Raw genomic sequence first — 72,089 nt, 5'->3', positions numbered from 1 at the left:
TATCCTAATCTTATCCACCATTGTAAATTGGATAGATAATTTATTTGATTTCATAGATGGAACTTGGAATTTTTCAGTTAAAACAAGTTAAGACTTTGGGCATGAAATGAATGTATGTACATGTGAGAAAGACATGCACTTTGGAGGCTGGGGCAAAATGCTATGGGTCAAATGTATTCCCCGAAAGTTCATGTAAACTTGATCCCCACTGTAACATTGTTAAGAGGGTGGAAAATCTGATTATAATATTTGAATGGTGGGTCCTTGCTGAGGTGATTGGATTATGAAAACTGTGCCCTTATGAATGAATTCATTCCTTCATTGAGTAAAGGGTTGATGGTTTAATGGGTTGTTGTGGGCATTGACTGATGGCTTTATAAGGAGAGCACAGGAAAGAGCTCTTGCATTCTCGTCATGTGATACTGTAGTCACCACGGGACTGTGCAGAGACTCCCCACCAAGAAGAAGGCCCTCAACAGATGCTCCCGCTGGGTGATAGACTTCCCAGCCTCCAAAACTATATGAAATAAATTTTGTTTCTTTATACATTACCCAAATTGGGTATGCTGTTGCAAGCTTCAGAAAATGGACTAGTACAGAAGGAAAAAAATAAAGAAATCTTAACTAAATTGGTTCAAGTAATTTATTTCTTAGAAAATGAGATGTGAACATTCAAAACTAAAAGATAAATTAAAAAATAAGAAAATATAAAACAAAACAAAACAAAAAAGACACTTGCTCATAGTTCAACCACTGAAATACAACCACTGTTAACATACTGCTGTCTCTTCATGATTTTATTATTTTGAGTCCTTCTTAAATATTAAAAAATACTTAAATATACCTTAGTATATTGTATATTCTTAGCTTTCAGAAGCATCTTTATAGTATTCTTATTTTTATAAACATCAATGTTAATAGCCTCATAATAGTCCAGATTATTTTATGCTGTCTATGTACTTAAAAAATATAAAATGGTGATTTTACCCTTATTATGGTTTCATGGTCTTTACATGAATAAATAAAAATATTAATTTAGTTAGGTTTACCATATTTACATATTAGAGTTTAGATAATTTTTATATATCCTAAATATAATTCATTCTTTCAAGAGTAGGAATTGAATTTTCAGATTGAATTGGTTTACAGAACTTAAATGAAACCCTTCCTACTCCCATTTAACCTATAGCCATGTGCTTAGACTTTTCACTGTGTGTGTGTATGTGTTTGTGTGTGGGGGGAGGGTGGTGTAGGTGGTGTATGCTTGTCTAGCTGTGACTTGCTACTACTTTGTACTACTTTATGAGAGATCAAATAATTATTTCCAGAATTTTCATCTTTTTAAGGGAAGAGCCAGCTCCTTAATTTGTGCTTAGATTTACTCTCTGTCATAATATTTCTCCTGGATCTTAAATATCTGGGGAATTTCTAACCACTAATATTAAAACTGAAAAATTATTGGCATATCATCTCAGTTAATGTACATATTTGCAATCTGCTTTTCTATGACTGGCGATGTCAGAGATTCTGATAAGTATACTAGTACATAAATGGAGAAAGAATATTACTCAAACCACATTGTTCCACTGATGAGAATTAGAATTGAAAGTGGTTGGCATTTGTTTTATGATTTGACCCTTTCAAGTTCTTTTAATGTTTATTGGTCTCCTCATTTTGATACGAACATTTGTAGCACTTTGCTGTTTCAACTATTTTTTTGGAGGTATTAATTCTTTATTTAGATACTTTTACTTACGTTTTCACTTTAGACTTATTAGCTAGACCATTATTTGTCTTCCTTTCTAGATTCTAGCTGAAACCTTCCTTTCTCAAGATTCTAGCTGAAAGGGAAAAACTTAATATAGAATGGAGTCCCCATACAAAGATTAGATCGCCTTTGTCCAGAGGGAACAGAAAGCTATAATTCTAGAAATATTTAACCCAGTGGTTCCTTTCCAGTCCCATTATATCCCAAAATGTTATGACACACTCAAAATCTAATGAGATATACACCCCCTTTCTCTTAATTTATAATTTCTCTCTGGAATAAATAAGAGAACAAATACATCACTCTTTCTATTAGTACAAACCATAAAGACCTATTAATCTTCCCTTCCAATAACCAAAAATTCTATAAATCGTCTAATTTTTCAGAGTAGAAAAATTATATTTAACCAGACCATTTTCTTCTACCCCTTTTATAGCACTTGTGTTGAATACATTTAGGATAAGATACTAAAGAAATTTAGTGTGAGACTTAAAATTTACTCAATTACATCGCTGTTCTTTCTCTTTCTCATTTTGATAAGTATTCCACAATATATAAAGCACAGAATGGGGTATTTTAATATATATTTTTTTATTGAAACATACTTGATTATACATATTTATGGGATACAGATTTGACTATTAGTATTTGTGTACAGTATGTGATGATCAAATCAATATTATTAGGATGTTCATTACAAGTCATAATTATTCTTTGTGTCCTTTACCCAATTACACCCTAATCCCTTTCTCCTTCCTGCTTTCCCACCTCTAGTAATTATAGGTCTGCTCTTTCCTTCTGAAAGTTCAATATTTTATTGTGGCCTTTCTTCCTTACTTTCTTCCTTACTTTCTTCCTTCCTTCTGTCCTTCCTTTTCTTCTTTCTTTCTTTCTTTCTTTCTTTCTTTCTTTCTTTCTTTCTTTCTTTCTTTCTTTCTTTCTTTCTTTCTTTCTTTCTCTCTCTCTCTTTCTCTCTCTCTCTTTCTTTCTTTCTTTGCACCCACTTATGAGTGAGGGTATGCAGTATTAATCTTTCTGTGCCTGGCTTACTTCATTTAACATAATTTTCTCCAAACTCATCCAAGGCGCTACAAATGGCAGGATTTCATTCTTTTTTATAGCTGAGTAGTATTCCATTGTGTAGATATACCACATTTTCCTTATCCAGTGGTCTCTTGATGGACATTTGGGTTGGTTCCATATCTTGGCTATTGTAAATAAAGTTGTGATGAACATGGGAGTGCAGGTATCCTTTCAGCATGGAGGCACCAAGAACATACACTGGGACAGTCTCTTCAGTAAATGCTTCTGAGAAAACTGGACGTCCATGTGTAGAAGAATGAAACTAGACCCATACCTCTTGCCATATACTAAAATCTACTCAAAATGGATTAAAGACAAGTATAAGACCTGAAAGTATAAAACTCCTAGAAGAAAACACAGGAGAAACACTTCAGAATGTAGGACTGGGCAAAACTTTTATGAATATGACCTCAAAAGCACAAGCAACAAAAGAAAGAATAAACAAATGAATTATACCAATCTGAAAAACTTCTCCACAGCAAAGGAAATAAACAACAGAATGAAAGACAACCTACAGGATGGGAGAAAATATTTGCAAATTTACATCTGGCAAGGGATTAATATCCAGAATATGCAAGGAACTCAAACAACAGTAAAAAGCAAGTAACCCAATTAAAAAATGGGCAAAGGAGCTCAATTGGCATTTCTCAAAAGAGAATATACAAATGGCTAACAGGAACATGAAAAAAGGCTAAACATCATTAAGCATCAGGGAAATGCAAATCAAAACCACATTGAGATATCATCTCCCTACAGTTAGACTGGCTATTATCAAAAGGCAAAGAATAAAAAATGCTGGTGAGGATGCAGAGAAAGGGGTACTCTCCTACCCTCTTGGTGGGACTGTAAATTAGTGCAGCCGTTATGGAAAACAATATGGAGGTTTGTCAAACAACTATAAATAGAACTATCATATGATCCAGCGATCCCACTTTTTGATATATACCCAAAGGAATGGTACAAAGATTTTATTTGTGTCAAAATATTGCATACATGCACACACATAAATTAGAACTGTTACCTTTTCTTTTACTACTTTTGAGATTGTTGTTCCAATTTATAACTTTGTCACTTGTGGGGAAGAGGTAACACCTCCTGTAAAAAATAAAAGCATGCTCACTTCTAGTAATTATAATGCATTATAAATGTTCCCTTAAATGTTTTATAGGATATTTGCATTGTATTTCAACAATTACTTGCATATATATTGCTAAACAGTACATGCAATTTCAGTAAACTTAAACTTCTAAAACTGCATAGTTATCTGCATGATGGAAATCTGACCTGCAGCCCTAATCTATCACCTATACCTGGAGGAAGGAGACAACTGAACTTACTCTCTAAGGCTTCTGCTTAATAGCATATATCACTTCCACCAAGTTAATAATGTCTAATATTAACAATTTTAGTGACTAGGCAATTTAATAGCAAGTTTCCATATAACTACACAATATGCTTGCTGAAATAGTGTGTGCTTTAGTAACGGAGGTTAATCTGAGAATTGGAAAGTTTATAGATTGACAGGGAGAGAAGAAAATAATATTTGATAGAAAATGAAGTGCCAGGTTATTGCTTTTCCTCACACGGATTTGTCACCTCTTTTCCCCTGGGTGATGGATATAGAAAAAGGATTACTCAAAGCCCATCTCTTCTGAGCAGTGAGACACCCTGAAGGAGTTAACTTCCCATAACCCTCAAGAGAGAGGTGTTTCTCCTTTGGGAAATTGACACTGAACTGGGGTTCTGTCTCAATATTTATCCTCCAAACCAGAAAGTTAAAGAAAAGCAACATAGGTGGAGTTATGGCTGTGTACATTTTAACAACAGAGGCTGGTAACATCAGTGAGATTACAAAGTGACAATCTATAATGCAGTTTACAAAAGATTAAGTTGATCCACTAACAAAGGCTTGTTCTTAGCAAACATTTTCTTTCCCTACAGCAATTTCCTTAGTATGTTTACATACAATCAAGTAAGGTTAACCTGCACCAAGGACAACTACTCTTAGAGCCAGTAATTTTGCTGTGTTACAATTCTTATCTTCAACAGAGACTTTAGCCTGGGGAAAGTTTCCTGACTTTTGCAAGGTTAACATTTCTATATGTAATTTTAAGTTGGGCTAAACCTGAAACTGCAGGTCTTTGGAAACTAGGCCCTGTGAAATATATTTGCTTTATAAATGTTAGTGTACTCCACACCAGGTTATACCCGACTTGGGTGACTATTCATATTATATTTAAGTAGGCTGATGAGCTCTGAGATATACAGAACTAAGTGGGAAGTAAGGAGTCATAATAAATCATTTTCACTATCTTTATTGGGATCTGGCTGGTGTTCTGAATCTGTCCTTTAATTTTCTTTAACTATATATATGCCAAGATAATATTGAATTACAGTGTTTTTTACAATTGATTTGGGAAAATGCCTTCAATAGATTTGTCATAAGAAATATGAAGTGATGCGGTGCTATTTTCCAGGAGGAAAATCTAAGCAAATGGTAAGTTATGACCAATGCTTTCAAGAGATATTGGTTTTTAAAAACTGCTTTTGAACTTCAACTGGTATTTAAATTGAAATTCCACAAATATCAAGCCAAATAATAGCAAAGGTACTTTCAAAGATTTGTTAACACTGTCATGAAAGGATTTAGAGAAATTTTGCTCCTCTTTTCTCCATAGAGTATTTAGGTTAATATTTTCTGATGCTTTTGAGATAATATTACAGGGAAAAAACTCTGTGGGTGCAAGAATCATCTATGGACAATGCAGACTGTCATACTGATTACAACATACAGTGTTAACAATGTTTGTATTTTACATCTTTTCTTTTATACAAACCTTACCACCCTCCAACATGTGAGAGGCAGCTGGTCTGTGGGACTTTGGCGAAACACTTGGCTATCCCTACTGTCCCAAGGATACAAATGTTGGTACCACCACAATGACTGAAGCAAGAGTTCTATCCTTGAAACACTTGTTAGAAAATCAAATGTAAATATTGAGGGAAAAAAAATCAAAGATTATATACTCCTCTTTAGAATATAAATATGGTGGAAAAGTCCATGGATATGGGGAAAACATTAGGGAAAAAGTTGTAAGAAACCACATGTCAACCTACTTTATCAATTTCAATTTCTTTGACCTTGAGCAAGAGATTTAATATCTTTGGAAAATACATAAGAAATATATCTATCTTATGAATTTGCAGTGGGGCAATTTATGAGAAAACATTTTGTAAATTGTAAGTGCAAGACAAAGATACTTCTTGTTATTTGTGGTTATAATCATAATTATTAAAGGCTCAGCCTAACTCCCCTTCTCACTACCTAATGCTCTGAAGCATAGTGAAATTCTAATTTTCCGAAGACTTTGTAGTAAAGTATGTCAATGCCAAAATGTCTTCCCCAACTGAAAAAGCTTTAATTGCCTAATAAAGCAGATCATAAATTTTTTTACATAGAATGTGAGGTAATTTATCATGTATTATAGACATGCGTTTTCCTACCTAACTCTCACTATTTGACATTAGCTTGCTTCTCTGAACATGGATTATTACCCTTGTGTGTTTTCTTTGCAATGTCTCGCTTCAGCTAGAATTCCCTTCTTAGGTCATTTCCTTTTTTCATAAAGCTTCCATAGTCCTCTTACTATGATCTTTCTTCCACTGAAATTTTCCTTCTATTTACTAATGCAATTCAGTGTATATGAGATTTGTTTTATGCAGGTTAACAAACATTTGACGTATTCTAGTATGTGGAAGATACATTCCAGGTATTTGTAAAAAATAAATGAATAACTGATGGTTGTTTAGAAAGTCGCATATTTAAAAGGGTAAATAAAACCCTATGGTTCATAGCTTCTTATGTAGCTCATATAGACATAGAAATGCATATTCAAAATTTATTTTTAGTAATGTTTAAACAACACACATAAACCCAAAGTCATTTATTTTTTGCTTTCAGCTTATGTTTCACAGAAAAAACTCAGGTAGCTTTGTAGATAACTAGATAATTTCCTAGGAAAAGACATAGTTTACAAAAAATAATAGTGTTTCTTTTTTTTTTTTTTTTTTTTTTTTTTTTGTCTTTTTCGTGACCGGCACTCAGCCAGTGAGTGCACCGGCCATTCCTATATAGGATCCGAACCGCGGCGGGAGCGTCGCCGCGCTGCTAGCGCAGCACGCTACCGAGTGCGCCACGGGCTCGGCCCAATAATAGTGTTTCTTGAGCAATATTTACCCTTTGCCCTCCTGATTATCATCACAGTGTGGAAAAAGGAAAAACTGAGAAGAATAAATTATTTTAGTGTGCCACAATGTGAGAGTGAAGTCTCTGTACAGATATAAGAAAAGGAAGGAATTGGGGATGGTAGGAATAAAAGCTAGAGAGGACCCTGAAGAAAAGAAGACAAATAGGAAGAGCAACTCATGTTGAAATATCTGTGATTATTTATATAAACCTTCCTTAAAATGTTTATAAGTTTGTATACTTAAATGTACTCTCCAACAATTCCTTTTTGGAATTCCAATTTAACATTTTATAAGCATTAATATTATTGCTTTGCTAGCAAAAATATCTGAATGCAATGGACTCCATTAATCAATTGGTGGAGGTATTTAATTCAAGTTTCTGATTTTGTGTAACTACATCTTTACTAAATATAAACAAACAGCAAAGTAATGAAAAGCTACTTAAGTTGGGTGCGTAATGTTTATATACATGGTCAGTAAGTAATAAAACAAGATTCATTAGTTGAGCACATATACAATATTTAAACTTCATAATGATTCCCTAAAAATATGTAATATTATATTCATTCTACATATAAAGAAAAACAAAAACAAAAACAAAGGCTCAGGTTAAGTGATTGCTGAAAGTCAAAGTTTATTAATGACCGTACCAGTTTCAAAACCCAAGATATTCTATTCTATATCCCGTTTGTCCATTAAATTCTGTTCCTTCCAAGATCTAAAGCAAATATATGTAAAATGAATTTGATTTTTTTAAACTAAATACTTATTGAACAGCCAATGGTATGCTATGAGGTATGTCTTTAACGTGTTAGTCAAAACAAGTTCAAAAACTGTCAAATCAGTTAGTACAGCAGAATGTAGTTACACGGCAGCAGGATCAGCAGAGTTTCAAAAGTGCCACTCAAACAGTGGTGTGACAATACTTCCGGAAACTAAACCAGAAAGATCTTCAAACTTCAATTATCACTCCAGAAAAAAAATTAATAGATTTGCTTATTTTCATATATCTCTCACTCATTTTATTCTACTACAAATTTCTGAAGACAGAGTTCATAAATCATTCACCTTGGATTTTTTTACGAAGACTTTTAATGAAATTTGGGAAAGAATGAAATAATTAATTCAAAATGGATCATAATCTTGGTTATATTGGGTCAGGGACCCTTTTTCCGGTAATTATTTTAAAAACATCTGATAAAGGACTGTTCAGTAATGGGAAGAATATTTGAATAGGTATTTACTAAAGGAGAAGGCATGTAGGAAAACATATAAACACATAAAAAAACACTCAACATCGTTAGTCATCAGAGGTGTGCAGGTGGAAACGACAATGAGATATCACCACATTCCTAGCAGGGTAGCAAAGTAAACAACAAAATAATACTGACAGTATTAAGTGCTGGTAGAGATGTTAAGTAACAAGAACTCTCATATATTGCTTGAATTTTCATGTTTTTTATTAAAAGTAGTAGAGTTACTCTGAAAAGGACTTTGGCAGTTTCTTAAAAATTTAAATATTCACTTAATGTATGACCCTGTAATCCCACTTCTAGTTATATATTTATTACAAATTAAAATCTACACTCAAACAGAAGCCTTTAAGCAAAGTTTTATAATGTTTTTACTTATAGTTGACAAACCCCAGAAATAATCTAACCTGGTGAATGCATAAACAAATGGTGGTATAACTATACAATTAGATATTACTCACCAATAATAAGGTAAACATTCTGATGTACGTAACTGCATGAAACTCTCCTCAAAAAGTTATGCATTGCATTTTTTTTTCATTCAGTCTGTTAAAAGGGAAAAGTACAGGAATAGAAATTTCATTAGTTGTTTCTAGGGAATACGTACGATGGTTGACAGCAAAGAGGCAGGAGGGTATTTGTTTTGGTTATGAAACGATTCTCCAACTTGATAATGCTAATAGCTATGCAACTGCATGCAGTTGTCTAAAATCATTGAACTCTACACTAAAAACATTGAATTTTATTCTATACAAATTAAGCTTTGATAAACCTGAGTTTTAAAAAATACATTATTGTTCATCTTATGTTAAAATTAATGGTACTTTGAAGCAAATAATATTATTAAAAATTAGAAGACCAAGGGGAAAATCATGTATATTCCTTTAAGCATTCATTTTATTTCCAAATTTTCAAAGTATCTTCAAAAAAATTTAAGGTGAATCCCTGTCTTCAAGGGATGTATACTATAAGATGAATGATATCCATGTACAAATTTTTAAAAACACTATTTTTTTGGTGTCATGATTAACATTTGAAAACATTTTTGACCACAGCTTCTAGTGCAAGCTATGGCATAGCAAGTTAAGGTACGTGTGAAATTTCATTTTTTTTTTTTCATATGGAGGTTCCAGCACCATTTGTGGAAAAGAGTATCTTTTCTCCATCAAGTTGCCTTTCTCATTAAACTGCCTGGCAGCATGGCAAAAATCAATCAACTCTGTATTCTGTTCTATGGATCTATGCGTTTCTCCTTTCTCTGACGCAGTATTGTCATTATTGATTGTATTTATGGTATTTCTTGAAATCATGAAGAATGTCCTTTAACTTTCTTCATTTTTCCAAAATATTTTAGCAATTATAGTTCCTTTATCTTTCCAAAGAAATTTAAAACTATCTTATGAAACTTAAAAACAAAAATTCTCCTGGTATTTTGATTGAGAATTCATAGAATTTATAGGTCAATCTGGGGTGAAGTGACAATACTGAGTTTTCCGAACCATAAACACAATGTATCTCTTCAGATCTCTTTGATTCTTTCATCATGCTTTTTAGTTTTCAGCACACAGATATTGCAATTATTATGTCATATTTTGTTACCTGGTTTTTTGGTGCTATTCTAAATGTCACTTTAAAGAAGCAGTTTTCAATTGTTCATTGCTAGTGAATAAAAATAAATTTATTTTGGTATACTGACTGAATCCCAAGATCTTACCAGACTCGATTATTAGAGCTAAACTTGCTCATTAATTTTTTAGCAGATTCTTTGGGTTTTTCTGTTTAGAAAATCATGCCTGCAAATAGAAATAATTTTATTCCTTTCATTCCAATACCAATGTCTTATGTTCCTTTTCTTCACTTATTGCACTAGTTAGGACCCATCCTCAAACAAATTGAGGCAAAACAGGTTAGATAAGTTGCTAAAGACAATGTGGCCAGAACAGGAAACATTGGGAATTTGAACTGAGATCTATCTAACAATAAACTCTTGACACTTAACCACATGAGAACCAATATAGAATCAATCATCATTTCTACATCATCAAGTTATAAATATATAAAGATATAATCAAAAATTATTTTACTAATGAAATGTTGCTTCTACATATTTTGTAAACATATAAACAAAATTTTGAGTGATTCGAAATTAAAATCAGTCCTCAGACTTCACATGTTTTTATCAAGTTGATATAAGACTGGGAGAAAGTGAAGTATAGCTTTAATCAAATGATCATAATGAAGTAAAATGAAGGCATATGATATCGTCATAAATTAATAATGCATGATGAAAGTTTGGTAGTTTTAAAGTAGCAGAAGAAGGATGAAAATATCTGCAAGAGTTGTTTAGGAGTGTTTTGTACCTGTTTCTATTACTGTGTGTTTGGTTATTATCCATGCAATATATATGCAATTAGTAGGTTTGTCTACTACATCTCCTCATTCTTAATTACCACGTTTTTCCCTCATTACATTTTATTACCACACATTTAACTGTATGTGGAAATAAAAAGAAATCATTTGGTTACAAACAGCAAAATTCAAAAGTCTAAATTGGAGGCAACTTCAGTGATAGAAAAAGTTATGTTGTGTGAACAGCTGAGGAACTTTAGATATGCACACTTATTTCCCCTAACATCTGTGCTGAATATTTTCTACATAAAAATAAAAATCTTACTTTAAGAAATGTTTAATTTGAACATTTCACTATATTTAAACTACTTTATTGAATCAGTAGAAGTTAAAACAGTATTGCCTTGCTCATTTAGTCATTTCTAGTCTGATTTATAAATCTTATTTTGGTAATCTAAAAATTATATTATTATTACAATATCGAAGTATATTTTAATAATACATTTTTGTATGAAAATGACAATTTGAAATTATAAATTATTTCTGTTTTCAATTACAAAGAAATCTCATACATAACCAGTTATAACAAGTTTCAAGATATATGTGGGTATATAATCTGAATTCATGTTTTGTATCAACAAAGAAAATATTTTTAGTGAATCAATTTCTTTTAAATAATTCTAGTAAAAATAGTCTTGAGAGTGCTAAATTTTTACAACAAAACACTGTCTTGTTTAAATCTCAAATCTGTCCTTAAAAGACCAACAAAAGCCCTCAACGTGACCTACCTTGGATTACAGTCATATCCAGCCACCAGAACATTGAATATCTGTGTATTTTTTAGGAGAAAGTTAATTTTTTCTTGATGGTTAATCTAGAGTAGATATCTGATTGAGAATCTTTAGAAATATTAAATTACATTGAACTAATTGTTTTATTTATTTTTTTTTGAACTAATTGTTTTAGCATCACTGGAAAGTGTATGGTAAATCTCTAATAGGTAGGCTGTTTATATTTGTTCTTATGGTGACAGGATGACTTCAAAGCAGTCTGTTGGTTTTAATTTCCAATTTTATTCTTGTTTCAAGATGTTTAGGGGGAAAAAAGTAAACTAAAATGAATTCCATTATATGAATATGAGAGCAATTGCTTGCATTTTCTTTATATTATGTTATATAAATTATGCATAACCACATATGCTGAAACATGGAAAAGGTAGCTTTTAGTAGTATCTATAAAAAAACTGGGCTCATGCTAAAAATAAGTGAAGACTTGTATGCTTAGGTTTTCTACACTAGTTTCTCTGTTAGTTATTTGTTCATGATAATTTGGTATGGAGTGATATAGGCTATTAGTTGATACCAAAATGGAAAATGATCAAAATTACAAAAAATAGGATGAAAATAATAGAAGAAAAATAAAGTTCTAGAGAGCCAATTTTTCTTTTTGTTTTTGCTTTCTGAATGTGATCACTCCCCAGATAATTGTTTCACATGTCAAGCAGTCTATGGCATTTGGGACTTGCCACTGTTTCCACAGAGCAGCTTAAGTGATCTCGTAAAACTTTGTTAGTTCTTATCATTGTCCTGCTTAAAGCTCTCCACTGACTTCCTATTACCATAAGAATAAAAATCCCAACTTTTTGCTACAGCTTATCTGACTTACCCTTTTCTGCATTTCCAACCTCATTTTATACCTGTGAGTTTGTTCTGCATGTCATTTGATATACAGTTATTTACTGGATTATTCAAAACACCAAACTTTCCTACTGCATTGGTGGAAATAACCCTTCTTACTGCCCATTTCAATCCATCTTTACAGGGCTAGTTCTTTCTTGTAATTCAGATCTCAATTTATATGTCACCTCTTCAGATAGCCTTCACCCGCCATTGATAGTGAGCATTGTGGTTGCTGTCTCAATAGCAATTCCCTTTTCTCCTTTAACTTAAGTATAATTTCCAATACTCACCTACCCCTTATAGGAATTTGACTCCACTCTAAGATAAAGATGATAGTTTTTCTAAAGCTCATCATAATGATACCAAATTCTCACTATAGTCATTCTTTTTGAGATAGGTACATTCCCAGATACACATCCATGTGATTCAGGCAAACATAAGCTAGGGTCTTCATTGAAATAACTTTCTTAATATTTTGAGACTTTAGTTATCTTGTTCTTTCTCTGTCTCAACTTAGACAAGGTCAAGGAAACATATAGTATGGGAAGTGTTTGACAGACCCACAACAGTAGAAAGTCTTTTCTAAGAGGAAAGTGATACTAAATCTAAGCCCTTTTGGCTATCATTAAGCTGCTGATTCTGAGTAGCCCTAAAGTCCACCCTGCCTCAAGAAGTGGTGTCATTATTTTTGCTTCTATTTGTGTTTGTTTCTTGCAGTTGAACATACCTTTACTGATGTGCATCTATTTAAAGTCACGCTCCTTTAGTCACTTTTTGTGTGTGTGTGTGACCGGTAAGGGGATTGCAACCCTTGGCATGGTGTCGTCCACACCACGCTCAGCCAGTGAGCGTACTGGCCATCCCTATATAGGATCCAAACCCGCGGCCTCGGCGCTCCCAGCCCCGCACTCTCCCGAGTGAGCCACAGGGTCGGCCCTCCTTTAGTCACTTTCTATCCAATTACCCTGCTTTATTTTTTACATTGAACTTAAGAAATATCAGAAATTATCTTTTAAATGTTTATATGTTTATCTATGTACACTGAAGAATAAGAATATAAAAATAGGGTTATTTCTATCTTATCTATTTCTACATTTCTAGCACCTAAAACAATGCTTTGCACATAAGAAGTAAAAACAAAATTATTTTGGATGAATAAGTAATGAAAATGGCAGGTATCAATAAACTAGATCTGAGGGTCAATTTGGTTATATCAGATTCATTAAGCTGTATCCCCTCATTTTTGACAAAAACCTTGAAATCACAGGGAGCATTAAGTCCCAAAGGTCCAAAAGTTACTCCATATTTTTTTTTTTAATCTTGCCTTACTACATACCATTAGGTTGACTCTTCATTTTAGTCTCTCTATGTTTAGTATATCCTCACCTTTGTTAAACAGGTTTTTTTTGCCAATGCCTGAGACTCAGACCCAACTCTGCATCTATGTTACGAGTCCTGATCTCTTTCCTGAGTTCCCCTAACCATTGACTATTCCCAAATAAATATGCCGTAATCATCTGAAACACAACAAATATGCTTAAATTAAGGCATTGCTTCTTTCTATTCTTGTTTCTAATTTTCATTCATTGCAATTTGGGATGTGATGACTAGAGCTAAAATAGTTATCTTGGGCTATTAGGTAAAGATGGAAAGAAACTTTAATTCTCACATTGCTGAGTGTTATACAGCCCTTGACTGTTTATGTATATATCCCTTCCTTTTGAGAGACATTTAATATCTATCTCATTTATGCTACTATTATTTTAAGCTTTATGCTATATGTTGGTGAACCTTGTTCTTACTCATAGTTTTTATATGTACATACTACACTAGATGCACACACACATATACTTTAAACAATTAAATATATATGTAAATACACGTGTATGCATGAATATATATAAACACACATACACATAATTATACAGGTTTTATGAGGGCAAAATATATGACTAGCATATATCCTTGTATCCCTCAAAGTACGCAGATGAATGTTTTGTGTATTAGAGATATTTGTCTTCTGCTTAATGATTAAAGATCAGAACAGTGTGAAAAAAGTAGAAATTGCAGAACCACACAAGTTCTACCTTTTACTGAGTGTGTTATTGGAAAATTAACTTTTCTGTACATCATTTTACTCATCTATACATTGAGGATAATATTGACATCTATGTCAAAGTACTTTTATAAGGATTAAGTGAGATAGATAGTACTGCACAAATTTTTAATTAAAGGAATATCTGGCAGTCTCATTTGACTTATGTGTACCTACTTGCCAAATGCTATGGTCTGAATGTTTGTCTTCTCCAAAACTCATGTCAAATTATATTCCCCAATGTGTCAGTGTGGATTAATTGATTAATTAGTTAATGACTTAATAGTTTATCATGGGAGTGAGACAGGTGGCTTTATGATAAGATGAAGAGAGACCTGAGCTAGCACTCTCAGTCCCCTCACCATGTGATGCCCTGTGCTGTTTTGGGAATCTGCAGAGTCCTCACCAGCAAGAAGGTTATAACCAGATGCAGCTCCTCAACCTTGGACTTCCCAGCCTTCAGAACTGTAAGAAATAAATCTCTTTTTTCTATAAATTACCCAGTTTCAGGTGTTCTGTTATAAGCAACAAACAACAGACTAGCACCCACTGTGTAATGTTAGATTATTTCAACATCCTGTTTGATTATCTTCATTAATAAAAGTATCATTTATATTTAATACTGTTGTGAGGAATAAGTGAGGTAATATACATAAAGCACTTAAAATGGTTATTCACACACATATATTAAGAAATTAATATGCTACATCTTTTATAATTTCTTTGTTATTTTGGGGATGTTGTTTTGAGGATTTTATTCATGCCTCTAATGTTACTAGAACATAGCTTCAGAGTAATTTTCCTTTTTTTTTTTTGCAGCAGGCTAGTACAGAGACATAGCAGGTTTTTAATTAATGGATGCTATTTTTATTTACATTTTTTTTGGTGATCTTTCACACTGAATTTGTTGAATGAGCCTTAAAATATTATTTATTTTAAAAAGAACCTTACAGACTTTTAAAAATATTTTTTCATCATAAATTGCAATGATAGCATTACAGAGTTTCCCTTTATACTACATCAAATTTCTTTATCATTAATATCTTACATTAATATTGTTTTGTTCTTACAATGAATGGACAAATACTAGTTTATTATTAACTAAGGTATATATTTGCTTTTTTTAACTTAACTTTTTGTATACTTTTTTATTGAAACAGAATTGATAATACATATTTGTTGGGTACAGAATTGACTAGCAATACCTGTGTACAATATGTGTTTATCAAATCAGAACACTTAGCATATTCACCATTATAATACATAATCATTCTTTGTGTCCACTGACCAAATTCTTCTTGATCCCCTCCCCTTCCCCTTTCCCATCTCTAGTAACCACAGTTCTGTTCTCTTCTTCTGAAAGTTCAGTGTATTATTCAACATGATTGTCTGTCCTTCCTTCCTTCCTTCCTTCCTTCCTTCCTTCCTTCCTTCCATCCATCCACCCATCCATCCATCGTTTCTTTCTTTCTTAGTTCCCACTTATGAGTGAGGACATGTGGTATTTTTCTTTCTGTGCCTGGCTTATTTCACTTAATATAATTTTCTCCAGGTTCATCCATGTTGCTGCAAATGACAGAATATCATTATTTTTATGGCTGAATAGTATTCCATCATATATATATACAGCATTTTCCTTATCCAGTCATCTATCAATGGACATTTAGGTTGGTTCCTCAGTTATTGTAAAGAGGGCTGTGATAAACATCAGAGGGCAGATATTTCTTTGGCATACTGATTTCATTTTCTTTAGATATATATCCAATAGAGTGATTTCTGGATAATACAGTAGTTCTATTTTAATTTTTTGAGGAACTTCCACGCTGTTTTTCATAATTGCTCTACTAATTTATATCTCCACCAATAGTGTGTAAGGGTTTGCCTTTCTCCACATCCTTATCAACCTTTGTCTATTTTCTCATTGGGTTGTTTGCTTGTTGTTGTTGAGGTTTAGGAGTCCTCTAAGTAATTCTGTATATCAATCCTTTGTTCTCCCATTCTGTGGGTTGCCTTTTTACTTTGTTGATATTGTCCTTTAATGCATTATTTAAAAAAATTATAAAGTCCAATTTGTCCATTTTTTGTTGTTGTTGTCTGTGCCTTTGGTGGTATAGCCAATGAATCAGTGCCGAATCCCATGTTGTAGAGCTTTTGTCTTATGCTATATTCTAACAGTTTTATCATTTTAGGTCTTAAATTTATATCTTTGATTCAGTTTTAGTTAATTTTTGTATATGGTGTAAGGTAAGAGTCCAACCTCATTCTTTCGCATGTAGATATTTAGTTTTCCCAGCATTCATTGTTGAAAAAATGTCCCTTCCTCCTTGAATGATTCTAACACCCTTGTCAAAAATCATCTAACCATATATATGATGGTTTATTTCTGAGTACTCTGTTCTATTACATTGATCCATGTGGTGTATTTTTGCCAGTACCCCACTGACCTGTGCAACTTTGTAGTAAATTTTGAAATAAGAAATTGTGAGTCTTCCAGCTTTGTTATTTTTCAACATTTGTTTTGCTATTTGGGGTCCCATGAGATCTTGTATGAACTTCAAGGTGGGTTTTTCTATTTCACCAGAAAATATCACTGAAATTTTGATAGAAATTGCTTTGAATCTGTAGATTAAGTTGGGTGGCATTGAAATCTTAATAGTAAGTCCAATGCTGTGAACATGTCTCTCCATTTATGACTTCTTTAATTTCTTTCAGCAATATTTTGTAGTTTTCATTGCACAAGTCTTTTCCTGTTTGGCTAAGTTAATTCCTAAGTATTTTATCTGTTTGATAGTATTTTAACTGGTATTGTTTTCTTGACTTCCCTTTCAAATTGTGTATTGTTAGTGTATAAAAATGAAAATGACTTTTGTATGTTAACTCTGTATTCTGAAACTTTGCTGAATTTTTTTCCCCATGAATCTTTAGTGTTTTCTATACATAAGGTCATATCATCTGTGAAGAGATAATTTTACTTCTTATTTTCCAGTTTGGATGGCTTTTATTTCTTTTTCTTGCCCAATTGACTTGGCTTGAATTTCCAGTACTGTGTTGAATGAAAATCAGCAAAAGTGAAAGCCTTGCTTTGTTCTTGAATCTAGAGGAAAATCAAGTCCAGTCTTTCACCATTAGGCATGTTTGCTGTAGATTTTTCATAAATGGCTTTCATTACATTGAAGTAAGTTTCCATCTATTTCTATTTCATTTAGTGTTCTTGTTATGAAAGGGTGTTGAATTTTGTCAAATGTATATTCTCATCAATTGTGAAAATCACATGGGTTTTCCCTTCATTTTTTAATGTGGTCTATTACACTGATTGATTTTCATATGTTGAACCTCCTTGCATTCCAGAAATAATTTCATTTCATCATGGTTTAAAGTCCTTTTATTGTGATGTTCAATTCAGTTTCTTAGTATTTTGTTGAAAATTTTTGCATCAATGTTAATAAGGGATATTAGTCTGTAGTTTTCTTTCCTGTAGTGTCTTCACATTTGTTTGTTACCAAGGTAGTGCTGACCTCACAGAATGAGTCAAGTGTTCCCTCCTCTTCACTTATTTTGGAAAAGTTTGAGAAGGATAGGTATTAGTTTTTGTTTGTTTTGTTTTGTTCTTTTAATATTTGATAGAATTCACCAATAAAACTAGTAGGTACTGAGCTTTTCTTTGTTGGGAGATTTTTGATCACTGATTTAATCTCCTTGCTAGTTTCAGGTCTATTAAAATTTTTTATTTCTTCCTGATTTAGTCTTGGTAGGTTTTTTGTTTCTAGTAATTTATTTCATCCAGGTTATCCAGTTTGCTGGTGTACAACAACAATGCAAACCTAAAGGCAGTAGATGGAAGGAAATAATTAAGGTCAGAGCAGAACTAAATGAAATAGAGACCCAAAAAACCATAGAAAAGATCAACAAAACTAAAAGTTCATTTTTCAAGAAGATAAACAAAATAGACACACCATTAGCTAGTTTAACATAAAAAGGAGAGAGAAGACTCAAATAACAAAAATCAGAAATGAAAAGGGAGACATTACAACTGACACCACAGAAATACAAAGAATCATTAGAGGCTGTTACAAACAACTGTATGACAACAAATTTGAAAATCTGGAAGATATGGATAAGTTTTTAGACACATATCGATTACCAAGACTGAAACAAGAAGAGATAGAAAACCTGGACAGACCAATAACAAGTAAGGAGATTGAAGTGGTAAATGGCAATCTTCCAACAAAAAAAAGTCTGGGTCTGGATGGCTTTACAGCTGAATTCTATAAAACATTTAAAGTGGAGTTAATACAAATTCTCATGAAACTGTTCCAAACAATTGAAACAGATGCTACTCTCCCAGACTCATTCTATGAGGCCAACATAACACTGATACCAAAACCAGATAAAGACACAACGAAAAAAGAAAATTACGGGACAATATCCTTGATGAACCTAGACGCTAAAATCCTCAACAAAATATTAGCAATTAGAATACAGCAACATATTAAAAAAATATATACACTATGATCAAGTGGGATTCATCCCAGGGATGCAAGGATGGTTCAGCATATGAAAGTCAATAAATGTGATACATCACATCAACAAGCTCAAGGACAAAGACCATATGATCATCTCAATAGATGCTGAAAAAGCATTTGACAAAATTCAACATTCCTTCATGGTAAAGACTCTCAACAAATTACGTATAGAAGGAAAATATCTCATCACAATAAAAGCCATTTATGACAAGCCCACGACCAGTACTATTCTGAATGGGGAAAAATTGAAGGTCTTCCTCTTGAGGACAGGAACAAGACAAGGATGTCCACTCTCACCACTTCTATTCAACATAGTGCTGGAGGTACTAGCGAGAGCAATCAGGCAAGAGAAAGAAATAAAGGGAATCCAGACTGGAAAAGATGAAGTCAAAGTTTCCCTATTTGCAGATGACATGATGCTATATATAGAAAAACCTAAAGACTCTATCAAATAACTCCTAGAGCTGGTTAATAACTTCAGTAATGTTGCAGGATACAAAATAAATGCCCCCAAATCAGTAGCATTTATATACTCAAATAATGAACTAACAGAAAGAAAAATAAAGTACGTCCATTTACAATTGTCACCAAAAAAATATGATACCTAGGGGTCAGTTTAACCAAGGAGGTGAAAGACTTCTACAATGAGAATTACAAACCACTTCTGAACGAAATTAAAGAAGACTCAAAAAGATGGAAAGATATTCCATACTCTTGGATTGGAAGAATTAACATTGTGAAAATGTCTATACTACAAAAAGTGATCTACAGATTCAATGCAATCCGCATCAAAATACAAATGACATTCTTCACAGAAATGGAAAAACAAAAGACCTTGAATAGTCAAAGCAATTCTGAGCAAAAAAAAAAAAAAAAAAAAAAAACCTAAGCTGCAGGCTTAACTGTGCCTGACTTCAAATTATTCTACAAAGCTGTGGTAACCAAAACTGCATGGTACTGGTATAAAAATAGATATTCAGACCAGAGTAAAACTGAGAACCCAGAAATCACTCCTCAGGCTTATACCCATCTGATATTAGACAAAGGCAACAAAAATCTACATTGGGGGAAAAATTGCCTCTTCAACAGATGGTGCTGGGAAAACTGGATATCCATATGCAGAAGAATGAAACTTGATATGCACCTCTCACCATACACTAAAATCAACTCAAAATGGATTAAAGACCTAGGTATAAGACCCAAAACTGTAAAATTACTAAGGGAAGTATTGGTGAAACACTTCAGCAGTTAGGTCTCGTCACAGGCTTTATGAAAATGAGACCAAAAGTGCAAGCAGCAAAAGAAAAAATAAGCAAATGGGACTATATAAAACTAAAAAGTTTTGCACAGCAAAAGTAACAATCATCAGAGTGAAAAGACAACCTAAAGAGTGGGAGAACATTTTTGCCAATGATGCATCTGACAAGGGACTAATATCCAGAATATACATAGAACTCAAGCAATGATACAGTAAAAAAATAAATCACCCAATTAAAAAATGGGCAAAGGAGCTGAATATACATTTTTCAAAGGAAGACATTCAAATGGCCAACAGATACATGAAAAAGTGCTCAACATCACTAGTCATCAGTGAAATGCAAATTAAAACCACATTGAGATACCACCTCCAGTTAGACTGGCTATAATAAAAAAGACTGTGAATAACAAATGCTGGCGAGTGTATGGAGAGAAGGGAACACTACGGCACTGCTGGTGGGACTGTAAATTAGTACAACCACTTTGGAAAACAATTTAGAGGTTTCTCAAAAAACTACAGATAGATCTTCCATATGATCTAGCAATCCCTCTTCTGGGTATATATCCAGAGGAATGGAAATCATCATGTTGAAGAGATACCTGCACTCCCATGTTTATTGCAACTCTGTTTATAATAGCCAAGATATGGAACCAACCTAAATGTCCATCAATAGATGACTGGGTAAGGAAAGTTTGGTATATATACACTATGGAATACTACTCTTTCATAAAAAAGAATGAAATACTCCCATTTGCAACAACATGGATGAACCTGGAGAAACTTCTGTTGAGTGAAACAAGCAAAGCACAGAGGGATATATACCACATGTGCTCACTCATATGTGGGAGCTAAGAGAAAAAGAAAGGCAGGAAAGAAAGACCACAGTATTGCTGCTATCCAACAGAGGGAGGGAACATTCCTAGGGCTACAAATTGGAGTTGAGGGGTGAGGGGGAAAGGGAAGGGATGGAGGTTTGGGGATAACTGGGAGGGGACAAATGGTACAAAAGTAATTTCTGGTAATGGATACACACCCAGTATGAATCTGGCCCCCATATTATGGACAGGAGGGGAGACAATCAGCTTTGTATCTCAGGAATATTTGTAATGAATGAATGAATGAATGAATGAATGAATGAATGAATTCATAAATAAATAAAAATAATAAAATAAAATTTTTTAAAAAACCACTCTAGTAATTTTTTTTATTACACTTATTAGTACCAGATGTTTTTGGTTCCTTTTTATATTTTCCATTTTTTATTAATATTTCTATTTTTTCCACATTATTTTCTTGATTTTTTTTCCCCACATCTTCCTTTAGTTCTGTGAACATCCTTAAGACAGTTATTTTAAAGTCTTTGTCTAGTAGAACTGCCATCAGATATTTTTCAGAAACAGCTTTTATTCATTCATAATTTTTTCCTTTGGAGAAGCCATACTTTCCATTTTTTCTGTATACCTTATAATTTTTTTGTTATAAACTAGATATTTGAATTTAATAATGTAGTAACTATGGCCATCAGATTCTCTTCCTTACCCAGGGTGGGAAATTTTTGTTATTGTTTTTGTTTTGTTTTTTTTTCTTCTAGGCTGTCTTTATGCCAATGATCAGCCTAAATTATAGATTTAAGATCTTTTTATGCCTTTTAAGAGCCTACACTTTTCCCTGAGCATTCACAGTTTCTTAACTAATTTCCCCCTCATATACAGTTATTCCTAAATGCCTTGCTGTTAATGTCTGGCTCTCAAAAACGGAAAAGTAGAAAATTAAGGAACGGAAAAAGGGGCAGTGACCTTTTAAGTCCCCTGGAAATCACTTCATCCAGAGAGGGAGTGGCTTGCAATGATGGAGGGAGTTGCAAAAATAATGGCTGCTAGCCTCTTTGTTTGCATCTCTGTGATCAGATACAACAACCAGTGATCAGAGCACAGATACCAAATATTCAGAAGATAAGATCCTCTTTGGCCTACCCTGTTCCTGCAAGCTGTGTGCAGATTGCCCCAGGAACAAGTGCACTGCTATAGGACTAGGGGTGAGGTGGTTAGCTGCTACTTTGCTAAGACAAAAAACTGGCTGAAATTAATTGCCATTTACCATCCAAGCCTTCTCCTGGAAGTTGCAAGACTTCAATAGACTACAGAATTCCAAAACCATTCGATCAGATGGATTATGCCAACGCAGTTATTTAGGTGGAGAGACAGATTCCTGGCGCTTTCTACTCCATCATCTTCACATCCTACTGTGAATAATTTTAAACTGAAAATATATTTTAAGTATATTTGAAAAATTTCCATAAGACTATCTTTTACATCAGTATAATGTTTCATATAGTGGGTTTACTTAGCAAAGTATAATTATACAATTTTTAAAGGTATAGATAAGCTAAGACATACAATGTATATTAAAATTAATTTGAAAGTAATACCTAATAAGGATCATTTTAAAAATTAGGCTAACAAAAAACATGTTGTTCAGGGATATGTTTACAGAACTAATCAAAGGTTCTTTTTTCAAATTGCAAAATAATTAATTAAATATATTTGTGGGACAATATTATTTTTAGCTTATTTATTTACTTCTGAATATCCTTAGATAGTACTTCTAACACAAACTCATGAATTCCATAAGAAAATAAAACCTGTGAGGTTGGGATGTGGAAAATTAAAGTACTATCATAAGTGGCAATAAAAGGGAAATTATTACATGAAAATTATTAAGTATCGAACTAATGCATTGACCACATGTTCCAAATCTAGTAACAGTATAAGGCTTACCTTTCCCCACTTTTTCTCTTCCACCTCCCACAACACACTCCACCCATGGTTTGATTAGGTAAAGAAAGTATAATATGCAGCTTAAATGTAGACGTAGAATTTCTAAAGAAAGACTAAAGGAATTACATGTTTAAGCTATTTTTCTACTTGACTTTTTGATAATTTTCTACACAAGAACTTTCTCCCTTGACAATGTTGTGATAAGAGCAAGCACGAGATTATTTCTTGTATGAAAAGTACGTCTAGAGATTCTCCTCTTTCTCATTTTCAAGAGGAAAAGGACGCTGGAAATAATCTAGTTAAACTGCCTGGGAGAAAGAAGCTATCTAAACCCCTTCAGTTTTTGCCCTCTTCTTCCTTGGTCTTTCAGTGGTAGTACAGATCTATGAGATCTACTATAGTATTATTGTAAGCCGGGTAGTGCATCAGGTTTGTGTGCAATATAGCAATGGGGACCCAAATTCAGACTAAGATTGCAAATGCACCAAATTTGTTAGGTGGAACTAGTTGATAATTCAAAGATTGGCATGCCAATCTTATCTCATGTTTCTTAAATTTTGAAATATTTTAATGTTACAGGAAATTATAGTGTATAATAAATTAATATTTGTTTAAATATTACCTAGTTTTATCAATTCTGATAATTCCTCCTCATTTTCATTTATACCTTTTTCAAGAAAGAAAAGAGTACTAAAAAAATTGAAAACTTCATGCACTTCAAATTTACTTGCAAGAAGTAATTATTACCTCAATTTAAATTCTTAATTATACGTATAGAAAAATACATAGTTCTCTACATGCTTATGTCTTCCAAAATAAAAATTTATGTAAAATTATTTTGCTTATGTTAAAACTTTATATAATCAGTTTAAAATATATAAAATATTTTATGTTTTGTTAATGCTTCTCTGTAATGCTTTTTTTAATCAGTAAATATTTTAGTTAAGTATTAAGTATACAGAAATGAGCAGAAATTGTACACATCCAACTTAAATTTTTCACAGCAAGTATATCCATGCGAACAGCACCTAGATCAATAAAGAGAATATTTCCATCCACAAAAGAGCTACATTTCTGTTACCCCAAGTTGTTTCCATTTCACTCCAAGTCAACGGTAACCAATATCATATTTCTAACACCATAGATTTGTTGTGACTGTTTTAAACTTAAACGAATGTAATCATCTGGTATGTACTCTTTTTCTGTTTGAAATTTTGACTGAGATTACACTGAATCTATAGAAAAATTTGAGGAGAACTGACTTTGTTACAATATTGACTCTTCCAAGCCATGAATATTTTCCCAGATATCTATTGCTTCATAACAAATGACACCAAAATTTAGTGGCCCGTGACAACAATAATTTATTTTGCTCATGAATCTTCAATTAGAGCAGGACTTTGTGAAGATAGTTTGCTTTTTCTCAACACGGCCACAGCTGGGGCTACTTCCAAAATGGCTGGATCACATTGTAGACGAGTTGTTGATGACTGTCATCTGAGACTCTCCTGAGGTTGTTGGATTTGGGTCTCTCCTTGGGGCTGCTTGGGTTTTTTTGTGGGCTTTTTTGTTTTTTTGTTTTTGTTTTTGTTTTTTTCCCAACAGGGCAACTAATTTCCAAGAGCAAGTTTTCCACGAGAAAGGAACTAGGAGCTGCCAATTTCTTAAGGTCTGGGCTCGGAAACTGATAATATGTCACTCCTGCCATATTCTATTGGTCCAAACATAAAACCCAGAGTGAAGAGAAGAAAACATAAACTCACCTGTTAATGGGAAAAGTATCAAATAATTTATGGCTATTTTAATCCCTCATAGAAATCTTCAACATATTTTCCCTAGATATCTATTTTTAAGCACATAATACTTTGATGCTATTATAAATTACATAATATTGGTAAAGTAGTTTTATATATGTTTGTTACAGATATGTAGAACTAAAAATAATTTTTAAAAACAACTTGTACTCATTAGCTTTACTAAACATATTTATTAATTTGGATGCCTTTCCTATATATTCTTTTTGAATTTTTAAGATATACAATAATGTTATCTTTGAAAAGAATTTCATATTTTCTTTTCCAATCTATATAGATTTGTTTGACGTATAAGAATGCATGTGTGACCCTTAAACAATCATTGCCTACCTCAGTCAGAAAGGTTTATTTCATTTACTCAGATCTCAAATATATTCCTAATAAAAGATGAGATAGCTGGCATAATTTTCTCATTATGATCTCAGACAGAAAGCTTTTGATATTTTATCATTAAGCATTAAAGGGGATTTTTTTGGGGGGGTGGGGTTGTTTTTTTAATGGGGAAAAAATTTATCAGATTAAGGAAATTTTCTTCTATTGCCAAGAATTTTTGTAAACAATGGATGTTAAGTTTGATCAGAATCCGGGTTTTTTTTTTTTTTATGCTTAATAACTGATATATGTACATGTTAACTGAAACTCATATTCCTTTCTTATCTCTTTTTAAATTGCTATAGATAATTTGAAATCTACCTACATCCTCCCTGGCATTAACAAATTATGAAAAGCATGTTTGTAACCTCTCTCAGACCCAAACGCAAAAAAGAGCATTTTCTTTGTAGTTCATCTCTAGGGAATATTTATTTTTCCCTATGTCATTTGATTCCAGAAAAGTGTATGCCATACTGAATCTTATCTTTTTGAAGGTTTTTTGTTGGTAGTGGTCCTTTTTTGTTTGTTTTTCCATATTTGGATTTCTTCTCTTAATCTGCCCACACAAAAACATAAAACAATTTCTTAGCAACCTCCAGGCATAGAATTTCTTAGTTGCCCCTAAAACAATTGAAGTCTTTAGTACTCTCATTTTGGGGGCTTCTTACTTCTGCTTTTTTCTTGACCACAAAGTATTTCTTTTTGAAGGTCATCTATTCTTCCGAAAAAGATGTTTTTTATTATTTTATCTCAAACATTTAATTTTGTTTCAGAGGGACAAATTTTGAGATTTCCAGTTTGTCAAGAAACATATGCTTTACTCAACCCTTCCTATTTCTGTTATTCAATTTCCTCTAAGTTTTTTTCTTACCGTAATTGTTTCTTTTTTTCCCCCCTCTTTTTCGAATTAATGACATTTATCAAATGTCTGCTGAACCACGAGACAAGCTCTGTGTGCATGTATCAGGGTTATCAAGTGATGGGCTTCACTGTACTGTCATGTGGCTGAGCCATTTGATTGAAGGAATCACAACTGTCAGTATTTATAGGTTTTTCTTTCTTGGGGTCATTAGCTTATATAAAATGAAGCACTTCCGTATTCTTTTGGGAGGTATTAGCTCAGTAATTTTAATTTTTCCATAGCAGTGTTTAAATGATATATGCACAACATAAACAAAGCCTAATTCCTTTATTTCTTGGGATTAGATGTCATTAGGCACAGGATTAAAACTAATCATTTTTTTTCCTGTCCTCCAGTCTTATCATATAACTTCTAACCCAAGAGCTACAAGATTAGAGCATTTTCTGGATGACCTTGAAGTACTATGTATTTCCTAAAAGGAGGGAGATTTGTTTTCGAAAGTGCATATGTTCATAGACATATTAAGGCTATTGACTTTAGAGGAGTCAAATATTTCACTTGCTGCCAAAGAATAATGAACAGACATACACGTGGCTATTGTTAATACTTTTCTCTCATCTGTCATTAAGTCTTTTCCTATTTTTATTCATATACTATTCTAAAAATAAGGGAAAAAATAAATTGTCTACGTAAACAATACATAGACCAAAAACATGTTAATAACATTAGCTTTTAATGGTTGTTTTCACGTACTTTTGTAAATTTTGAATTTGACTTCATTAGTGTATTGTTAGATGCAAAATTGCATATACAGGCCTTTGGTGGACACATGAGATCTTTGATAAGTTTTGGGTTTCTTTTTTTTTTTTTTTCTCCTGAAAAAAGTAGAGCTGATAGAAAAGGCATCAGCTCTTCTAATACAATAAGTATCATTCCGGAGAAAAAGATTCAGAAAAGTCTCAGGATTTCCTAACACAAACCCTGTACTTAATCAATTCATTACATTATAATTATTCCTTTTTCCTCTGTACATTATTCTTTCTCTCTGTTCATAAAATGCCAGTCTTTCTTTTCACTTCTTGATATCCTGTTTATATTTAAAGTGATTTTAAAGTGGGATATTTACGATGAATTCCTTATTATCTCCTTTAGAAGAAATCAAATATTGTTTTGAATATTTTCTTAAATGTGTTCCACACTTGTGACACTTTTTTCCATGTGCCTCATCTCTCTAACTTATATTTTAAGAATCACAAGACTAAACATCATGTCCTGTCATGTCCTGTGATTGTGTGTGTGTATGTGTTTGCCACAAATCTCCTTACACAGAGTCTTGCCTATATAGGTGGTCAGTACATGTAGACCGAATAAATTCAAAAGTAAAACATTTCTATAAGGACTAAGCAAGGTATTTAAGATACAAAGAAATTTTGATGGTCTTTAGAGGCAGTTCATATCATTTCTTGGTATATATGAATGTGACATTTGTGAGTTGAAAGGGAGAAAGGGACACAGGTTAAGACCACATTGTTTGGTTTGATTGACCTCATCCAACATTTCATTCCAGAAAATTGCATTGCCTTCAGATGTTCTTTCATGGTGCAACACTCACACACCTCCAGGTTCAAGTTCTGCAGAGAATAAATGCCTTGTTTCTTCCAGGATGGGGAGGAGTAGTCATCTAGGCACACAAGACTGAAAAGAATCTACCTGGATTCTGATGCTTCTTTTATGGATTTTTAAATAGTCTTCCTATTTTTATCCCTTCTGCTTTCAAAGGTTCCAGCTTCCTCAAATTACTAAAGCCATTTGAATTCCTACGGTATGAATGGGCCAGCTTCTAGGATCTTCCCACTACTTGTATAAGTTTCTTTTTAAAAAAATTTTTACATGTTTGACCTGCTATTATTTATTTTTCACCTGTGATTATTTTGTTGATATTCTTTCTCCCGATTTTTTTTATTTCTGGGAGTTGATATATACATATATATATACACACATATACACACAGATACGTGTGTGTGTGTATGTGTGTTTATTCTTTACCATTTACCATTTTTAGTGCTCCCCCTCCAGGGGGAGGATAGAGAAGCTTACATGTGTTTAAATTTTCCATGTTTAACTAGAAAGGTTAGGATATTTTTTCCCAGTCCCTTGTGGTGCTCTTTTTCATTTTTGTACCAGCCTGAGCTTCAGCTATATCAAAATTCATGCAGCTTCCTCACTTAGCCTTACTGCTCTCACATTTTTATTTTCTGTAGTCAATACTCTCTTATTTTTTTCTATTTTTTATGTAGAAATATAATTGATCATTGATATAATTTTTATCAGGAGCATATTTTGAGTCATGTCTCTTTCCTTCAAATCAAGCAACATTATGTTCCAGAACTTACATGAGGACTTTAAACCTTTCTAGAACTATACAAGTACTAATTCTAAAAGGTGAACCAGAAAGATCATAGTATACACTCCATAGTATTACACTGTGTATTAAATGCATATTTATAAAAAAATCTAATGCTTTATTCAAGTTATAATTTTTTGAATATATATGAAATTTTAAAGGTATTCATTATCCATTAATACAGCTTAAAGATATAGAAAGGTGGAGAAGAAAAAAAAAGAATGGGGAATATAAATTCTACTTTTTATAAAGAAACTTGCCAATAGTAAAACAACATTCTGTGTCTGTATTTGTACTCATGTGAGAGTGGTCAACAGTCAATTAATGGAGGTAATATCTGAGTGATAAGATCCTCTTATTTCTCATCATTTTCTAAATACTAAATAATTATATATTTGTTCCAAAAAAAGATTAGTTCTGCAGAAAGAAAAATAGGTACATTACCATGCTCTTTCTTGGTATTCTGTGAAACACACAGGATAAATATCATCCGTGTTTAAATCTGAGGCTTTTCTGTTATCTAATTTTGATTTTTAAAAGTTGAGATTTGAACTTTTAGTTAGGTGTTCCAAAAAAAGATTAGTTCTGCAGAAAGAAAAATAGATACATTACCACGCTCTTTCTTGGTATTCTGTGAAACACACAGGATAAATATCATCCGTGTTTAAATCTGAGGCTTTTCTGTTATCTAATTTTGATTTTTAAAAGTTGAGATTTGAACTTTTAGTTAGAGTAGGATTGTAATAACAATAAAAACACCAGAATATTTGCCTTTACTTTAAATGTGGTATAATATTTATTTTGATCATGTTTACTACAAATTTGTATCACTTATTTTGACCTGATTCATGGACTTATGACCCACTGTAGTATTTAAGTGAGGTGAAGGCAGTCCCAGGAGTCATACCAGCTGTGATTTAACTGCTGGCTAAATATTTGTTTCTACTATAATACACACACTAAATAACAATGCTAATTTCCAATAAGTAAATTGTAATTGGTCTCCTTATCTGCCTACCTGTTGGGTATTGTTGAGAATAGAATAAGGAAAATAAGGGGAAATAAGGAAAAATACATTTTTCCATATAAAGAAGAAGAGCAAGATAAAAAGCATGGATTGGAAAGTATGTATATACTTATATATACTAATACCTACAAGGTACTTCAAAAAGCTTATGGAAAAATAGAATTAAAAGGTAATATGGACATTTCCATGAACTTTTTGAAGTACCCTTGTCTGTGTGTGTGTGTGTGTGTGTGTGTGTACATTTAATAAATTTAGGACAATATGTTTGGCAGTAGGGAGAGAAATGTGAGTATAAAAACTTCTCTTCCTTGAGGAAACATGTTGGTAAAATCCAACTTCCTATGGTCAATAGCATATGAGCAATTATTCTCAATAAAGGCAAGATGGAAGAGGAAACCTCTTGGAGATAATGAAATTGAATGGTTCAGGTGAATTGCAACATCATCAAGGTCACTCAATGTGTATTTTATTATAATGTTTATTTCTAGTCTGGTAACCTTGAGACTTCTAAAACAGAAAAAAATAGAGTATGCAGAATTGTTCCTTACTACTAAATCTCCCCTGACCACTCAGTGCTCCTGAAAAATTGGTCAGAGTCCCATACTGCGCACAAAATTCGTTAATTGGTTTTGAATAACAATTCCCTCTTTCCTCCTACTCACATTAGTTTACAGGCTACTTTGCAACCCAAAGTCTAGAATACCAAACTGCCTGTAAATGGTTAGTAGCAGCATAAACTCTACATTTGCGCATATCATAGATGAACTTATCCATACCCGCTTCTTTCTCATCTGTTCACAATTCCCCTTTTGAAATTGTAGATTAATGTTTGCATCAGTTCCATCTTCACTACTGATATGTCGGTTGACTTATTTGCCTACCTGCTGATCAATTTTCATGACCTGTGGTTTAACTTGTTTCTCCTGTTAATGTTTAGAGTGACTATTTGGACTTTTTGGACTGTCCTAAGAATCCTCTTTTATTATTTATTTATTTATTTATTTATTTATTGGTAATAAATATTCATGGAGTACAAAGCTGACCGTCACCACTTGTGCCCAAGACGTGATGGCCAAATCAATATTGACAGTAAGCACATTATCACAAATTGTGATTATACCCTATGTGCCCCAACCAATTAATCCCTGACCTCCCTCCTTCTCCCCCTTTCCTCACCCAACTTTGCAACCTTAGGTATGCTCTCTCCCTCTGCAAGTCCAAGGTACCACTGCGGTGTTTCTCAGAAATTTTTCTATGAATAGTCCGAATGCAAACAAACCTCAGGCGTGATGTTTCTTGAATTCAACTCACCTGGGAAGATAAATTATCGAATTCAGGCATCCAAATGACCTATATTTTTATATATCAAAGGAGAGAGCCATATCTTATGACCTTACAGAAATGTACATTCCATTAATGTTGGGTCTGGTAATTTCAAATGGACGGATAACAACATGATTTATTCTGCATATTTAATAACTCATCTTTTGTTTGGTTTCTGACTTAATTCAGGGACAAGCATTCACTCCGGCAAGACTCTGAGCAAATTATTCTATAATTCTACTGTAATATAGTCTACTACTGTCTTGAACTGGTAACAAAAGTGATTATGAAAATATGTAGTTGCATGAATGAATGACTTTTAATGGCTATATTATTACTCTATTGCATAAACTAATTAATGCTTGATTCCCATGACTTGATGGATAATATAACTTTGGATAAAGCAAAATTAAAAAGTTAGTTCATTTAAATAAAACATTAATAAAACCACAAGTTGGTTCGCAGCCGCCGCCGCGCCGCCGTCGTTCTCTCCAACGCCAGCGCCGCCTCTCGCTCGCCGAGCTCCAGCCCGAGGAGAAGGGGGGTAAGTAAAGAGGTCTTTATACTATGGCTGGTACAAAGCAGACTGCCGGCAAATCGACCAGTGGTAGAGCACCCAGGAAACAACTGGCAACAAAAGCAGTATCTTATGTTCATCTTCTTTATGTTTATGAATTGGAGGCACAAGTAAGGTTTTTGTTAGCTTTCAAGTTCATTTTGTTAGATGAAAAAAGGACAGAAGAAGTTTAGATTCCATTTGCTGTACAATTGAATATTCTGGTCAATAAGCTAACATGAGGTCTGTTTTATAGCATACATACAATGGATGAATTTAGTAAATAATTAACAGTTATCTATAAATGTTAAGCCAGAGAACATACATAACAAGAGATATACCAGAGAACATAACCAGAGAATGTTATAACATTATGTGAAATCAAAATTACTAGCCTACTTTCAAGGGAGTTTTTTGGAATTTGTTAGTGGGTTATTTTTTGTTTTGTTTTGTTTAAATTCGTGAAAAAGGCTTCAGAGATTTAGGAAAGGTTAAGAAACCAATCTGGAAAGACAGATGCAGATCAGTTCCTTATTTACCATGAGGAACAATATTTTGAGAACACCCAGTGCAAGTAAATAGGTACTTTTACAATGAGATAGTTTTACAATACAAAAAGTGTTTTACAATACAAAAGGTATTTTTACAATACCAGAGAGATATTTGGGACAGACTTTATAGGGAGTGGAAGAAGTAAGGAGAGCAGTGAGGCTTTTAATAGTTATATGTGGATATATCCATACTGACTCTTCAGCTATGCAAATCTACAATAATACATAGATTATGAGCTTGAATTAAAGACTTATCAAAATGTCATGTTAATTTATATCTTGGATCCAATCACAAAAGTACAAATTTCAAATTGTTATACTCAAATATCTTACAGGGACTTTTGCACAAATGCTGCTCCGTGAGATAATCATATAAACTTGCTTTGACCTCATCCCCATTGTCAGAAAATTACACAGTGAGGGAGAATTTGAGTCAAAGCATAAGTCTAAGGAAAACAGCACAGAGAAACTTAGAAGCCATGTTAAAAATCCATGTATATGGTGGTTTTGTTTAATATGGCTGAAATTAATTTATTTTCAACTTTAATCTCACTGCTTTATATTCACAAGATTTGTCTTTTGGGGGGTATTTCACATTCTGCCATAGTAAATATTTATGTCCTTTTTTCTTCATATGAATCACAATTATCACCATCCCTCTTCTCACTGATTTTACAAATGAAACTGCAAGAGCAATCCATAGCATTTTTAGAGAAGAAAAATGACTTGAACACAGGAGAAATATGCTCACCTGACAAGCCATCACTCTAAAGTCTCCATTAGCTCAATCAGAAAATGGCTACACAGTAAAAAATATGAAGGCTTAGAGTCTATTACTCCCATGGCTGTAGTTTCAAAAACTTATAGAAAAAAGAAAGAAAAAAAAAAAACTCATTTTTTTCACACAGCTCAATATTCAAACTTTTTCAGTCACTCCCTTAGGATTAGCATTATTCTTTCACCTTGAAATAACAAAGAGAGGAAAAGAGAAAAGATGAGATTCCAGGAAGGGGAAGAGAAGGATGCAGAGAAAGAGTTATCAGGAAAAGTGTCAAGGTTTGTGGTAAGTAATTTCCAGTGTCAGCCAACAACCTATTGACATTCTTGGAATAAGGAATAATTGGTGAAATACGATATGATAACTCAGGAAAAAGGGAAACAGTCTGATAACTAGAGACAGTAATGCATTCCATGTTATCAAGTGGATGGTATTTGTAGAGGTTTTTTTTTTTCTCCCATGACATCTTTTTGTGTTGCTTTGTGAACAAAAAGTAAAGGTGGAATGAGAAGAGGCTAACAGGTGCTAAACCTTGTAATGTGGCATCTGGGTTTATTCTGTTTTATCCTCTCTATAACTTATGAGAGATTTATTCCCCCTTCTGTGAACAAGAAGACAATTTCTCAGAGATGTTGCATTTTTGGTTTATACTCTAGGAAATCACCATTAATCCCTTCAGTCCACTCTCCCCCTTTATCCATCATGCTGTACATTCCAGAACACTGATCTCTATGGACTACTTCAAAGGGATCCCTTGCACTTTGACTTCTGTTTGGGTTCAGTTAACGGAAGACAACAGAAGATGAGGACATGAAAAAAAAAAAAAAGAATAATTGTTGCTCCAGTTCTGTCTCTGCCTGGCTGCACTCCTGTGTTCATCTTCTTTTCTCTACCTAAGACAACATCTCCTTCCTTGCAGCTGTCTCCTACAACTACACCTGTCTATCAGGATTACAGTATCTCCCTCTATGGCTGCATCGGGTCTAGCAATGATATAGGTTTCCCAATAATTTTAACCTTAGGGTCCTACACCATCTTTGTTATTTATCTTCACGTTATCTGCATCCTTTTAAAAATATTTTCATTAAAGTCTCTTCAATTAACTCATCTGTGTGTGACATCTTTTTCTATTGGGATTCATCTTCTATGTGACAAAGCTAGGATTTAAACCCAGTTTTGCCCCTGAAACCTAGGCTTTTTGTACTACCCCACGATGATAAGAGGAAAACCTTAAAATGTTTAATTGCATTGTCATTAAGGGCGGTTTATTAGGCCATATTTCAAATGAACCATATTCTACTCCTTTTCCTGCTCCATTTGAGAGCCTGTTGAATAAATTTTAGATCTATGGGAAGATTTTTTTTTAAAGGCTATTGGCCTGACAGTTATGTTTATTTTAAACCCTTTAATTGGTATCTATTTTAAAAATTTCAGGATGACTGTCTATGTAATGATATTTATGTCCACAGAAAAATAAATGGTGTCGTAATTACTTGAAGGCATTTATTAGAGATCTTCTTGCAAGACTAAATTTACACAAATCAGTAGGGGTTTGTTTGTTTGTTTGTTTTCACCCTCTCCACCCCCATCTATGCCAATTTATCTATTTTAGCCACCATTCCTAGGTGAGTCATAGCTTTATGCAACTTTCTAAATAAATGGGACTCTACTGGAGCATCTACTTGTGCCTTCTAGAAAGAATCACCCTGTCCATTGTCTTATACTGCACAATGGCATTAATGATGTGTTTTAAGCCAATGTAAGTAGAGGTATATTTGAGTTCAAAAAAGGGTAGATTATGAGCAACTTGCAGAAAGTCAACATACACTATCCATCTTTGATGCCCAAAGGCTTAGCACAACATTCGGACCACAATAAATGTTCATAAATAAGTGAATAGATTATTCATGGTGGAAAATAATGTTGACAAATTTATTTGATTATTTTTGCTTTTGAGGATGCTGGACACTTCTGATTTCACTTCTGCTTCATTGGTCAATCATTCTTCATTTTATTCTCTTGTATATGATTCTCAGTTTTGACAAGACTTTTAAACTTTTAAACTCTACAATCTCTCCTTTCAAGATACTTTAAGATTATTATTATTATTATTATTATTATTATTATTTTGTGTGTGTGCCATGGACCTTCTTGGTAGTTTGGTAAACTTCTAGATACATCTTAGAACATTGGTTTAATACACAAAATAAGATATATAGGATTATAATGAATACCAGGCATCAAAATATATTTTTAAAAGGTTTGTAGCAAAGTAATATACATGTTTCTCTACATGTTAAATAGCAAGATCTAGTGGCATGTCTAGTACTACAATAAATTTTAAATATATATATATATATATATATTGTTTTGCCTTTGGTGATAATTGAACAAAATGCTAGTCATCAATTACAGCTTAATAAAAAGATATGCTAAATTTTTCCATCCATATCAATTCTTGAATTCCATCTATGTCCATGCATCTTTTGTTAAAAACTCTACCTTAGATGAATTACTCATTATCATGATGGGAAATAGAATCTATATAGTGAAGACTAACAAATTTACATCATCAATCCAGATTGATCCATGCTGCAAAATCATCTTTCTCTTAATTTTCTCTCTATTCAAATTTTTAAAAAATACACTGATTACTCATTTGTTCATTGTAGTGGATTGAATTATGTCGCCCCAAAGCTCCCTGAAGCTTGAATTGGGTCCCTCAAGTTTTACATATTAGAAACTTAGCCCCCACTGTGACTGTTAAGACAGTGGGAAATCCTATTATGGTAATTGAAAGGTGGAGCCTTGAAAAGATGATTGGATTGTAGACTATGCAGTAGTGAATGGATTAAAAACGGTGGTCAGGAGCGTGGTTCTGAGGGCTTTAAAAGAAGAAGTGAATCAGTTTGTCTCTCTCTCTCTGCTCTCTCTGCTTCCACCACCTTACAATGTGAGACCCTTAAGTCCCTGTCGCCTATATGTTTTTCACAAGACTTGCAAGGTTATCAAGTCTAATCTACCACAATCTCTTAATTCCTCATGGCCCAAAAAAAAAAAAAAATTTACACATTAGCTAGAAATATGGAAAAAGGAGAAAGAGTTCTGTTATCCATCAAACAATAGCTACCCCCAAATTTTGCAACTGAAAAAATCAATAATTTTATTGGACTTACAATATTGTGGGTACAGAGTTAAGGAAGGGCCATGCTGGACAATTTACCTCTAACAAAAGTAGCATCAGCCAAGACATCTGGGGCCAAGGGATCTACTTCTAAGTAGGATTTTGCACTCAAATTTCAGAATCTTTAGAGGTCATAGTTGGAATATTGGACTCAGTTGGGCTTCGCATCTTCATCATCCTCATGAGGTATCAGAGTCATTCCAGGTGGTTTCATCTGTAAGTTGGACTTCTCAAGTAGCAGCTCAGGTTTTTAAGAAACAAAGCAGGGCCGAGCCCAGTGGCGCACTTGGTAGAGTGCTGCGCTGGCAGCGCGGTGAAGCTCCCGCCGCGGGTTCGGATCCTATATAGGACTGACCGGTGCACTCACTGGCTGAGTGCCGGTCACGGAAAAAAAAAAAAAGAAAGAAACAAAGCAGAAGCTGCCCATCTTCTGAATGGCTGGGCCTGGAACTAGTATAGTGTCACAACCACAGTATTTTATTGGTCAAAGCAGCCAGAAGCCACTCCAGATTCAAGAAAAGGGGAAAAACTCTTACTTCTTAATGGGAGATGTATCAAAGAATTAGCAGCCTTCTTTAATCCAACACAGAAAAAAATAATCTTAAAGGGAAAATTTCCTTGAAAAAGGGACTGGAGTGCCAAGATTTTGAAAATGGCAAGAAATATTCCCATGAAATCCAGTGTTACCAGCCTTCCTCTACAGGAGTCTGTGATGTGCCACCAAGAGGTCACCTTTGAGAATGAGAAACTCATTCGCACCACACATAACACACAACTGAGTCCCGGTTTGAGAATTGCTTTCAAATAAAGGAAGCTTCCCTACTCAAAATTCCAACCCTCCATGGGGAAGATCACATCCAATGACTGGTCAGTGTGGGGTACACTGGCTCTCTTTAACTTGATTCATGACAATGCTGATTTGTCATTCCAGTTCCAGAGCTGCCAGAGAAACTACTTTCTAGCTCACCTTTTCCTTCTGTCCACACTAGCCTCCTTTTTGTTCCTCATTGGTGTTGTTTTTGAGAGAATCCCCACAAATAAAAATCTCACTCAAAACTGCACGGCGTCTCCTGGGGAATGAACATATGACATTTTTCTACATTTCTCATATACATAACATATATATATAACATATATATATATATGTTATGTATATGAGAAATAGCTATGCAGTAATCTATAAATCATAAAACATGGATCTTTATTATTTGTTTTTGACACAAAAAATACTGCACACGTTATACTTTCGATGTTATAATAAAATTGATCACAAGAAAGAGCTTCATTTGAAATGTGATGCATTCAGTTATTTTTATTATTCTTAAATATTTTTATAAGAAGGGGATTATGAACCTAAAGTCAAAACTTGGGAATGAATAGTAGTCCACATTAAGTGTTTTCAGGGTGATGATTTTTTTTTTGAAATAAAGTTCTGCAAACAAATATTTTCTCTACCAAACTTCAGACACATTACGATGTCATTATTTATAATACTATGCTGATTCACTGTCTGTTTTAAAGGAATTAGGCCTTATCTAAAAACAAAATCTCCACAAAGAGTGAAAAGTACAAAAGAGGAAAAGGCAATCAGAACTGCAGGGGGGCTGCAAATCACATTGATTTGAAGATTAAAGATATGCAACTGAATAAGACAAAAGTAATGCAAATTTCATGCCAAACTCAGTCAGAACAAAAGTGTTTTGCTCATTTCACAAAATAGTACTTTTCTTCCCTTTTTTCTACCTGCTTCAGCTGCTCTCCTTAGGCCTTGAAGAACACAAAAATGCTGACAGACTGTGAAGCCAGACATATAGACACTAAATATTTCTTGCCCAAGGCAAAATGATTAAAATCATTGTATTTGAAATTTTCAATCCAAATCCTCTGTCTGGCAACTCTCTTTTTATATAACTGACCTCATTTTTCACAGGAGCTAAGTAGAACCACTAGTGCTTTCTGCACCTGCCTCATGCCTTTAACATTAGCATTTCTGTCTCTTTTACTTTTTTCATTTTCCCTCCTAGATATTGACTTTCCCCAGTGTTTGGCCCCTTATTGCTGTGTACACACTCTCTTTTTAAGTATCACTTTCTGTTTAAACTTTACACATTCCTAAATATATTCAAAAATAAAACTAATAAACCTAAATTTGTATTTCTCGTCCTACCTTTATGTTTCTAGGGAATTTCCACTAAGTATTTCACTATTATCACCAATCAACATGCCCAATAACATAAAACTATTTGCCCATTATTATTATATTTATATTAATAATACCATTATTCTTATACTTTTTCATATTTTAAATAGAACTTTTTCTTTGGCAAGGTCCTTTCTTGCAACTCATATAACCTCAAGTCAAACTTCATTATCAAGCCTGCCTAGTCCCTCTTATTTAGTTTGTTGCTTACCCTAATCGAGGTTTTTATAAACTCACACCTGGAGTACTACATTTCATTCATTCAAAAAATATTAATTGAGCTCCAGTAATTTGCCAGGCTCTATGCTCAGAACTGAGAATACAGTCATCACAGAAATAGCTATGGTGCTTGAAGTCAAGAACCCTACCTTCTCCACAAAGAAAAACAGTATAATACTATAGAAAATGTGGGATGCTGGGGACATGAAAAAAAGATAACTTTTCTGATTTGTCCTTTTCGTTTCTTTTTTAATTCACATAACATATGCCTGTACTAACTATGTAATTTGATTTAGTCTGGCATACAATAGACACCAATAAATAAAGAAGAGGATACAAGAAAAAGAAGATGACCATTATACATCATTTTTATTATATGAAAATGATAGCTTGTGTGCCAGGCACTTTAGATGGTGCTAGGCATAAATACTTTTCTTTAAAGTGTAGTTAACTTGCAGTAGCTGATAGATAGTAGAAAAAATATCATTTTGAATGAATAATACAGTACACTTTTTCTCAGCCTTAATATGTCTATTCTTAAAGTCTTCCCAATTAGACACTATCTTATAAAATATGCTGTTGTCTTGAAATAATTTTTATTGATGTTTGATTTTTCATGAATTTATATTCTTATATTTGATCTTAAAAGTTTCTTGAGAGAGCCATATTTGATTTATATTTTTATGTCTGAGAGTGATAGTTCAGTATTTTGTACTTAATATTCTTTAATATATGTTATTTTTTCATTTTTTACCATCACATACCATTCCTCCAATCTGAAGACGTAATTCCTTTCAACATTTCCAAAATGTGTACCTTCCAAAAGCCTTGTCAAAACAAATGCACTATTGTTTACTATTTCTTAAAAATTTCATTAAAACACTTCAGAAGTTACATTAGTTTATTTAATAGGGGAACTGCAAATTTTGAACTCTTGTTGAAGCTGTTGTGTAAGCCACTTTTAAAGAATCATGATTTAGATATATCAATGTTCAGCTTGAACAATGGATCTCAAGTCTTCTAGTTTATCTTGCCCAATTTTTTTGGTGTGCATACTCTACATGCTGTTAAAAAGCTTTTGTTAAAATATACTCTGCTGCCTCCACAGTGCTCCCAGTACAACCTTTCTGACTTTGGTCTTGGTTCCTGCAAACTACAATTTGAGTTAATTAAAATAATTGTTTTCCCACAGGCTGCTTGGTCAAGGAAAAGTGAAGTCACTAGTGTAGTTTCCTTTTTTGGATTGATCTGTGCAGTGCTATTAGATATTAATTATAGTTCAAATAATTTGAAATTTCTGACTCTATCTCTCCTATGTAGGAGAGACCTCCTATGGCGAAGAATGGCCAATTATTCCTATAGTTCATGTAAAATTTCTTTGTTGCTTTGCCTCCCACAGATTTGTCACTCCTCTTCCCTTGAGTGACGAAGCTGCAAAGGATTACTCAAAGCCCATCTCTTCTGAGCAGTGAGATGCCCCAAAGGGGTTAATCTCCTGGAACCCTCAAGAGAGAGGCATTCCTTCCTTTTGGAAATTAACCATGAATTGGGGTTCTCTTCCTACATTTATTCTCCAGACCAGAAAGTTACAGGAAGAGAACATAGGTGGGGTTATAGTTTAACAATATAGGCTGGTAACATTCAGTAAAACAATTGTTGTGGATAAACATACACACACAAATATATCCATCATATTTTAACTAATAAATCCGTAGTAGATTTGTCACTTTTTGTCATATGACCAATATATCATAATGTGTCATGCAAAATACGTGTGAGTTCCAATTATTTCCAAGCAGTGTTCTATTATACTTCTATATTTTTCTTCCTATTCTGAATTAGTGTAATTACTAAAGTTATTAACAATGATTTCTATTATCAAGCACCTAAGAATTTCTTGAAATTATGCATGTAACCCATCTTCCAAGAAACATATAAATACAGATGTTAACTTCTTCACCTTTAATTGGCATACAGATACTGTCAAATACCTGTTCCAATTGCAGGTTTCTAAATAAAAATGAGACAATTCTAAAAAATATAAACTGAGCTCTCTTAGAAAAGCAAGAACACAGAAAAAGACATGAAATAAATTGATAGCATTTATGTGTTTCTTTTCTTTTTTATATTTATAGATTTTAAGATATTCTTGCTCTCTTATGAAATTTCAGGACTAAGAATAAAAACCCTGTTTCCAGTTTCTGTGGAAACCAGGTCAGAAGTGCCACAGGTAACCAGTAAGCTGCCATTATTGAAAGAGAGAAATGTCCCTTGCAGATTTCAGCTGCTGAGTACCTGCTGGGAGAGACAGGTGCCAGGTTCTAGGCCTATTATGTTACCACTTCAAACTCCAGAGGAAAAGCAATTAAAACTATGTATTTAGTCTTCTTTGAAAATGGGAGCATCTTCGATTGTAAAAGGAAGGTAATGGCACAATTGAAGTGCTGTTTCCTCCTTGGCTGTTGGAACTTTTTAACTTGTAGAGAAATAGCAGACATGCACTCCTACACAGTAGCCATGGCAACTGGTTTTCACTTTTGCCACATTTGGAAAGGTCATCCTTTGTTTCATCATTTTATAGTTCACATTCTATAATTTAATAGTTATTAATGATAAGCTAGTTTCAATTACTTTGGGTCCACTTTGAATCTTTATTTTGTTCTTTATTAAATAATAATAGGATGGTTATTTTATATAAGTTTTAGTTTTCTTTTAATAAAGCCGAGGTAATATAAACATTTGCTATCTAAGGTGTTTACTTCTCAGAGGCTCTGGGTTTTCTTTTTGTTTTGTATTCAACCCTATTAAAAGCCAGTTAAAGGATACCTACAATACAGCAATCTATGGCTTTTAAAAGGAAAATAACACTGTTAATGGGATGTGAAGTATCCTGAAAAGCTATATCAACTACTAAGTCGAAAAAGGTACACATCTTTTAGTGTGAATGAGATCAATAAGGGATTATCCTGAAGTGAATGTCATTAATTCAAAATTAATTTTTGACAGGAATAATCAGGAATCTTATAACTACCATTTATTGAATACTAATTAATCAGCAGATGCTTTAATGTATACTTTATGTACATGGCCAATCTATCAGCATTTTACAGATGATGAAGATGAGGCGTAGAGTAGACAACGTGAACCAACATAAAAAATCCAAAACTCAGAGTCAACTACGACTTACAATTCTGATCCGTAGAGGTAGATGCAGCATGCTTTTTTCTGTTCGCTTTCTTTGTTCTGTCTCTTCTCCAGAATAATCTTTAGCTATTATTCTTGCTTTCCTTTTGCCTCCCACATTCAGTTTCAAACCTTAATTCAAACTTTGTAATATTTGTCACTGTGGTAGTTTCCCTAATTTTCTCTACTACTACTTCATTTCTTTTCTCCTGCACTATTAAAGTGTCTTTCTAAATTTTCTCTGGTCCTTAAATTTTTTCCAATTTCTCTAATCCATTGTGTACATAGATTAAAAGCAGTTTTGTCACTTCCTTATAAACACAAACACACACTCGAAAAATGTATTCCATTTGATTTCATAACAAAGAAAACAACAGAGGAGGAAGGGAGAGAAGTCAGGAGAGAAGATTGCAGAGGATAAACAGTATTATAAAATTTTGACATTAGATAATTTTGTCTGAGAAAAAGTAAGCCTATTTCTTACTTTAAAATGTGCATGAATTATTGGTGTATGCCATGACTACAAAAGGTTGCTACTTGTCCTCTCCTACTCTTAGAGTAAAAAATAAATATTTTCCATTTCATCTTTTCTATTTCAGTATCGTTATTCTTTTCTTCCTTGTGTGCCTATTACAGTAGAGTTATATTGAACATAGGCAGTCCGTTAGCATGAAGGTATAGCCAAATGAAGAAAAGCAAGGAAGGACCTGACACAACCCTTCTGCCTTAGCTCTATCAGTGCTTCTCTTTAGTGAAATCAAAATATAGCACAGTTACCAAAGAAAGCAAATTTAGCAATTTAGAAAGTAAGTTTAGCGATACACATTTATTTTCCAGTGCTGGCTCTGGAATGTGAACAGACGGATATTAGAATGTCTTTAAAAATTCACACATGGCTAAAATAAAATGTGAAAACAAACAAAAAATTCATTATTCAAAGTATAGTCTATTTGGCCATTACAACTACCGTAGACTATATTAAATTTTTTTTTATTTATTCTGTAAACAAAAACATTGACTATTGTACTTGGAAATTTAAATGTGCAATTGTGTATATTTATAAGGCTTTGAAAAGGATCAATAGATAATTTTTAATTACATTTCAATAATTGGTAAACAAAAGTATACTTGAAATATTGACTAATTTTAAATAGATTTTTTTTTAGAAATCCACATACATAAAATTTATTATACAAATATTCACTTTATCTATCTTGTGTTCAAGATAATAATAATGATAATTACTCAGAAGTATGGCTATAAAAATATTCTACCAAAGAATCATTTCAAAATTTTAATTGATAGATTTTTATTATTTTAAAGGCTTTTTTGTTTTCCTGTTTAGGAGAATTTCTCTTTTCTTTTCCTTGCAGCTTTCACCTCTTAATCTCTACTTTTTATCTGTAACATATATACCCAGTGGGATGCTTTACTACTATTCTTCTCCAATTTGCCTCTTTTTATATTTTTTGATTCATTCCTGACACTAATATTGATCATTCAGTTCTTTGTCTTTTGGGTATCCTCTTCATGATTAAGTTACTTAGCAAAGAGGTCAATGACCCTCTGGAACATGGCAATTAATGCAGACTTAAACAGATTATTGAGTGGAGATTTTTTTTTTCCAACTTTTGCTCCTATGATATTAAAGAAATATTTCCAGCAGTATTTTTCTAACACATTTCATAAGATGCATCCCATGAGATATCAAAGTAAGATAATAACGTAAGCTCCAACACAAATGATTTCACCTGTACACAGACTTCCTTTTACATACTATCAAAAATGAACTACAAAATGAACTACTTTCGTAACACTTGAATGTGCATTTTATTTCTTTAAATGTTATTATCAAAACCATCATCTTCAGTGCACAAATACCCATTAGAGCAAATGTAGAGGGATAGTCAAGTATTGTTGGTGTGATAAATTTTAGTAGAGGAAACTGAAACTCAGACAGTTCTCATACAGCTGGATCAGCCATGTTCATATAACTGGACTCAAGAGTTATTACTGAGTGATCAGACTCTTTTGACTTCAACTTCATCCTGGAAGTAAAATTTCCCTTAAAAACTTGAAAAATTATTCAATCTAGTTATTTAATTTGCTTATAGCAATGGTCATATGTTACAAATTTGTAAATTTATTTCTATTTTCTACATTTTAATACATGAGTAAATTTATTGAGATTAAAGTTAGTTATATTTTTTACTGCTGGAAAAAGGTATTACAGTCACGGAAAAAAAGACTGGTATTGACCTCTAGGTGTTGAAATGGAACTGGAGGTATTAGAATGTAATCATAGTTTTTAACAAAGGTGTACGTATACATATCTGCATACCTGAAATTGTCTTTATGAGTCTATATCTTTATCTATTTACTAGAGGCCGTGGAATCAGTGTCATACCACTAGTAAAGAAATACTGAGTACCATTATCTTGGTTTCTGAGTATTATTCTCCATTGGGGGGGAAAAAAAACAGTCAAGATTCCTTGAATAGAAAGCTGATTTTATGTCTGGGCCACAGAATGCACAAGATGTGTCTTGAGCATACTGTTGAGAAACCAAATAAGGAAAGTGATTGTACAGTGATGTTAATGTATGAAATGCACACAAAAGCCAGACTGAAAGGTTTCTACTGCTCACAGCTAGAACAATTTTAGCATCAAAATAGTGATAGTAATAGATTAAAACCTATTGAATAAAATCAAATTTCAAATTCCATGCTGACATAATTAAACAAATAAATGGAAAATAAAGAAAACTGACTAATAAATATAGAACAAATGATGAGTTAAAATAGCACTAATGAATGCCAAAAATTGTGGTTAAACACTTAATAAAAATTTGGAGATTTATATGTGTGTCCCCTCAAATTTCTCATTATTTACAAACAGAAAAAAAAAAAGTAGTAGCAAAAAATAGGGGGTAAAAAATGAAGAGAAAGCAAATAAGAGCAAAGGTAAACAATTGATAAATATGGGAAAACATGGACTACTATTACTAGAATATTCCTGTAAGTTTGTATTTATAGCAAACCAAATGTCAGACTTCCAGATTCTGTTAATGGCATATTATTTGTATGAGACAATTGTCCATTTAAAGCAAAACTAATAGCAATGCATTGCAGTGTTTATAATATATGTTATCAAAATTCCAGTTATTTTAAGCCACCACATTGCGGTAATTTGTTATGGCAGGCCTAGGAAACTAATACTTATGTTTAGGTACTGGAAACTGGGGTGTTGGTGTAGTTAATCCGTAACAATATAGAAGTGGCTTTAGAATTAGGTAATGAATAAAGAGGCTGGAAGAGTTGTGAAGTGTATAGTACAAAAAGCCTAGATTTCCTTGACATGACTGCTAGCAGAAATATGTATGTTAAAGGTGATTGTGGTGAGGGCTCAGAAGGAAAGGAAGGTAACTGTAGAGAAAGCTTCTATCATCTTAGAAAATACATATATCACCATGAACAGATTGTGTCAAGAAATATGAAGAGTGCTTGTGGTAAGGCCTCAGACTGAAATGAGAAACATGCTAGTAGAAACTGAAGAAAAGGTGAGCCTTATTTAGAAGGAGTAGAAAAAGCCAAATTAGATTTTACTGTTGTACAGAAAATAGATTTTTGAGTGAAAAACTTGAAAATTAACTGAGGAGATTTTGAAGAAGTGGCCTGATTTTTTTTAGTGTTTTAAGTCATAGGTGAGAGGAAAGAGATAAATTGAGGAAAAGATTTTTAAGCAAAAAGGAACTAGAACTTGATCTGAAAAATTCTCAGCTTACTCATGTTACAAAAGATGATAATGCATACTTCTTGGGAAAATGTCAAGGGTATGGCTGGATAATCTTTTGATGAAGAAATTAGTGATGTGACTTAATCGTCTAACCAGCCATCTCAGCAGAAGCCAGGACTAGAGATGGGGTTATCCAGTGTGGATCTGTGCAAAACCCTCGTGTCCAATGGTTTGAATTCCCTTTAGCTTCAAGAAGACTGATAAAGTTTTGAGAATTTATGCCAGCAGAAACACTGCCAGCCTGGACTGACAGGGACAGGGATGTAAGCAAATGAAAGTATGAGCAGGGCCTCAGAAGGAGAGGTCAGAGGAGCTGCAGCCCTGGAGGACTGAGACAATGAGCATCAAACCAGGGAGGATTATTCTAAAGCCTTGAAACCTAAGAAATGTGCAGTGCTGTGTTGCAAAGTTGCTTTGGACCAGTAACCTCTTTATTTCTTCCATTTTCTCTCTTTGAGAATGAAAATTCTTTCTTTTACCTGTCCTACCATTGTATTTTGGAAGAAGTAAATTGTTTTCTAGTTTCAGAGGTCTGAGAATGGAGAGAAATTTAACTCCAGGATGGATCATACCCAGAGTCTCAAGAAAATAAGTGAATTGACATATAGGTGATATTTTGGACTTAGAGTTGATAATGCAATAGGTTAATTTTTAATTATTTTGGGGACTGGCATAAATTCATGTTACATGGAAGACATGTGCTCAGTGGGTGGGAGGGCAAAGGAGGAATATACTGGGTTGAATAATGTCCCCCTGAAATTCATGCCTACCAGAACATCAGAATGCAACCTCATTTGGAAATAGGTTCTAAGTGCTGGTATAGGTAAGCTAATGCTTACAGTTCCTTTGGTGTGGAGACCCTTACAAACTTAGGAGACCTATAACTTTCTCAGCAAGGTAATGCTATGACTTGACTATTTAGTCTGATGGCCAAGAAGGAATGGCAATGACAGATCTTGAGAAGGCTGTATGTTTACTTGCAGAAAGGGACTCCTGTATTGTCTTTAAGCAATGAAGAGTACTACCTCAAACAGGGAGGAGACACTTTTGTAGGCCCAGAGGTATTTAACTAACCTTGGAATTCAATATTTTTAACTGCATGGTCTCATATGTGCCCATATCAATTCTAAGGGTACAAACATTTCCTAATTAAGTTCCTCATCTTGGCATAGCAAGTTTTCTGGGGTTGAAAATTCAACCTTTTTTTGGAGCTCTGCTACCCTTTTAGTAATCTTTTTCTGATGTTCAGCTGCAAGAGATAAGCCTCTTTTATGTGATGCTCTGGCTTATGTGACCCTCTGGCTTATTAATCATTCAAAACATTTTATTGAATTTCTTCAATGAATCAGTAACATCTAGCAAGTGTCCTCAGTTTTATATTCCTTACTATGACCACTTCTACTGAATTTCACAAATGCTTGAAATATTGTACCTGTCCATGCTTACCTCTCTATGTATATATCCCATCACAATTTACCACTGGATGAATTTTTAGCAATTGCATCTCTACAGCATGTAAGGAGTGATTCTACTAAAACTGATCAGTTATGATGTACTTATTAGCATCTGGGTGGCAGTCTGTTCTGCTTTAAAATCCCTTTAGTATCCTAAGATTATATCCAATACTAACAGACTTAGGTCATGGTCCACAGGAAGTAGAGGTTTGCTTGCAGGAATTTTATTGATAAGTACTATTGGGAACACTATTTGTTAAAAAGTGAAGGTATCAGAATTTGGTATAGAGAGAAACTGAATTATGATTCAGTCATAAAAGCATCATCATCTAATTCTACACAGACTTTGGAACTCAGATGTCCCTTCAGGAATATCCTGAATATATGTAAGGAAGAGGGGCTTCTGTACCCTTCTCATCTACAAGTCATTGAAGGTGAGCTCCCCATAGGGTGAGAGCAATGTTAGGTAAAGCAGCTCCCTTCAGCCTGGCACAATTGCTGGAGAAGAACATGGCTGTGAGAAGTCAGCAGGCAAAATGCCAAGCAGCTATAGTAATCAGGTCCTTAAATAGTGATCTACACAATATTCAACAACACTCAGTAGGTAGTAATTAATCCTATTGGCCTTCAAGAATATGAATGGCCATGAATGCTAGGGGAGAGGACACATTTACCTAGATAACCTGCAGTTCTGGGGCCCCTCCACATTGTTATCAATGGAAGTGCAGATGTCAGGGGTGAAGAGTAGTTACGAGAAACACTTTTTCAATGGGGAACTGTAGAACCAGGAAGACAAATTAGGAAGCTGTTGCTCTAATTCAGGAAATTGTGATTTATATTTGAATAAAATTAATGCATAAACTCAATGCTCTTTCTCTTGTTTTAAAAGAAAAATAAAACATAATTCCACCTGAAATTTAATTTGCCTCTGGAAATAAGGCCCATCAGCTTCTCAGAGGCAGCAATCTTTCCCTGAAAATTAGATGCAAAAAAATTTGTCAGAGATAATAGAAGCATAAAAAATACAGAAATATATCACTCAATCCACTGAAAATTTTTCTGTCTAAAGTAGGTTAGAATACTTTTGTCAGCCAGCCAATAATAAAGAAAATATGTCCCACAGCTACTAAAAAGATATGTTTTGACTAGAACATCTTGTTTTTTGGAGATGTGAGACAGAATATGCTTTCCTTATCTACCATTCTTCCAAATGATTGGTACGCATCCAAGAATGTGAATTCTAGTTGACTGAGATCAGTATAATCTGGGTGTTTGTATTATATTTTCTGGTGTAAGACTAATTTTAAATTTAGTTCACCAGAATACCTGCTTCCAACTTTGCCTTTAATTTATCAGAATGCAGAAGATAGTAGCTGCCTGAAATGCAGAGCTCTTACTAGAGTGATAGTCATCTCATTTATTACTACTTTGCTAAAGTACTATACAAATTGTGTTTCATTTAGAACGCTTTTATCATCCAAATAGACTTGAGAGTTACTGTGGATTTGTTATGTCAGCATGTTTGGAATGCTATGTTATGTAGGTTATTATCTATACTACTTCATTAGTTATTTCCTTATTGGGGTCAAAAAGTTGGCATACATTCATTCCATTTGATGTTCCACAGTGCTATGCATTGGATATGAGTTTGTGATACATTTTTATTAGTTGCATGTTAATTTATTTTGAGGATTTACTTTGTTTATAATGTTTATTCTCTATGAATTGTTTGCCCTACTGAAATTTGATTAATTTGTACTTCTGATGATAGGCCAAATTAAACAAAATAAAATGCCACACTAATAAATATATAATATACACTTCCTGGAGATTAGCAAATTCCCTGCCTCAAACCACATTATTAATAGATGAAAATTAAAGTTAATTAAAGTATTGATTTGACAATGAGAACTGCAATTTATTATTTGTGGATCTTATATGGAGGAACATTTCTCAAGGTCATGTTTCTTTTTTCCTTTCTTTAAACAACAAACCAAATAACTTTGGAGGATAATAGATCACTTTACATGATAAAGGACAATGGCAGAGACAGATTTACCGAGAAGCTAGTGAAGCTTCAGCTTCAAGGAAGAGGCCATCTGAGGCCCACGAAGTGTTGCTAGCAAGGTGCTTTAAAACACATATTTTAATGACTTTTCCAAAGGTAAGATATTTTAATTTCTGTTTATATTATGACTTTCTCTTCATTGCATTTTCCCCAGTGTTAGGTAGTGCTGAGTTAACAGGGGATTTTGAAAATTTGAGTAGGGGAAAGAAGGTTGAGGATACATTAAGATTTATTGGAATACTTTATATGGTACACAGTCACTTCTGTATATAATTAAGATATTGTTAGTCGTCCCCCTGTATTTTAATGGCTTCCAGAAATACTTCCACCATACTTTGTGCTTATTCATACAGATGTGGGACAACAGGTGCTATTGAACTACTCTAGAATCTTTCCCTGTTCTTGGTGACACTCAAAGGTTGCAGCTTTTTACGTCACCCAGTATATGGATCACAGCAATATTCCTAAGTGTGGACTTTGGTGCTTTCCTAATCCAGACTATCACCAGGCACTGTGCTTCCTTCTTTGTGGTAGGAGAATCATGATGCAACAATGATTCTTACACTCCAGAAGGGATATTTCAGCATGATCCTAACCTCTGGTCCAAACAAACTGTACTGGTATATGAGATTTATGAAACATGATTGGATTTGGCTCCTACCCTCTGGAGATAAACTGTATTACTGGAGCTTTCAAAAGATAACCACTTCTTGCTTATCCTGTCCAATCATCTCTGTAATTAGTATAATAGATCAATATGATGTTCTGCAGAATCTCAGATAGTCTAGATCCCTTCATATTATATTATGATAGAGAACGGAGAAGATAATCTAGCCCTGGGGCAAACTTATCAATGAATATTTTATTTGTTCCATATGAATGCAAATTAGTTATGATTTTTTAAAAAAATTGGAATAGAAAAGAATACCATCTCAAATGATAAGTTGTACATACTGTACTGGAGGCCTTATTAATCTGATCTAGTAATTGCACTACATCTGGCATAACAACCACAATTGGGATTGATAAATAATTAAACTGGAAATAGTTTATGTCCATTCTGGCAAATTAAATGGAGATATACTAAAAGCTCCAGTACTGCATTTTTTATATATCCTGAATGGTGACATTAATTTCTACGACCCCAAGAAAACAAAAATTTTTTTGAAAAAATGTATTATCTTGGCTGGGTATAGGGCAGTTTCAGAAGCTTCCACTTGACCTTCTCCATTGTGATAGCTTTTATACCATATGCCAAGAACCATGTGGGTTACTCTTAAGGTCAAGGGTGTTGATCCAAGTTGTACACCAGACAATGAGAAAATGACCACTTGATAGGTCTGCAGACCCACAGGACCCACTGCAAGCTGGATTTTAGACAGAATTTTATGTATTACCAGCCCTTTATAAGAGATGATATTTTATACCTCTGGATATTATTATCAACTCAAACACTGTGCCCCAGAATCTTCCAAACGTCTGAGTATTCACATTTTTAAGTGTACATGTGAATGACTTTAGGTACTTTTGAAAGTACAGGGTACTTAATTACAATATATACTGTGGTGATGTGGCAGGGTCTTTTGTCCTGTAGACTCAACCATACTACTAGCCAAAGGGTCAGAGTTTAAAAAGTGTTTCACCAGAAACTGAGTAAGGAAACGCAGCCTTCTGCTCCTTCTTTCTTGCCTTCCTCTGATTGTAGATGTTTAATGGCCTCCTCTTTGGCTGTTAATTTTCTGTCACTGGGGAAGTCATGTTTTATAAACCATCTCTGCAATTACCTCCAGGTCAAATCACCTAGGTTGCTGCTCTGACCTTGCCAGTTATTACAGTAAATGTGACTCTGTTGTCTGTGGTGATTAAGCACTGCTACTTGACCTCTGTACTTCAGGGCTCCATCATCCCCATAAGTATTAATGAGCCCATTTCTATGACCTCTTCTTCTAGCATCATCAGCCCTGGTCTTCAGAGAAGAGTCAGCAATTAAATTCTTAGTTTTCTGGGACCTCTTTTACTAGACTATTTTCGATTGTCTTAGTACATAATGTGTCCTGTGGACTCACCTGTGAAGGTAATCCTGTGCTGTGTATTCTGGCCTCATATGATGCTCATATACACAGTTCAGTAGTGCTAACCTCCTGACTGTTTATTCCTTCCTATATCATCTGTCAGGGAAATTCAGGCATTTTCACTTCACTCAGCAAGTGCCACTGTTTTAGCAATGGACTGGATGTTTATGCACCCCCCTCCTTACAAAATTCAAATGTTGAAATCAAAACCCCCAATGTGATGTATTAGGAGGTGGGCCTTTGGGATATAATTAGGTCATGAAGGTGGGCCCTCATGAATAGGATTAGTGCCTTTGTAAAAGGTACCCCAGGGCTGGCCCGTTAGCTCAGTTGATTAGAGCCTGGTACTGATAACCCTAAGGTCCAAGGTTCAATCCCTACACCAGCCAGCTACCAGGAAAAAAAAAAAAGAAAAAAAAAAAAGAGAGAAAAGAAAAGATGTAAGAAACAAAAAGGGTCGGAGAGAACTTTGTTTCCTGTCCCATGTGAGAATATAAGGAAAAGCCAGGCATGAGCAAATATCTTGTACTTTCAACAATCTAAACTGGGAGAAATAAATTCCTGTTTTTTTATAAGTTTCCCAGTTTATTGTGCTTGTTATAGTAGACCAAACTGCCTAAGACAGCTTTCTCCAGCATTCTAGAGCTACACTAGCAGTTAGTTTGCCCTGTCCCTGGTTCTTTGCCAAAGAATTAAAGCATTTTTTCTAAGAAAGTGATCACAATTTAAAGAAATTTTGATTATCCAGTCTTAGCGTTTAGCCACTTGATTAAGTATCATTAAAATTCAATCCCAGAGGAACTCCCTGACTCACATTGCTACTTGCTAGCAAGTTCTTGAAGCTCTTTTAGTGTGTAATTTCTTTTACATGGTAATTTCTTTTCTAGTTGCTTTCTCCTGAAGTCTAGCCCTAGTTATCAGCCTGTCAGTAAAAAGGAGATACAAGCATCTCCTAAGGAAAGTGTTTGTGATAGTTAATGTATCAACTGGACTGGGCCTCTGGGTGCCCAGATATTTCGTTAAACATTATTTCTGGATGTGTATGTGAGGGTATTTCTGGATGAGAGTAACATTTGACTTCGTAGACTGAGTAAAACAAATTTCCCTTCCCAAGGTGGGTAGACCTCATCCAATTTGTTGAGAGACTTACAAGGGAGAAGGAAAAAAAAAAAAAGAAAGAAAAAGGTTTAGTAAAAATCTTTCTTCAAGGTGGGCATTGGACTTCTGCTTTTGGACATAGACTTGGACTAGAACTTATACCATCAACTGTCTTGGTTCTTAGGGACTTTGAACTTAGACTGGAATTACATTATCAGTTATCCTGAATCTCCAGTTTTCCCAGCTTACCAACTGTACTTGGATTTCTCAGGTTCCATAATTGCATAAGAAAATTTCGTATAGTTTTATATCCTATAGTTCTGTTTCTCTGGAGAACCCAGACAAAAGAGTAAAACTTAATTGTAATACAGGGTATCTTTATATTGTAATGGAGAGGCCATTACAGGGTCTACCCAACCAGCAGATATTCTCTTATTAGGATGGTAGCCTGCTCCTGCAAGGTTTTAGGGTTTAAAAACTTTGATGAAATTCTTGAGAAAATTCACCCAGATGTCCTTTGACAAAATCCTTAGAAATATTTACCCAGATGTCCCATCATATGTTTTGTGTATTCACATTTTATAGTATCTTCAGGCCTCTTTTTTCATACACAACCACTCAGTATTATTTTTATTTTTCATCTAAAACTATTGTGTTTGACATCCACCCATTATGTATAGAGTCATCATTAGTCATATTTTATTTTTCCCCTCATTTTTTTCTTCTCTAGTTATATTTAGGTGAATTTTCTACTTTATCAGAACATTAAACATTGACATATTACCTTCCCATTCATTTTCCTACCTTTCTTTTAGTTTTAAACATATAATTAAATATATATGTTCATGGTCAGTCCTCTCGCTGAGGATTTCCTAGTCATCTCTTATTTCTTGAGAAGAGCTCAAGAGTAGAGTTTTATCTGAGTTCTCCCATGTTTAAAACTCTTTTTTTTTTAAAAAAAAAATTCTACTTGATTCTTAAAGGAGAGCTTGTCTAGAAAATAAAATCTTTGACTTATATTTTCTTTCCTTGAATTCTTTTCTACTTTTTATTTATTTATTTGGTGTGTGTGTGTGTGTGTGTGTGTGTGTGTGTAATGCTGCTCCATGGTAAGCTTACTTTGCTTTATGTATTGCATTTGAGAAGTGTAACAACAGCCTAATTCTCTTATTCTCATAAATAACATGTGTTTTTTGTTTTTCTTCACTTGGAGACCTTGTAGATTTTTATCTTGTTTTTAAAGTCTGGTGTTTTAACTAGGCTTTGCATCAGAGTTGATAATTCTGTCTCAGTTTTCCCATGTATGATGAAACATTTCAGTATGTGGATTTAGGTTTCCTCATATATGTTAAATTTTTTCTTGAATTTTAGTTTTAAATATAGTTCTCTTTTACAGTTTGTGCTTCTTCAAAAGGAAGTCAGTTACATATATCTTGGATCCTCTTTGCCTATATTCTATTACGACTACTTTTCCTCCAATTCTTTTTACTTTTCTTAGAACATGGTCATTTTCTTTGTAACTTTTCAATCTTTCTTCAATATGACATAATAGATATTGATTAAAAAATATTGCCGCTGTAAACCTTGTAATTTAGTCTTCATTTCTGAGATGGTTTTGCCTTTTTATAAAAATTAATTTTCTTTCGCGAGTCTGATCAAATCTCTTGTTTTTTATTGTTCATTATTCATATATGCTTTTATTTTCTGAATTTCTGATTCTATTTTTAAGATATAACTCCAAATTTATAAAAATATTTAATACTATTCAGAGTGTAGTGTCACAGTTTTATTCTGTTGCATTATTGTCTCTAAAAAAGTGGGGTTTTGTAGCTTGTTTCAATTTCCATTTTCTTCCTTTAGTGTTTTATAAAGTTTGTTTTTTCTAGTTTTAGGCATTGCATGGGCAGTGTTCTTTATTCAAGAGTATCTTTTCATTACTGCAGTGGTTTATTATTTATAGTGTTGATTGTGAAGAGGGCATGTTTGGGTGTATATCATGATTCTTTTTAGTTTGTGCAGGATTATTAATTTTCTTTTTTTTTTTTTTCTTTTTTTGACCAGTAAGGGGATCGCAGCCCTCAGCACGGTGTGGTCCACACCACGCTCAGCCAGTGAGTGCACCAGCCATCCCTATATAGGATCCAAACCCACTGCCTCGGTGCTACCAGGGCCTCACTCTGCCGAGTGAGCCATCTGGCTGGCCCAGGATTATTAATTTTCTAATCTTATTTTATTTTTATTTATTTTTCCCTGCATTGCCAATGTCCAGGGGGCACTTCCCATTTTTATTTATCCCTTTATCTACTTAAAGCAATGTAGTGGATTGAACTATGTTCCCCCCCCCCCCCGCAAACTCCCTGAAGCTTGAATTGTGTCCTCCACATTTTATGTATTAGAAACTTAGCCCTCACTGTGACTGTTAAGAGGGTGGGAAATCCTATTATTGTAATTGTAAGGTTGGGCCTCAAAGAGATGATTGGATTGTAGGATGATGCTGTAGTGAATGGATTAAAAATGGTGGTCAGGGGCGTGGTTCTGAGGGCTTTGAAAGAAGAGGAGAGTCTGTCTTTCTCTCTCTCTGTTCTCTCTCTGCTTCTACCATCTTGCAATGTGAGACCCCTGGGTCACTGTTGCCACCACCAGATGGACTTTGGACTTCTCAGCCTCAGAAACTGTAAGCAATAAATTTCATTTTCTTTATAAATTATCCAGTTCAATGTACTTTGTTATAAGCAACAAAAATGGACTAATACAAGCAATGTTTTCTTGAGGTTGTCACTTTTAGTCCATTTCCTTTCAAGCCCTTTCCTGATCTTAATGTTATAAACTGGCAAATGCCTTACTTGTCTTCTCCGTTTTAACACTTAGCATTGACATTCTCTTTCTGTGAATGGTTTAGTTTGTGCTCCGTCTGTGTCTTCATCTCTCCTCTTTTCCATGAACTATCTTTATACTTCCTCCTTCCAACTTTCTGCACCCACAAGCTTCCAACAGCAGCATGTCCAGTGGTAGGTTTACTGTTACTTGTTATATATTATTCTACTTACAGTTAATTTGAGGACTATTCTATTTTTTGCATTCACATGGTGCTGAAGTTATGATTTTAAATTCAATTTTTATTCACTGTATAGACATTTTCTTTTTAAAAGATGTCTGGAAAGATTCATATACAAAGAGCCACCATTATTTTAGGGTCAATTTAGTCCATCGTGCATTTTTGAATGTTCAAGTTCCTAAAATAACTTTCATTGACAGATACACCTGTATCTGTATCTGGCCAATATGATATCCTAAGAAGTTTTATGAACGATAAAGTTTTCTTAACAAAAATACTTAATTTGTATGTGCTATTTGTGCCTGGTGTGTATACACATGTGTAAAAACATTATAATGTTCCTTTTTTTAAAAAATATAAATGTGAACAAAAGAAGTCCAAGTATTTTTTTTCTTACGAATTGTGTAACTAAGTTAAAAAATAGTTAAGACAGGTAAATCACAGTATGTATAACCATCACCAAACATTAGCTTAAAAATACAATAAACTGAATAAAGAAAATGATAAAATCACCTTCTACTGGTTCATTGAATACATGTGATATTTTACTCTCTTAGATAATAACTACACAGAATGATTTATTGGCATAAATTTAAGTTTAAAACACAAAGATTCAAGGTATATTTCAGTTAGGCTTATTTGGATAATATTTGACATATTTCTTAAATGCCTATATGTTCACCTGCCCTGGGGCTAGAGGACATTATAATGTAAAATTGTTAAAAAATTTACTCTGATGCATGGTTGCCATGACTCCCCTTTCAGAAAATATAAACCTCAATTTTACTACAGGTAATATGCTCATCCTAGTAATCCTGTTTTTTCATAAGACCATTCTACATTTAATATATTTCTTTCATAATTTCACGCTTATTTAAATACAGATTCTTGAGATTCTAAGGGAAAATTTGACTTGCACCATAGAGGACCACAAAAGCTGGAAGGATCTTAAAATAGTGTTTTGTCCAGAGGCCTGATTTGATCTCATTCAATAGGCTATTGCAAAAAACGCACAAATTACAAATTGAATTCCTGCATTTTATCATTAATTAAATTAATAGTGGCAATAAAAATGAGATTGATTAATTTTCTTTAATGTAAATAAAATATTTAAAAAACTATAAATATGATACTTTCTCAAGTAAGACACATTCATTCAGACTTTATGAGCTGTTTTCATTGTTTAAACAGCTACCTCTTAAATCTCACATTGTAGCCTTTGATTTTATCCTTAACCCTTAAAACTGTAACTTTTATAAGGCTCTCAATGACTGGGGAATCAAGAAAATGCTCTTGATTTGTAGTTCAGTGGATAATCATATGTTGCTTAACTTTACTTGATAGTTGAGAGCTGTCAGTGTGAAACAGAATAAGCTATTTACACCACCAATCACAAAGCAGTCAGAATTAGGGTAAAAAACAGGCAACAGAAGCTTCAACTTTTTTGAACTCTCATTCATTACTTTTTGGAGTAATTATCCATTCCGTAGGATAGATTAGAAATTTTTGAACCAAATATGAGTTCAATATGCTTTTTTATAGCCCCCAGCTTTGTTGATAGAAACAAATTCACTTTCTTACACTTACTAATATCCTCATCTCCTGATATGTTTTCTATTAGGAAGAAGAGCTAAAAAGCTCTGTTAATCATATTACATTATATCAAATTGAAACAACAGAATGTTTGCCTGTATTCATATGACCAAATGAATGAATAAGTATACATTAATGAATAAATTTTTGGACTCCTTGTTTACTGTTAGCCAGAAGATATGGAAATCTAGGCTCAAGATCTGCTTACCAAACAGTTTTGTTTCACTAGCAAGTCACTCATTTCTTTGTGCTCCATTATTCTTATTTATCAAAAATGTTTAGAAATGGCTAGGTGACTAGGTTTGCATTGTTCACCTATAAATACATAGATAGGGTATTAGTTTTCTACTTGATATTTTAAACACAAACAATTCTATCTTAGTTCATAATGGTGTTTTGAGGGTAGAATGACAATAAATGTATTTTTAGGAAAAATCTATTGGTCTAGGTAAATTAATTTTATGTTGAATTTTACTTTATTTTTTGAGAATAAACATTAAGAGAACATATGAATATTTTTTTTTTATTTTATAGTAAATTTTCTCTAATAAAGTATAATGGGATCTTTGTTTAATGGACAACACACAAAAAATTAGGAAAGTCATTATTCAGTCTTATTATACAAAATATATCAATTGACTAAGAAATTGTTAGAGTAATAACAATTAATGTGATACAATGCTTCTATATAAATATAATTTGCAATTGTGTGCAAAACATAGTATTTGAATGAAAAAGAAATACTAAGAAGGCTGATTTAAAAATAAAAGGCAATCGCATTTGAACTAAAATATGCTCAAATGAAAATGAGAAAACCCTAAAATACTATATAGTTTTATTTTTCCTTCACAACCACACCTCTAAAAGTTCTATTTACTCACCAATTGTCATCTAGTTAATTAGATGTTAGTTTATATCTTTTTCTTTAATACAATTAACTCTTCCAAGGAATTGAGTACAAATAAAAATATGTAAATAACAACCTCAACAATTAAAATAGAGGGTGTATGAATTGTTTTTCATTCCACTTGCAAATCAAAACTTTTACCAAATATTTCTTTACATGTTTATTTTTGTCATCCATTTCGATTCTAAACCCTCTGAATTTTTTTTTGTTTACAATTCTATTCCTAATAATTACAAAAAGTAAATCAATATACATTTTCCTAAGTATTACCAATCTACATCCCAAACTGAGGAGTTTAACATTCAGAGTAACTCAGCAACTTCTATCACCATCTTACATGTCATTTTGTATAAAAGAAAATATCAAATATATTAAGAGATTCAGAGTCTAACATTATATAGCTGCATGATATAACCATAATTTCAATTCTATTTAAAAACATTTCCCCATGGGATACATTGCTTCTCTTTTTGAATATGCATTGCATATTGCGAGGTAGTCGATATGGTAAATACACCATACACTTTAAAATTATTTGGGAGGCCATTAAATTTAGGTGGCTCCAGTATCCTGGTTTCTATGTAAGCAAACTAAACCCAAACTTAGTATAAACAGTCATATTCTAGGAAAACAAAACATAACCTTAACCAATCAGAAACTGCCAGCTAACCTCTAAATAGGGACCATCCACTGGAATCATCCAAATAAAGCGACTGTTCCACTTAGACCAATCAAATAATTTCCTTGTCTTGCTTCTGCAATCACTTTATAAAAACCTTCCTCTCATGATCCTTTAGTGGAGCCCTGAACTGCTTGCAGTCTGGCACTGAATAATTCATGAATTATGTTTGAGCAAATAAACTCTCATATTTTAATGTGTCTCAGTCTATTCTTTAACAACAGCCACACAATGGTCCATAGTGGTGTCAAAACCAGTTTTTGACAGATATAGTCTTATAAAAGATTTTTTTTAAATACTCAAAAAATTACATGATGATAGCAATGATATAACTGATTGCACAGTGGGGTATGCTATTGATGTACAAGTCAGTGGCTTTCAGGTTCTCTAAACTGATACAGGGGAGGACTCATATTTCTTAGAGAAATTAATAAAAGGCATGTGTCCATTAGATAAGGTGTCTCAAATATCAATTGACATTCTATTCCACCTTAAACCTCTGGTGAAAATCTAAAACAGAAAAATGTATCTAATGACTAAAGAAATTTCATATCTTTTGTGATTATGAAATGCTAGTGGAACTCCCAGAATGTCAGAAGTGATTCAAAATGCTACACTTCTTGATACAGGAGGTGCTGTTTCACTGGGCTTGGGTTTCAGGACATGCCTCTGGATTTCCAGCCACTCCCTGGGTCTCAGGTCCCCTTCTCTGTGTCCTCCCCTGTAAGAAAGTTACTGTTGCCAGTTAGACCTATTTTCAGCACCAACATGGGAAAATGGGACCACAGGGAGCTGGCTTATGCAAATCCAGTGGCTGGGCATACTCAGTAGGGAGGACAGAATATTCTTGAATATGCCTGGTGCATGTGATAGGGTCTGACCAATGAACATGCTTCAGGAAGATACCAACTGAGCTTGTGCAAGACTAAATGTTACATAGCTGGAGCCAGCCCCTTAACTGAATATTCTTTAGATAGAGAAACTATAAAAGCCGAATCCCAGCGGAAGGCAGGGTTGTTGCTCACTTTCCTGGAGGCAACCCACACTTCACTGGCTGAGGTGTGTCTATGTTACTTTGTGTCAGTCTTACTTTCAACAAGCTGGCTGCTCACTCTCTTGAGCCAGCCTGCATTCTGTATTGAACTTTATGTTTTTCTTGCTTTTGTGTTAGACTCGATGTCTGTGGTGGATTGAATTATGTCCCTCCAAAACTCATTGAAGCTTGAATTGTGTCCCCCAATTTTTATGTGTTAGAAACTTAGCCCCCAGTGTGACCGTTAAGAGGGTGGGAAATCCTATTATGAAAATTGAAAGGTGGGGCCTTGAAGAGGTGATTGGATTGTAGGACCATGCAGTAGCTCTGCTCTGCTCTCTCTGCTTTCACTGTCTTGCAATGTGAGACCCTTGGGTCACTGTCACCACCATCAGATGGATTTTGGACTTCCCAGCCTCAGATACTGTAAGCAATTAGTTTTGTTTTTCTTTATAAATCACCCAGTTTCAGCTATTTTGTTATAAGCAACAGAAACGGACTAATACAAAGTCTGTACTGAACTTACTTTTGTGTTAAACTTAGTGTGGGCGGTGCTCAATCTCTGGAGCTATGACACACTCTCTCTGTGGAAACTGTACTTCTTATCCATTACATTAAACTGTTGTCACTTTCTACTGTGACTCTGCCCTTGAGTTCTTTCCTGTGGTGGAATCAAGAACCTGGTAAGAGGACTGGGTAGGTTGAGACCAACTGTCAGTCCCCCCAGAACCAACCTCCAACATCACTCTAACAAAGAAAATAGAACACTAGGAAAAATTCAGATTCGTCCTTCATAGAGCTCTTGAAAGTAACCAAAGACTTGTGACAATGAGAGAAGCATTTATACAAGAAAATCTGCTAAATCTTGGTAAAAAACAATAAGCTTTGCAGCGGTTAAAATCGCCCTATTCTTATTCACTTCTTTCCAGCTTTGTTGTAGCCTTACCACCATTGTTACTGTGAAAATAGCAACCTAGAAGGCACTGGAAGGAGAGAACCACATTCAGAGCTGTTCTTAAATTCCTATCCACAGAGCATTGTCATTATTTGACTACCTGACAGTTACTAGGAGAAGCCTAGTTCAAAGGGCTTTTTTTTTTTTTTTTTTTAATTTGAATTGACTCAAAGCTCTATAAATGGAAAGTACGCTATCATTGGGGCATGTATTGATAACAATCTATGCCAGTTGTTTAACATTGCAGGTGCATGAGGCCATAATCCTATATGAGACAATCAAGAGCCTGACCAAAAACCAAAAAACATAAAAGGAAGACGTAAGAAATTAAATATAGCTAGGGCACTGTTTTTATTTTTTACCATAAAATTTTATTTTATTTATTTTTTAATATATTTATTTATTATTAATTTTACCTTCTAAGACGCTGTTGTGGACCACTTGTGGGGGAGGGGGAGAGGGAAAGGAGGAAGGAAATACGGTGGGAGGAGGAGGAAGAGGGGAGGGCATGGTCAAGGCCTATGGCATCCCCCTCATTATGACAAAGGAGACCAGGGAGCTTCCAGCGCTGGCTCAGTCATTGCTGGGATGGATGCACATTTTGCGGGCAGTGGCTGAAGCCCTCAGCACCCACGGCCCCAGCTCAGGAGCCCAGTGTGTTTCCAGTGGTGGCTCAGTGATTATCACTGGGCTAGTTGCAGATGTTAGGAGGCTTGGCTGAGGCCCATGGCCCTCCTCATTCCCTGGCTTGGGAGCCCAGGGGGCTTCAGATCCTTCTAGATTTCACAGGTGTTCTTTGGTGGTGTTAGACCTTCACTGTTTAATATCAAACTTTATCTCTGATCTGTGGGTATGTTGTTTTTTCTTTCATTCCTGTGTTGGATTATTCACTGTTCCCACCTCTAGAAGTCTAGCCTTAAAGCAGCCGAGGCTCGAAATGGTGAGAGCAGTCCTTTCTTTCTCTTATCATGGCTTCTCCTGCCTTCATGAACTCTGCAGGTCTCTCCTTCTCTTCCCCTGAGCTCTAGTGGCCCCAGCTTGGCTTTCATTGCTTTTTAATAGTTGTAAACTGGTTGATTTGTGGGAGACAGTGATGCTGGGGACCATCTATTCTGCCATCTTGACTGGAAGCCTCTCTCTACGGCATTTTAAAAAGCTCTGATAAATTCCTGAAGATACAGAGGGTCAAGTGCATGTGCAGGGTTGTGCATATCCCCCCACAAGACCTGAAGAGGTTATAATCTCTCACTTCTGGCTGACCTTCAGACCCTGCACAAGCAAGAAGTGAAGGCTAAGTTAGAGATGTAAAAGATGTGTTAAAAATGTGCCCTATCTTACAAACGCAAAGCTCCTAGGTAAAGAGTCTAAGGCTTACTTGTTGAAGTCATTTAAAGAAATCTTTGTCCAATAATTAACTGATCACTTACCTAAACAAACAGAGATTTTATTGGCCACAAACAAGAAAGAATCGGCTTTTAATAATTAGTCCAGGAAAGTCATTAAACAAAGAGCAGTAACGGCAACAATAACACCAAACCAACAACAATAAACACTGGGAAGAAGGTCTGGTTTCCAGAGTTGCAACATTTCATTCAAAATGCATAGTTCAAAAAAAATTAAAGGCACATAAAGAAAGAAACAAAAGCTGTCATTAGAAGGAAATACAGATGTGGGACTTGGCAGAGAAAGATTTTAAATCCACCATTGTAAATTAATTCAAAGTACTTAGGGAAACTATGTCTAAATAATTAAAGAAAAGTAGGAGAACTATGACTCACTCAACAGAAAATAGCAAAATAAATACAGAATAAGTACATATACAGTATATAAGTATATATATGTTCTAGAGTTGTAAAGTACAATAACTGATATGAAAAACATTGTTACAGGAGTTCATAAGGAGATCTAAGTTGGCAGAGAAAGAATCAGCAAACTTGAGGATAAATCAATACAGTGTATCTAACGTGAGCAACAGAAAGAAAAAGAATGAAGAAATGTGAGCAGAGCCTCAGAAAAATATGTCTCTGAGTATAGTAGTTTTAAATAATTGTATTTATCTTGTTAATATTGGATAGATACAAATAGTCCATTTAGAAAATGATCAGAAGCCATAAAGAGACACTTCACCAGAGAGGATATATGGATGGCAAATAAGCAGATAAAGCGATGTTTAACATTATTAGCAATTAGAAAAATCCAGATTAAAAACACAATGAAATATTACTACACACTTGCTAAAATCACTAAAATTAAAATAGTGACAATACTAAATTCTATTGAAGATGCAGAGAAACTAGGTGGTTCATACATTGTAAACTGAAATGCAAAATGGCATAGCCACTCTGGAAAATATGTTAGCAGTTTCTTAAAGGAGTAAGCATGCAGCTACCATAGGACCCAACAATTTAACTTATGGGCATTTGTCCCAGAGAAATAGACTTGCGTTCACACAAAAACTCATACACAAATGTCTATAGCAGTTTTATCTGTAATATCCAGAAACTGTATACAGTGCAGATGTCCATCAATGGCTGAATGGAAAAACGGACAATGGCACATTCTTACCAAAAATATGAACGCAATAAATGAAGATATAGAGTATTATGAAGAATTTGAAACTCTAAAACATATCAAATCAACATTCTCCACATACAGAATACAATATCTGAAATTAAGAATTTATTTTATTGGTTTAATAGAATAAAAATAGCAGAAGATGACATTTGTAAAGTTCAGGATAGGTCAAGAAGAATAGAGAAGTCTACAGAAAAAAATAATGAGAAAAAAGAATTGAGTGTAAGATATATGTGAGAAAGTGTTAAATTCAGCTATATGCTACTGACAAAAGGCACACTTTAAATATGAGGACATACAAAAGTTGAAACTGCAGTGGTTGAAAGAATTGTTATGTAAGCCCTAACCAAAAGATGGTTGGTTTGGTTATATTATAACGAATGGAGAAAAATATCAAAATTGACACTTTATATTATATTTAGTAAGATATAAAATAAAGATGTAAAAAGTTAAAATTTATATTTATATATAAATTTTTTATTTATATTTATATACTATTTGTATATGTAAAGAATGTTATATATACATAATACACATATATATATTACATATTATAGTGTCTAACAGGGCAACCTGTAAAATTATAGGTACTTAAGTTTGAATCCCAACTTACCTCATTTCCTTAATTATAGAATAAAATAATAATATTACTAGCCCACTGGTTAACTGAAATAACTAAATAATCTAAATCAGAAAATTATTATTTTTATTGTTTAATTCTTACACAAACACACACTATTTTTACTCATAAAAGCTAAATACATAGACCATGCTCCATTAAAAAAAGTAACTATCACATGATAAATAATCATAATGATTAAAAAAATATTACTTCAGAGATGTACAGAATTTAAAATTTGATTGAAATAATGTTCAGCAAAATGTGTAAAATTTAAATGAAGTATAAATAATAACTGTGCTTAACTAATAAAGTTTTGGACATGTTAATAGTAATAAGTTCTGCAGACTTCCTATATTCTTTAAAAGCAAAGGAAAAGACAGGTAATTAAAAACTCTATATTCTGCCCTAAACATTCACGCAAAGAATTTTCACCTGAAGTTTTCAAATTTTTTGAAAGGCTTCTTTTTACCATAGAAGATTTTCATACTCAAAAACTTACTTTCTTCCATTCCCCTGGAAGAAGAACATATATAAAACATAGATAAAACTCCATAAACTATAATAAACTATCAAGATGTATTACACGATTTAGACTTTACAGGGCAATCATTTGATTTTCTCACCAACATCACATTTACTGTTGCATACGAAAAACAAAACTACAGCTGTAGACACAGTGAAAATATAAATGTAAAAACAACAACAACAACAACAAAAACCCCTGCTATTCTAACAATGAATAGAATACCAAAAAACAAATAATCCAAATAAAAAAGGGCAAAGGAACTGAATAGGCATTTCTCAAAGGAAGATATACAAATGGCCTACAAGTACATAAAGAAATGCACAACATCACTAATCATCAGGCAAATGCAAATCAACACTGCATTGAGACATCATTTTATCCCAGTTAGACTGGCTATTTTCAAAAAGACAGAATAACAAATGCTGGTGAGGATAGAGAAAACCTCTTCTATGCTGTTGGTGAGACTGTAAATTGTTACAGCCATTATGGAAAACAGTATGGAAGTTTCTCAAACAACTACAGATAGAACTACCATATGATACAGCAATCCTACTTCTGGGTATATAACCATAGGAACGGAAATCATCTTGTCAAAGGGATATCTGCACTCCCATGTTCACTGAAGTTCTATTTACAGTAGCCAAGATATGGAATCGACCTAAATGTCCATGAACAGATGACTTGAATAATAAAAATTTTGGTATATATACACACATTTGGAATACTACTCAGCTATATAAAAGAATGAAATTCTGCCATTTGCAGCAACATGGATGAGCTTGGAGAAAGTTATGTTAATTGAAATAAGCCAGACATAGAAAGAGAAATACTGCATGTCCTCACTCACAATCGGGAGAAAAGAAAAGAAAAGAGGGGAGGTGAGGGGAGGAAGGAAAAGAACCACCATAGTATATCAAACTTACAGAAGGAGAGAAAAGACCTATGGTTACCAGAGGTGAGGTGAGAAAGAGGACAAGGGAGGTGGGTTAGGGCATATTTGGGTAATGGACACAAAGAATAATTACTATTTATAATGATGAACACGCTAACAATACTGTTTTATCATCACATATTCAACACAAATACTAATTGTCAACTCTGTACCTCATAAATATGTCTAATCAAATGTTTCAATTAAAAAATTTAAAAAATAAAATCATAATTTCATAAGATAGATGAGATGCACTTTCACTGTTTTATTTCATTGAATTAAACTATGTTCTGAACTAGAAATAATGTATCATTGTTTTTTACAAAAGTTTTATGCTGACATTTCTAAACATTTTCTCCAGTGCTGTTTTTTAGTAAGCATTCATACCATGCATTTAAAGTAAAAAATTCAGTACAGATGAAAGATGCACATTCAGGTGCTTGCTTTCAGAGATTAAACTTAAGTCTGAACTAAAAAAATAAAAATTAAAAAACAATAAAAAATGAAAGTAAAATTTCAGCAATGAAGATAAAAGATGCACTTTCTGCTGCTTCATTTAAATAAATTAACCTGAACAATGAACTACGAATGACGTATCATTGTTTTTCACGTGAGTTTTATGCTGATGATTCTAGATCTGTTTTATAATGCTGGTTATCAATGGATATTGTTACAGGCATTCAAAATCAGATTTTGGCAAGGTAGATATGAGATTTACTTTTTCCTCCTTCATCACAGTGAATTAAACTAAATTCTGGACTATGAAAGAAAAAAATATATACCTACCACCAATACATCTGTTTTCATACTGATAATTACCATGAATGACAGTCAATTTAATAGATATTATACATGCTTACATTTTTGCATTATTATAGAGGGATACTCCATATTTTTATCAAAAACAAAGTTTATTCTTGTATTTAAGCCAGGAAGTATTTTATCTTGGTCATTTTTTATCATAATCTGCATTAGGCAAGTTAAATATTTGTGTTATTTCTGTGTATAAAAGGTCTCTTAAGTTCCAACTCCACTTATTATATTTTCTCTCATAATTTTAGTTCCAGTGTGCTTTTTCTTTGGTTGAATTGTTTCAGTTTAATGTGTCACTGTCTTAGTCTTTCTCTACTCTAGATCATCTCTATTGCCTAGACAGTGATATGTGCCTTAAAAGAAAAATCTGAGCCAATTCTTTCTTTTTAATTTGCCTTCTTGCACATGTAACACTTTATTGTCTGTTCGGGCAAAAGAAGCATTATTTATTTAAAAGTTTTTTTAAAAGTTATTTTAGTAATTATTCTAGAAGAGATGACTAATTCAAGTTGAAAATATAGGAATTATAGCATTTTGCTGTGGCATAAGGTAAAACTCAAACATTTGATGAATTAATGCATGAAATTCTAAGTGGATGAATGCTTTCAAAAGGTAGAAATAATAACTGACAATATTCAAAAGAAGTCAATGACAGAAGCACTCAAATTAGAAGTTTCCCCATTTTTAATAATGACATTAGTAGGTTCTATAGACTCTTGTAGTGACTGCTATGAAAATTACAGTTATTTAAAGGTATAAGAGATTACTGTCTAAGAAGTTACCATATTTATTTATTATTTTAGTTTTTGGTATAGACATTTTTTATTAATTATACAAATCCTCATTTTCTATAGACATTCTCTCTTGGTTGTTGGAAATAATATTCCCAAGCAAAGGATTCAAGTTCATTACCTCTGGCTCTGTACCCTGGAAAGGAAATAATATTCTCAATGGGGACGGCCAAACTAACTTTGTCCCCTGTGCACGCTCTCTCTCTCTCTCTCTCTCTCTCTCTTTCCCTCTCTCTCTCTCTCTCATGACAGAATATATATACACATCTATACATGTATATATATTCTCTATTATTTCACTATATTGCTTTATTCTCTTTTGAGGATGTTAAAGAAAAATGAAACTAAAATTTGTTTTCTCAGCTACACATAGGGTCAGAATTTATTGTCTTAGAAAAGAATGTTACAATTTGGAGGAATAATAGTTTGTCTTCTAGGTATACACTTTGTGTGGTTCTTTAACGTTTTAATTTAAATTTGGATTGACTTCTTCACCCAACACCCACTTTAAATTTATTTTTCTCAGATGACTCATAAATTATAGAAACACTTAGATCGTGTTTCACTGATATAAGATCACAGATCTTGAAATATTGAACCCTTGAAATATATTCACGTACTTACAATGAAAAAGGAAGCTGTTTATTATAGTGCTAATTCATTATGTTTTATTTTTGAGTACAAAAATTAATTTGCTAGTGTAAAGCATTATTGGACACACTTTTATGTCAATCATTTCATTGTTGATGGTTTTGCTGTTTTTAATGATAGGTGCTTGATAAACAGAAGTAGGGAATCCTTTAGTGTGTTAAATTCTTTGGTGTGTTAAAAACCAAGAGTTAAATTCATTTAAATAGATTATTATCTGTTATTTGACAACATTTATAAGAATATCATCTATATTGCTTGTGACAGAAAAAATGTTTCTTATTGAAGATTTCTAAAATGGCAACAACTGTTTCGTGGTCAGTGAACAATGTTTTTGACACAGTGGGTTTTTTTTTCTTTTTTTTCTTTTTTGGCAGATGGCCAGTATGGTTTGACACGACATCTTTTTAACTTCCTTTAAAAAAATAATATTTCGAATGATAATAATAATATATTTTAAATGATATTACCTGAAATTTTCTTTTTATAACTTTTTAACTAGTGCTGTCTCAGAGATGTGATTTCTGCCAATCTCCACCTCCATCAGAAGTGGACATTAAAGTCTTAATCCAATAAGTTTATTTCATGACACTTACCAAAATAGTTTGCTCAAAATTAGGCACAGGACCTAGTTCTGGCCAGTGAATTCTACAGATTCTGTCAAAGCAAAGTTCCTTGACTTTTCCTTGGTTACCACATGAATAGACTCTCATCACCTCTAAACTTGATTGTTGAAGGTGTGAAGTCTGAAAGCACACCTATTTTCCAATCACAAGGGAAGAGCTGGTGAATGAATGTGGAGACAAACATTTATGCTGACAGAGAAGGCAGGGAAAAGAGACTAAGGCTGTCGTTATCCTGAAAATATTGACGAAAATATTTGAAATGATGAACCGAACCTTACCTGGTCTAGCTTTATCTGCAGACTTTCAGTTGAGATGGGCAAAACTTCCCCTTACTGTCTAACAGGCAATGAGTTGGATTTTATGTCACTTAAAATAATAAGCTTTTTAAAAGATACATTGATGCTCCTGTAACGTTTAATACATACATTTAATAATAATAATAATAATTATAATAATTATAATCCCATGCATTTAATAGCTCTCGTTTTTTTCAGGAGTTAAACTAATTATGACCTGTGGTGTATTTTTTGATCTAAAAGAATGCTATGAAATAAGAAAATAACACATAAAGATAAAAAATATTACAATCGGAAGTGCTATAACATATTGCTAAATAACTTATTGATTATAAACAAAGCAGAAGAAAGATTATTTAATTTTTGAACCTGAAAATAAAATAAAAATAAAAATATATATTAATTGTGAAATGGTGAGATACAGCTAATGTAGTAATTATAAAGAATTTAGGTACTTACAGATATTCCATTTACTTTGGTACTTAGAGTGAGTAGCTGCTAGCCACATGGCCATTGATATTTAAATTCAAATTTATTTAAATACATAAAATAAATAAATATGTGTATTTTTAAATAAATAAAGCTTAAAGATCAGCTTTGCAACCTAACTAGTCACTTTTAAGTGGTTGGTAGTCAAATGAGGCTAATGGTTACTGTGTTGAACACTGCAAATATAAAATATGTTTAATATATCAAACATAGTTCTGTAATATTATTTATTAATTTCAGAAAAACATGCCTTCCTTTTTATATGTTATCAGTTAATCTGGGGCTTTATTCAATCTGAAGATATAGTCATACCACAGAAAAATCAGAAAGGTATATTTTTAGATTAAACTATTACAACACCCAGGCATTATTTTTTTCTGTGTCCTAACTTTTTAACTTCAGTTTTAAATTCAGTATATTTTTGAGTCTGTTATATCAAGATTCATATTCTAGTGTAGGTTAAACCACCTTATGCACTCACAGAGACAGAAGTTCTTATTTAGCTGCAGATTTGTAGCAAGAACATCAACACTGACCTTACTGCCACACTTGGGACACTGCTCAGGCCACCAATAAGGCTCAGATATACCCGCTACATTTTGAGCTTATTAGTCTTTGCAAAGGCCTCTACTGAAGCCCTCATGCATGCCAAATTGTTGCAGCCATGTAGACCTACTTACACCTGCAAGCTTATACACATTTCTCAGAGTGGATAGGAGCCCATCTTATCCTTTCCAAGAGGGTGGAACCAATGCACAAACTTCCTTGGACTAAGTGCTTTCCAAGTCACAGGCATGGAATTGGCTCATGTGCCTGCATTCACCCCTCAGCAATGTATCAGTACATGTACTGGCTTTTAGCCACCATAACCAGTTACGCCATCACCTCTACAAATGGCATTTAGCACAAATGTGTCAAACACATTAAAGGCAATCTCTTCACAGACAGCCCAGTTACAACTGAATGTCTGGTCAGGTCCATATTATGGTCAGTGAAGATAAAGGCAGTTTTCCTCCAGTATTATCCTGCCTCACTCTAGACTTTATTCACACAGATTTCTTTCCTGTTATTTGCTATAAACTTTTCAATACCAACCAAACGTAGGTTAGTCTCTCCCTGGTGCATTAATTACTCTTTAACATCTTTCTTGTGCTTTTTACCTCACGGTTTCTTGAGTTATAGATTAGAAAGTACCTACAGTTTTGGACACTACTCTATAATTTTCACCTTTGGAAGTATTAGCATTAAGTACCATTCAAAAGATCCCAAAAAGTAACATCAGGCCCTGAGGATATAGGGAAGAAATACCGTATGCCAACAAGGTAGCATCAGGTGCATTTTCCAAATGGGAGTTCTCATTTTAGTCAACAGAGCAGTCCAGGGGCAATTTTCCTGCCCTCACCCACACATTTACACCCCAGATAGCAACTCAGAAATTACATGATAAGGCAGCTATAAAAGCCACCATGCTTAAAGGCCATACATTTTAAAAACAATACCAATATCTCCTGTTAACAGATCATGATCATAACTTTTAGGATCCTGGCAAGGGGCATGCCCAACTGCAAAAACCACTGCACTCATGGAAGCTCAAAGCTTTGACTTAACATAGTACTGAGTGGTACAGCCAAGGATATAGGAAACAAAATGTACTAAAAGTTTAGGAATTGGTAAGGACAAAGTAATATTGTCATTATTTGTACAAGTTGTTATCCTTTCTTGAAAAATGAACAGTTCATTAAAATTAATTAGAGTAGGTCCTTGGGTGTGAGGTCAACTTCAATACGTTTATCAATGACCATCAATAGCATTTATCTCCATCAGCAATAATCAATAATAAATATAATTATAATTAATGTATCTTTCATATTAGGAAGAGAAAAATATAAATTATCAGGCATTAACATGGCAAAGAATGCAAAGAACTCTGGATAAAATGTAAAAACTCTAGCAAGTAAAGTTAAAAATATAAATAGAGAATACTGCATGTTCTTGGTTCAAATGAATATAAGAAATATGTGACTTCTCTCCAAATGAATCTATAAAAATAGCATAATTAAAAGTAGATTTTATAAAAAACATAGTAATTTTATTCAAAATTTTTACATAAGGATAAAATTCTAAAAGTAGTTGTCAATTCTGAAAAAGCAGAGCAAAGAAGATTTAAATGCATGGTCTTTTAAATAATATGTGATTTTACACAGGCATCATAATAAAATAGAAATGGTATACTTGTGCTAACTAAAAGAACAGACCATTAGAACAATTGCATAGAATACAAATTTTAAAGTCTAACTCATATATGTGTGGTGACTACTTAAACATGAAAGAGAGTGATATGAAACTGAAGAAGAATGTATTCTTTAATAAACTGTGTTGGAAAATGAGATAAATTATTTAAATAAATGAAACTGATCATACCTAATAATATATGTTAAACTGGAGAAAAGATAGATTACAGCCTAAAATTGAAAGTAAAATTCTAACATTAATGTCTAAACTATGACGGAAAATCCTGCAAATCAACATGAACCTCCCCTCCCCCACCCCAGCAATTTCAAAAGAAAAGAGGGTCAATGAGATGGCACTAGGCAGAGTCCCTGAAAGGAACAGATAAAACATGCAAACTGGGTTACTATATATGTTTAATAAGGGAGTATTTACAAAGTGATGGACAGGGTTTAGGAAAAGCACCAAAGTTTGTTGCAGGACCATGAAACTAGTAATAGCAGAAGCATTGTTAGGGCTCTTAGGCCTAAAAGGGAAAGGCCAGAAAGCAATTATACAGAAAAAAAAAGGATATAAAGAAACAGTGTCAACTGGAACCCATGGATTCTGGTAGGTGGTTGTTCATAATCCACAGTGATATGATAAAGAGAGACCAATGGAACGAATACCCCTCTCCATGACTCCAATGTCCTGTCTATGTATTCTGTGTTGGATGCAGATCACAAATCTGAGGGCAAGGCAGCCTGTCAATGGGGCCTGTTCTAGTCAACCCTTTAGGACAAAGATTAGGGTTGAGAAGGTTGATGGGGAAGGTTGGGAAGAGGACCTTAAAAGGCAAAACATATGTCTAGCAAAGACAAGAACAAGCAATGTAGAAGCCAGAAACTACCAAGTTAAACATCAAGTGGGCTCTTAATATTGCCTCTCATTAGCTCTTAAATTAACTCAGCAATCACACTACATTTCTCTAATCCACTCGCTTTTTCACTTCCCTCGATGTCACTTCATAATTTCTTTTTAATCCTGAAACTTGCAAGAACTCCTCTTCCATCTTCACTATTAATTAAGAACTTTTCTTTTTTTCTTGTGAAAAAAATCAGAGCAAGGAGAAGAGAATTTGCACATACCCCACTCACCGTACTACCCACCTGCCAGCATAATAGTTATATATAGTGCCCTATTGGTACTAACTCTATTTCCCTACCTTAAATTAACTCTTTCATGTGTGTCCTAAATTCCAAATATTTTGCCTTCAATAAGTCATTATTCCTGCAGTTTTTCTAATTAAATTTTTTCTAATCGATGAGTGCCGTCAGCATCAAAATGTTTA

The sequence above is a fragment of the Cynocephalus volans genome, chromosome 4 (genome assembly GCF_027409185.1).
Source record: "Cynocephalus volans isolate mCynVol1 chromosome 4, mCynVol1.pri, whole genome shotgun sequence".
Classification (NCBI taxonomy): domain Eukaryota; kingdom Metazoa; phylum Chordata; class Mammalia; order Dermoptera; family Cynocephalidae; genus Cynocephalus; species Cynocephalus volans.
This window is presented reverse-complemented; position numbering follows the sequence as displayed.